This window comes from Heptranchias perlo, chromosome 1, assembly GCF_035084215.1.
Source record: "Heptranchias perlo isolate sHepPer1 chromosome 1, sHepPer1.hap1, whole genome shotgun sequence".
Taxonomy (NCBI): domain Eukaryota; kingdom Metazoa; phylum Chordata; class Chondrichthyes; order Hexanchiformes; family Hexanchidae; genus Heptranchias; species Heptranchias perlo.
Window position 1 is genome coordinate 129,551,167 of NC_090325.1, and position 67,142 is coordinate 129,618,308.

Consider the following 67,142-nt stretch of genomic DNA (forward strand, 5'->3'; position numbering starts at 1 on the left):
GGTTCCTCGTTGTTTGGCAATGGAAGAAGGGAGCAGTGCAGCTCCCGAAAGGTAGCTCAGTGCCAGTGGAGACTGACTTCTGTGGGAAATATCCTCATATTCTCATCCATTTTCCATTTTTCTAATAAATCAGGTGGTGGCATATTATTTTCTAAGCGTAGTTAGATTCCACACTGCCACAAATTCTATTGATAGATGACTGCTTAAAAGCGCTAGTTTGCTGACTGACAATTCAGCAATAATTCTATGAAAGGCACTAGAGGAGCAAATTCTGAATTCTCAAACAGCCAAAGTAAAAGGGCAAAAGAAAAAATAAACAGCAAGGTTTCTGAGATATTGTGATAAATCTTAACTGTCAACAAAGAGAAACAGAACAAGAAAAGCATTTAGCTATAGTCTTTCACTTCCCTCAGGAGATTAGACAAATTGAGCATAATCTATAATAGGGAAAATTGTACAATTGCACATTGATGGGCTGAATGGCTTACAAACTTAAAATTCCTAAATCCCAATGATACAAAAAAATATTTACAGTGGAACCTTCATTATTCACACGACAGTTATCCACCTACCTAATTATCTGCCAGAAGTTTTGTAGAATAAAACTTTGCATGAAATTTAAAACTGCATAGACCCTGAAATTATGACATGGGATATTACAACACAAATGCTTGGCATGTTTGTCTGAAATTTCTCCCTTTGCTACTTTAGTGGAGGTGTTAATTACTTAAAATAAATAGGTGAACGCCTCCGCCAAAGTAATGGAGGAATCCCAGACAATCTTTTCACTATACGCACATTAGTATGTTACTGTTTCTTTTGGTTTTATATTGCGCTTGTCTTATTCCTGTAACCTAGAGATAAAAATGCAAAATCTGAAGGTTCTCCATTACCAACCAGCATCTATTGTCTACCACAGGGGTCCCCTCCATTATGGGTGAAACCTAAAATTGGCTCAGCATGAACCATTGATTCTGAGCAGATTGTTGCCTACTGAGGTAATCAGTTCTTCATTCTCTATTCCAGCATAGAATTGTCTAGATCTCTTTTCAGGGCCTGAATGTTATCTCTGCTGTTTGAAACAAAAAATTAGAAATATGACAAAAAAAATCGTAAATGGCCAGCTGTTGCAATGTTAGGAATCCTATGAATTTGGCACCAGGACCCACTCCCACCCTATTTTCCCATGTGGGATACAAAGTACCAATAAGTTGATCAGTAATTGATTGGGAATTTGTTTTTCTGTTGTTCTAATGGCTTCCAGCCTTGTATCATTTCATTAGTTGCATAGCTGACAAGCACATACCTTAAATATGATAAATATCATAGAGGCTTATACTGGTGCAATTTGATTGTATACACTGAGAATGCCTTAATGAAACTGAGATTAATAAATATCTTATTTACCAATAAAATAGCCATTGGTGAGAGATAATAGGTGAGAGTTATTTGTTGGGTAATAGAATTTCTTTCATAAAATAATCAGAAATATTTTATTAACCTTTCCATCCACACTGTAATCAAGCAGATAAGTTTTTGCTGCAACAGTAACAGGGCAGAAATATGAATGATCAGAAATTGTAGAAAATGAAAAGGTAAAACCTGAAAGAAGCTTCCAAAGTAATCAAAAGGGGAAATGAACAAGTGCAATTTTGAAATGTTAATGTATTTAGAATTTTAATAAAAACTGTTTTACAATATGTGAAGAAATTCTGTCTCCTTTTAAGTTTAAATTCTGTGAAAAGATCAATGGCAAAATGATAGGGTACATGCAGCTGTGACATTATGTGCAGAATAATAGCCAGAGTGCATGGGATGAATGAGATGCAATGGGGTTCTTCAGGTGTAAAGTTATAGAATGGATTTCTCATATATCCTGGCCATACACAGTTCACAATACTTGGTGGAAAACTGGGTTTGTGAGCTAAGTATTGAAAAGTACTGTCTTTTATACAGGGCTGAGCTCCCTTGTTTTGTATTAAACACAAGACTGCCAACTCAGCAAAGAAGAAAAATGAAAACTAATTTTTCAGGTAAACAGTGAGTGCCTCAAAAGAAACCACCAAATTTAGTATTGGGACATCACATAGGAAACTGGTACATATCATGTTGTCACTATTTAGGTCTGGTTTTGATACACCATTTTGAATCATAATGTAGAAATAGCCTATTTAAGTTTAAGAAATACAAGACCATAAAAAAGTTCAAAACAAACAGCAACATCAAACTAAGAACTAAATATCGGTCCATTCCTGTTCTTTATCTTCAGTGAATCACATTCTTACTGTACCAAATGGTTTTGTGTGATTTAATATAGAGGCACTATCCCATGCTCAGCTAATAAATCTCACTGCAGTGTGATAAGCCTTCGAAATCTGCACCACATTGAAGTTCAAAATGGCCGGGAAAGCGTCTACCATAATAACGAAATTTTACATTCATTAGTACTGCTATCCATTTCAGAGTATTCTGGCAGACTTGAAGAATGTCCAGTCTGCACCCTGTCTGGGATTGTGGCTAACCACAGAGTGGATACTTTAGACAGTGTTTAGAATAACTACAAGCCCAGCAGCCTCCTATGTACAGACTACACAAATTTATAGAACCCAACTTACAATATACAGCTCAACTGTGAGGCAAATCTTTGACTGGGAAAAAGCAAAATGCTATAGCTTTCCAGCACAATCACTTTATTAAAGTATGTATGAATGCTGAGGCACTGGTGGTGCAAGAGATTTTTTAAAAAAAAGTTCCACTGTCGTTTCGAACTTGGCCTGTTAAATGCAATTCGGCATTACTGTAATGTACAGTCCTCTAAAAACAAGATTGTTTCAAATTTTAGAAGACACAATTCAGCCTTCCATGCATTGAATTGGGCTCATTGGTTTCTGCAGGTCCTGCTGGATGATTATTATATAATTCAAAAAAGAAGAGTAACAATTGCGTGAAGCATATGGTTTCAGGTTTTTAAAAGTTTTATCCATTAAAACTGTGAGGGCTGAAGCCATATTCCTGCAGGATTTTAGTGGGGAGGGAAATAGAGTGCATTGGATTACAGTGCAATAGGGGTTTAGAGTGTGAGGGATTTAGAGTGTGAGGGATAAGAGTGTGAGGGGTTTAGAGTGTGAGAGGTTTAGAGTGTGAGCGGTTTAGAGTGCGAGGGGTTCAGAGTGTGAGGGGTTCAGAGTGTGAGGGGTTTAGAGTGTGAGGGGTTTAGAGTGTGAGGGGTTTAGAGTGTGAGGGGTTTAGAGTGCGAGGGGTTCAGAGTGTGATAGGTTTAGAGTGTGATGGGTTTAGAGTGTGCGGGGCTAAGAGTGTGAGGGGTTTAGAGTGTGAGGGGTTTAGAGTGCGAGGGGTTCAGAGTGTGAGGGGTTCAGAGTGTGATGGGTTTAGAGTGTGAGGGGTTCAGAGTGTGATGGGTTCAGAGTGTGATGGGTTTAGATTGTGAGGGGTTTAGAGTGTGAGGGGTTGAGAGTGTGAGGGGTTTAGAGTGCGAGGGGTTTAGCGTGTGATGGATTTAGAGTGTGATGGATTTAGAGTGTGATGGGTTTAGAGTGCGAGGGGATTAGAGTGTGATGAGTTTAGAGTGCGAGGGGTTTAGAGTGTGAGGGGTTTAGAGTGTGATGGGTTTTGAGTGTGATGGGTTCAGAGTGTGAGGTGTTATGAGTGTGAGGGGTTTAGAGTGTGAGGGGTTTAGAGTGTGATGGGTTTTGAGTGTGATGGGTTTAGAGAGCGAGGGGTTTAGAGTGTGATGGGTTTAGAGTGCGAGGGGTTTAGAGTGCGAGGGGTTTAGAGTGTGATGGGTTTAGAGTGCGAGGGGTTTAGAGTGCGAGGGGTTTAGAGTGTGAGGGGTTTAGAGTGCGAGGGGTTTAGAGTGTGATGGGTTTAGAGTGCGAGGGGTTTAGAGTGCGAGGGGTTTAGAGTGTGATGGGTTTAGAGTGCGAGGGGTTTAGAGTGTGATGGGTTTAGAGTGCGAGGGGATTAGAGTGTGATGAGTTTAGAGTGCGAGGGGTTTAGAGTGCAATGGATTTCGAGTATGATGGGTTTAGAGTGCGAGGGGTTTAGAGTGTAAGGGGTTTAGAGTGTGAGGGGTTTAGAGTGTGATGGGTTTTGAGTGTGATGGGTTTAGAGTGTGAGGGGTTTAGAGTGTAAGGGGTTTCGAGTGTGATGGGTTCAGAGTGTGAGGGGTTTAGAGTGTAAGGGGTTTAGAGTGTGAGGGGTTTAGAGTGTGATGGGTTTTGAGTGTGATGGGTTTAGAGTGTGAGGGGTTTAGAGTGTGAGGGGTTTAGAGTGTGATGGATTTCGAGTATGATGGGTTTAGAGTGCGAGGGGTTTAGAGTGTAAGGGGTTTAGAGTGTGAGGGGTTTAGAGTGTGATGGGTTTTGAGTGTGATGGGTTTAGAGTGTGAGGGGTTTAGAGTGTGATGGGTTTCGAGTGTGATGGGTTCAGAGTGTGAGGGGTTTAGAGTGTGAGGGGTTTCGAGTGTGAGGGGTTTAGAGTGCAAGGGGTTTAGAGTGTGAGGGGTTTAGAGTGCAATGGATTTCGAGTATGATGGGTTTAGAGTGCGAGGGGTTTAGAGTGTGATGGGTTTTGAGAGTGATGGGTTTAGAGTGTGAGGGGTTTAGAGTGTGATGGGTTTAGAGTGTGATGGGTTTTGAGAGTGATGGGTTTAGAGTGTGAGGGGTTTAGAGTGTGAGGGGTTTAGAGTGTGAGGGGTTTAGAGTGTGAGGGGTTTAGAGTGTGATGGGTTTTGAGTGTGATGGGTTTAGAGTGTGAGGGGTTTAGAGTGTGAGGGGTTTAGAGTGTGATGGGTTTTGAGTGTGATGGGTTTAGAGTGTGAGGGGTTTAGAGTGTGATGGGTTTAGAGTGTGAGGGGTTTAGAGTGTGATGGGTTTAGAGTGTGATGGGTTTAGAGTGTGAGGGGTTTAGAGTGTGATGGGTTTAGAGTGTGATGGGTTTAGAGTGTGAGGGGTTTAGAGTGTGAGGGGTTTAGAGTGTGATGGGTTTAGAGTGTGAGGGGTTTAGAGTGTGAGGGGTTTTGAGTGTGATGGGTTTAGAGTGTGAGGGGTTTAGAGTGTGAGGGGTTTAGAGTGTGAGGGGTTTTGAGTGTGATGGGTTTAGAGTGTGAGGGGTTTTGAGTGTGATGGGTTTAGAGTGTGAGGGGTTTAGAGTGTGATGGGTTTAGAGTGTGAGGGGTTTAGAGTGTGAGGGGTTTAGAGTGTGATGTGTTTAGAGTGTGATGGGTTTAGAGTGTGAGGGGTTTAGAGTGTGAGGGGTTTTGAGTGTGATGGGTTTAGAGTGTGAGGGGTTTAGAGTGTGAGGGGTTTAGAGTGTGAGGGGTTTAGAGTGTGAGGGGTTTAGAGTGTGATGGGTTTTGAGTGTGAGGGGTTTAGAGTGTGAGGGGTTTAGAGTGTGATGGGTTTTGAGTGTGATGGGTTTAGAGTGTGAGGGGTTTAGAGTGTGATGGGTTTAGAGTGTGAGGGGTTTAGAGTGTGATGGGTTTAGAGTGCGAGGGGTTTAGAGTGTGAGGAGTTTTGAGTGTGATGGGTTTAGAGTGTGATGGGTTTAGAGTGTGATGGGTTTAGAGTGTGAGGGGTTTAGAGTGTGAGGGGTTTAGAGTGTGAGGGGTTTAGAGTGTGAGGGGTTTAGAGTGTGAGGGGTTTAGAGTGTGATGGGTTTTGAGTGTGATGGGTTTAGAGTGTGAGGGGTTTAGAGTGTGATGGGTTTCGAGTGTGAGGGGTTTAGAGTGTGAGGGGTTTAGAGTGTGAGGGGTTGAGAGTGTGATGGGTTTAGAGTGTGAGGGGTTTAGAGTGTGAGGGGTTTAGAGTGTGATGGGTTTAGAGTGTGAGTGGTTTAGAGTGTGATGGGTTTTGAGTGTGATGGGTTTAGAGTGTGAGGGGTTTCGAGTGTGATGGGTTTTGAGTGTGATGGGTTTAGAGTGTGAGGGGTTTAGAGTGTGATGGGTTTAGAGTGTGAGTGGTTTAGAGTGTGATGGGTTTTGAGTGTGATGGGTTTAGAGTGTGAGGGGTTTAGAGTGTGATGGGTTTTGAGTGTGATGGGTTTAGAGTGTGAGGGGTTTAGAGTGTGATGGGTTTAGAGTGTGAGGGGTTTAGAGTGTGAGGGGTTTAGAGTGTGAGGGGTTTCGAGTGTGAGGGGTTTCGAGTGTGAGGGGTTTAGAGAGCGAGGGGTTCAGAGTGCGAGGGATTTAGAGCGTGATTGGTTTAGAGTGTGAGGGGTTCAAAGTGTGAGGGGTTTAGAGTGTGATGGGATTAGAGTGTGAGGCGTTTCGAGTGTGAGGGGTTTAGAGTGTGAGGGGTTTAGAGTGTGAGGGGTTTAAAGTGTGAGGGGTTCAGAGTGTGAGGGGTTTAGAGTGTGAGGGGTTTCGAGTGTGATGGGTTCAGAGTGTGAGGGGTTTAGAGTGTGAGGGGTTTCGAGTGTGATGGGTTCAGAGTGTGAGGGGTTTAGAGTGTGAGGGGTTTAGAGTGTGAGGGGTTTAGAGTGTGAGGGGTTTAGAGTGTGAGGGGTTTCGAGTGTGATGGGTTCAGAGTGTGAGGGGTTTAGAGTGTGATGGGTTTCGAGTGTGATGGGTTCAGAGTGTGAGGGGTTTAGAGTGTGAGGGGTTTCGAGTGTGAGGGGTTTAGAGTGTGAGGGGTTTGGAGTGTGATGGGTTTAGAGTGTGATGGGTTTAGAGTGTGATGGGTTTAGAGTGTGAGGGGTTTAGAGTGTGAGGGGTTTAGAGTGTGAGGGGTTTGGAGTGTGATGGGTTTAGAGTGTGATGGGTTTAGAGTGTGATGGGTTTAGAGTGTGAGGGGTTTAGAGTGTGATGGGTTTAGAGTGTGAGGGGTTTAGAGTGTGATGGGTTTAGAGTGTGAGGGGTTTAGAGTGTGAGGGGTTTAGAGTGTGAGGGGTTTAGAGTGTGAGGGGTTTAGAGTGTGAGGGGTTTAGAGTGTGATGGGTTTAGAGTGTGAGGGGTTTAGAGTGTGAGGGGTTTCGAGTGTGAGGGGTTTAGAGTGTGAGGGGTTTAGAGAGTGATGGGTTTCGAGTGTGATGGGTTCAGAGTGTGAGGGGTTTAGAGTGTGAGGGGTTCAGAGTGTGAGCGGTTGAGAGTGTGAGGGGTTTAGAGTGTGAGGGGTTTAGAGTGTGAGGGGTTTAGAGAGTGATGGGTTTAGAGTGTGAGGGGTTTGGAGCGTGAGGGGTTTAGAGTGTGAGGGGTTTCGAGTGTGATGGGTTCAGAGTGTGAGGGGTTTAGAGTGTGAGGGGTTTCGAGTGTGATGGGTTCAGAGTGTGAGCGGTTGAGAGTGTGAGGGGTTTAGAGTGTGAGGGGTTTAGATTGTGATGGGTTCAGAGTGTGAGGGGTTTTGAGTGTGATGGGTTCAGAGTGTGAGCGGTTGAGAGTGTGAGGGGTTTAGAGTGTGAGGGGTTTGGAGTGTGTTGGGTTTAGAGTGTGAGCGGTTGAGAGTGTGAGGGGATTAGAGTGTGAGGGGTTGAGAGTGTGAGGGGTTTAGAGTGTGAGGGGTTCAGAGTGTGAGGGGTTTAGAGTGTGAGGGGATTAGAGTGTGAGGGGTTGAGAGTGTGAGGGGTTTAGAGTGTGAGGGGCTCAGAGTGTGAGGGGTTTAGAGTGTGAGGGGTTTCAAGTGTGATGGGTTTAGAGTGTGAGGGGTTTTGAGTGTGATGGGTTTTGAGTGTGAGGGGTTTAGAGTGTGAGGGGTTTAGATTGTGAGGGGTTTAGAGTGTGAGGGGTTTAGAGTGTGAGGGGTTCAGAGTGTGAGGGGTTTAGAGTGTGAGGGGTTGAGAGTGTGAGGGGTTTAGAGTGTGAGGGTTTTAGAGTGTGAGGGGTTTAGAGTGTGATGGGTTTTGAGTGTGATGGGTTTAGAGTGTGAGGGGTTTAGAGTGTGAGGGGTTGAGAGTGTGAGGGGTTTAGAGTGTGAGGGTTTTAGAGTGTGAGGGGTTTAGAGTGTGATGGGTTTTGAGTGTGATGGGTTTAGAGTGTGAGGGGTTTAGAGTGTGAGGGGTTTGGAGTGTGATGGGTTTAGAGTGTGATGGGTTTAGAGTGTGATGGGTTTAGAGTGTGAGGGGTTTGGAGTGTGAGGGGTTTAGAGTGTGAGGGGTTTGGAGTGTGATGGGTTTAGAGTGTGATGGGTTTAGAGTGTGATGGGTTTAGAGTGTGAGGGGTTTAGAGTGTGATGGGTTTAGAGTGTGAGGGGTTTAGAGTGTGATGGGTTTAGAGTGTGAGGGGTTTAGAGTGTGAGGGGTTTAGAGTGTGAGGGGTTTAGAGTGTGAGGGGTTTAGAGTGTGAGGGGTTTAGAGTGTGATGGGTTTAGAGTGTGAGGGGTTTAGAGTGTGAGGGGTTTCGAGTGTGAGGGGTTTAGAGTGTGAGGGGTTAAGAGAGTGATGGGTTTCGAGTGTGATGGGTTCAGAGTGTGAGGGGTTTAGAGTGTGAGGGGTTCAGAGTGTGAGCGGTTGAGTGTGTGAGGGGTTTAGAGTGTGAGGGGTTTAGAGTGTGAGGGGTTTAGAGAGTGATGGGTTTAGAGTGTGAGGGGTTTGGAGCGTGAGGGGTTTAGAGTGTGAGGGGTTTCGAGTGTGATGGGTTCAGAGTGTGAGGGGTTTAGAGTGTGAGGGGTTTCGAGTGTGATGGGTTCAGAGTGTGAGCGGTTGAGAGTGTGAGGGGTTTAGAGTGTGAGGGGTTTAGATTGTGATGGGTTCAGAGTGTGAGCGGTTGAGAGTGTGAGGGGTTTAGAGTGTGAGGGGTTTGGAGTGTGTTGGGTTTAGAGTGTGAGCGGTTGAGAGTGTGAGGGGATTAGAGTGTGAGGGGTTGAGAGTGTGAGGGGTTTAGAGTGTGAGGGGTTCAGAGTGTGAGGGGTTTAGAGTGTGAGGGGATTAGAGTGTGAGGGGTTGAGAGTGTGAGGGGTTTAGAGTGTGAGGGGTTCAGAGTGTGAGGGGTTTAGAGTGTGAGGGGTTTCAAGTGTGATGGGTTTAGAGTGTGAGGGGTTTTGAGTGTGATGGGTTTTGAGTGTGAGGGGTTTAGAGTGTGAGGGGTTTAGATTGTGAGGGGTTTAGAGTGTGAGGGGTTTAGAGTGTGAGGGGTTCAGAGTGTGAGGGGTTTAGAGTGTGAGGGGTTGAGAGTGTGAGGGGTTTAGAGTGTGAGGGTTTTAGAGTGTGAGGGGTTTAGAGTGTGATGGGTTTTGAGTGTGATGGGTTTAGAGTGTGAGGGGTTTAGAGTGTGAGGGGTTGAGAGTGTGAGGGGTTTAGAGTGTGAGGGTTTTAGAGTGTGAGGGGTTTAGAGTGTGATGGGTTTTGAGTGTGATGGGTTTAGAGTGTGAGGGATTTAGAGTGTGAGGGGTTGAGAGTGTGAGGGGTTTAGAGTGTGAGGGTTTTAGAGTGTGAGGGGTTTTGAGTGTGATGGGTTTAGAGTGTGAGGGGTTTAGAGTGTGAGGGGTTGAGAGTGTGAGGGGTTTAGAGTGTGAGGGTTTTAGAGTGTGAGGGGTTTAGAGTGTGAGGGGTTTAGAGTGTGATGGGTTTTGAGTGTGATGGGTTTAGAGTGTGAGGGGTTTAGAGTGTGAGGGGTTTAGTGTGTGAGGGGTTTAGAGTGTGAGGGGTTTAGAGTGTGATGGGTTTTGAGTGTGATGGGTTTAGAGTGTGATGGGTTTAGAGTGTGAGGGGTTTAGAGTGTGATGGGTTTAGAGTGTGAGGGGTTTAGAGTGTGAGGGGTTTAGAGTGTGAGGGGTTTAGAGTGTGATGGGTTTTGAGTGTGAGGGGTTTAGAGTGTGATGGGTTTTGAGTGTGATGGGTTTAGAGTGTGAGGGGTTTAGAGTGTGAGGGGTTTAGAGTGTGAGGGGTTTAGAGTGTGAGGGGTTTAGAGTGTGATGGGTTTTGAGTGTGAGGGGTTTAGAGTGTGAGGGGTTTAGAGTGTGAGGGGTTTAGAGTGTGAGGGGTTTAGAGTGTGATGGGTTTTGAGTGTGAGGGGTTTAGAGTGTGATGGGTTTTGAGTGTGATGGGTTTAGAGTGTGAGGGGTTTAGAGTGTGAGGGGTTTAGAGTGTGAGGGGTTTAGAGTGTGATGGGTTTAGAGTGTGAGGGGTTTAGAGTGTGAGGGGTTTAGAGTGTGAGGGGTTTAGAGTGTGATGGGTTTTGAGTGTGAGGGGTTTAGAGTGTGAGGGGTTTAGAGTGTGAGGGGTTTAGAGTGTGATGGGTTTTGAGTGTGATGGGTTTAGAGTGTGATGGGTTTAGAGTGTGAGGGGTTTAGAGTGTGAGGGGTTTAGAGTGTGATGGGTTTAGAGTGTGATGGGTTTAGAGTGTGAGGGGTTTTGAGTGTGATGGGTTTAGAGTGTGATGGGTTTAGAGTGTGATGGGTTTAGAGTGTGATGGGTTTAGAGTGTGAGGGGTTTAGAGTGTGAGGGGTTTCGAGTGTGATGGGTTTAGAGTGTGAGGGGTTTAGAGTGTGATGGGTTTAGAGTGTGAGGGGTTTCGAGTGTGAGGGGTTTAGAGTGTGAGGGGTTTAGAGTGTGATGGGTTTAGAGTGTGAGGGGTTTAGAGTGTGATGGGTTTAGAGTGTGAGGGGTTTAGAGTGTGAGGGGTTTAGAGTGTGAGAGGTTTAGAGTGTGTGCGGTTTAGAGTGTGAGGGGTTTAGAGTGTGATGGGTTTAGAGTGTGAGGGGTTTAGAGTGTGATGGGTTTAGAGTGTGAGGGGTTTAGAGTGTGAGGGGTTTAGAGTGTGAGGGGTTTAGAGTGTGTGCGGTTTAGAGTGTGAGGGGTTTAGAGTGCGATGGGTTTAGAGTGTGAGGGGTTTAGAGTGTGAGGGGTTTAGAGTGCGAGGGGTTTAGAGTGCGAGGGGTTTAGAGTGCGAGGGGTTTAGAGTGCGAGGGGTTCAGAGTGTGAGGGGTTTAGAGTGTGAGGGGGTTAGAGTGTGAAGGGTTTAGAGTGCGAGGGGTTTAGAGTGTGATGGGTTTAGAGTGTGCGGGGTTTAGAGTGTGAAGGGTTTAGAGTGCGAGGGGTTCAGAGTGTGAGGGGTTCACAGTGTGAGGGGTTTAGAGTGTGAGGGGTTTAGAGTGTGAGGGGTTTAGAGTGTGAGGGGTTTAGAGTGTGAGGGGTTTAGAGTGCGAGCGGTTTAGAGTGTGATAGGTTTAGAGTGTGAGGGGTTTAGAGTGTGAGGGGTTTGGAGTGCGAGGGGTTCAGAGTGTGAGGGGTTCAGAGTGTGATGGGTTTAGAGTGTGAGGGGTTTAGAGTGCGAGGGGTTTAGAGTGTGAGGGGTTTAGAGCGTGCGGGGTTTAGAGTGTGAGGGGTTTAGAGTATGATGGGTTTAGAGTGTGAGGGGTTTAGAGTGTGCGGGGTTTAGAGTGCGAGGGGTTCAGAGTGTGATGGGTTTAGAGTGTGAGGGGTTTGGAGTGCGAGCGGTTTCGAGTGTGAGGGGTTTAGAGTGCGCGGGTTTAGAGTGTGATGGGTTTAGAGTGTGATGGGTTTAGATTGTGAGGGGTTTAGAGTGTGAGGGGTTTAGAGTGCGAGGGGTTTAGATTGTGAGGGGTTTAGAGTGTGAGGGGTTTAGAGTGCGAGGGGTTTAGCGTGTGATGGATTTAGAGTGTGATGGAATTAGAGTGTGAGGGGATTAGAGTGTGATGAGTTTAGAGTGTGAGGGGTTTAGAGTGTGAGGGGTTTGGAGTGTGAGGGGTTTAGAGTGCGAGGGGTTTAAAGTGTGATAGGTTTAGAGTGTGAGGGGTTTAGAATGTGAGGGGTTTAGAGTGTGATGAGTTTAGAGTGTGAGGGGTTTAGAGTGTGAGGGGTTTGGAGTGTGAGGGGTTTAGAGTGCGAGGGGTTTAAAGTGTGATAGGTTTAGAGTGTGAGGGGTTTAGAGTGTGAGGGGTTTAGAGTGCGAGGGGTTCAGAGTGTGATGGGTTCAGAGTGTGAGGGGTTTAGAGTGCGAGGGGTTCAGAGTGTGATGGGTTCAGAGTGTGAGGGGTTCAGAGTGTGATGGGTTTAGAGTGTGATGGGTTTAGATTGTGAGGGGTTTAGAGTGTGAGGGGTTTAGAGTGTGATGGGTTTAGAGTGTGAGGGGTTTAGAGTGTGATGAGTTTAGAGTGTGATGAGTTTAGAGTGTGATGAGTTTAGAGTGCGAGGGGATTAGAGTGTGATGAGTTTAGAGTGTGATGAGTTTAGAGTGCGAGGGGATTAGAGTGTGAGGGGTTTAGAGTGTGAGGGGTTTTGAGTGTGATGAGTTTAGAGTGTGAGAGGTTTAGAGTGTGAGGGGTTTAGAGTGCGAGGGGTTTAGAGTGTGATGAGTTTAGAGTGCGAGGGGATTAGAGTGTGATGAGTTTAGAGTGTGAGAGGTTTAGAGTGTGAGGGGTTTAGAGTGTGAGAGGTTTAGAGTGTGATGGATTTAGAGTGTGATGGGTTTAGAGTGCGAGGGGTTTAGAGTGTGATGAGTTTAGAGTGCGAGGGGATTAGAGTGTGATGAGTTTAGAGTGTGAGAGGTTTCGAGTGTGAGGGGTTTAAAGTGTGAGGGGTTTAGAGTGCGAGGGGTTTAGAGTGTGATGAGTTTAGAGTGTGAGAGGTTTAGAGTGTGATGGATTTAGAGTGTGATGGGTTTAGAGTGCGAGGGGATTAGAGTGTGATGAGTTTAGAGTGTGAGAGGTTTAGAGTGTGAGGGGTTTAGAGTGCGAGGGGTTTAGAGTGTGATGAGTTTAGAGTGCGAGGGGTTTAGAGAGCAATGGATTTCGAGTATAATGGGTTTAGAGTGCGAGGGGTTTAGAGTGTGAGGGGTTTAGAGTGTGATGGGTTTTGAGTGTGATGGGATTAGAGTGTGAGGGGTTTCGAGCATGATGGGTTTAGAGTGTGAGGGGTTTAGAGTGTGATGGGTTTTGAGTGTGATGGGATTAGAGTGTGAGGCGTTTCGAGCATGATGGGTTTAGAGTGTGAGGGGTTTAAAGTGTGAGGGGTTTTGAGTGTGAGGGGTTCAGAGTGTGAGGGTTTAGAGTGCGAGGGGTTTAGAGTGTGACGGGTTTCGAGTGTGATGGGTTCAGACTGTGAGGGGTTTAGAGTGTGAGGGGTTTAGAGTGTGAGGGGTTCAGAGTGTGATGGGTTTAGAGTGTGAGGGATTTAGAGTGTGAGGGGTTTAGAGTGTGATGGGTTCAGAGTGTGATGGGTTTAGAGTGTGAGGGGTTTAGAGTGTGAGGGGTTTAGAGTGTGAGGGGTTTCGAGTGTGATGGGTTCAGAGTGTGAGGGGTTTAGAGTGTGATGGGTTCAGAGTGTGATGGGTTTAGAGTGTGAGGGGTTTAGAGTGTGAGGGGTTTAGAGTGTGAGGGGTTTCGAGTGTGATGGGTTCAGAGTGTGAGCGGTTGAGAGCGTGAGGGGTTTAGAGTGTGAGGGGTTTCGAGAGTGATGGGTTCAGAGTGTGAGCGGTTGAGAGTGTGAGGGGTTTAGATTGTGATGGGTTTAAAGTGTGAGGGGTTTATAGTGTGAGGGGTTTAGAGTGTGAGGGGTTTAGATTGTGATGGGTTTAAAGTGTGAGGGGTTTAGAGTGTGAGGGGTTTAGAGTGTGAGGGGATTAAAGTGTGAGGGGATTAAAGTGTGAGGGGTTTAGAGTGTGAGAGGTTTAGATTGTGATGGGTTTAAAGTGTGAGGGGTTTAGAGTGTGAGGGGTTTAGAGTGTGAGGGGATTAAAGTGTGAGGGGTTTAGAGTGTGAGGGGTTTAGAGTGTGAGGGGTTTAGAGTGTGAGGGGTTTAGATTGTGATGGGTTTAAAGTGTGAGGGGTTTAGAGTGTGAGGGGTTTAGAGTGTGAGGGGATTAGAGTGTGAGGGGTTTAGAGTGTGAGGGGTTTAGAGTGTGAGGGGTTTTGAGTGTGATGGGTTTTGAATGTGAGGGGTTTAGAGTGTGAGGGGTTTAGAGTGTGAGGGGTTGAGAGTGTGAGGGGTTGAGAGTGTGAGGGTTTTAGAGTGTGAGGGGTTTAGAGTGTGAGGGGTTTAGAGTGTGAGGGTTTTAGAGTGTGAGGGGTTTAGAGTGTGATGGGTTTAGAGTGTGAGGGGTTTAGAGTGTGAGGGGTTGAGAGTGTGAGGGGTTGAGAGTGTGAGGGTTTTAGAGTGTGAGGGGTTTAGAGTGTGAGGGGTTTAGAGTGTGAGGGTTTTAGAGTGTGAGGGGTTTAGAGTGTGATGGGTTTAGAGTGTGAGGGGTTTAGAGTGTGAGGGGTTGAGAGTGTGAGGGGTTGAGAGTGTGAGGGTTTTAGAGTGTGAGGGGTTTAGAGTGTGAGGGGTTTAGAGTGTGAGGGTTTTAGAGTGTGAGGGGTTTAGAGTGTGAGGGGTTTAGAGTGTGATGGGTTTAGAGTGTGAGGGGTTTAGAGTGTGAGGGGTTTAGAGTGTGATGGGTTTAGAGTGTGATGGGTTTAAAGTGTGAGGGGTTTAGAGTGTGAGGGGTTTAGAGTGTGAGGGGATTAAAGTGTGAGGGGTTTAGAGTGTGAGGGGTTTAGAGTGTGAGGGGTTTAGAGTGTGAGGGGTTTAGATTGTGATGGGTTTAAAGTGTGAGGGGTTTAGAGTGTGAGGGGTTTAGAGTGTGAGGGGATTAGAGTGTGAGGGGTTTAGAGTGTGAGGGGTTTAGAGTGTGAGGGGTTTTGAGTGTGATGGGTTTTGAATGTGAGGGTTTTAGAGTGTGAGGGGTTTAGAGTGTGAGGGGTTGAGAGTGTGAGGGGTTGAGAGTGTGAGGGTTTTAGAGTGTGAGGGGTTTAGAGTGTGAGGGGTTTAGAGTGTGAGGGTTTTAGAGTGTGAGGGGTTTAGAGTGTGATGGGTTTAGAGTGTGAGGGGTTTAGAGTGTGAGGGGTTGAGAGTGTGAGGGGTTGAGAGTGTGAGGGTTTTAGAGTGTGAGGGGTTTAGAGTGTGAGGGGTTTAGAGTGTGAGGGTTTTAGAGTGTGAGGGGTTTAGAGTGTGAGGGGTTTAGAGTGTGATGGGTTTAGAGTGTGAGGGGTTTAGAGTGTGAGGGGTTTAGAGTGTGATGGGTTTAGAGTGTGATGGGTTTAAAGTGTGAGGGGTTTAGAGTGTGAGGGGTTTAGAGTGTGAGGCGTTTAGAGTGTGAGGGGTTTAGAGTGTGAGGGGTTTAGAGTGTGAGGGGTTTAGAGTGTGATGGGTTTAGAGTGTGAGGGGTTTAGAGTGTGATGGGTTTAGAGTGTGAGGGGTTTAGAGTGTGAGGGGTTTAGAGTGTGATGGGTTTAGAGTGTGATGGGTTTAGAGTGTGAGGGGTTTAGAGTGTGAGGGGTTTAGAGTGTGAGGGGTTTAGAGTGTGATGGGTTTAGAGTGTGAGGGGTTTAGAGTGTGAGGGGTTTAGAGTGTGATGGGTTTAGAGTGTGAGGGGTTTAGAGTGTGAGGGTTCAGAGTGTGATGGGTTTAGATTGTGAGAGGTTTAGAGTGTGAGGGGTTTAGAGTGTGAGGGGTTTAGAGTGTGATGGGTTTAGAGTGTGAGGGGTTTAGAGTGTGAGGGTTCAGAGTGTGATGGGTTTAGATTGTGAGAGGTTTAGAGTGTGAGGGGTTTAGAGTGTGAGGGGTTCAGAGTGTGACGGGTTTAGAGTGTGATGGGTTTAGAGTGTGAGGGGTTTAGAGTGTGAGGGGTTTCGAGTGTGAGGGGTTTAGAGTGTGAGGGGTTTAGAGTGTGAGGGGTTTAGAGTGTGAGGGGTTTAGAGTGTGAGGGGTTTAGAGTGTGAGGGGTTTAGAGTGTGAGGTGTTTAGAGTGTGATGGGTTTGAGTGTGATGGTTTTAGAGTGTGAGGGGTTTAGAGTGTGAGGGGATTTGAGTGTGATGGGTTTAGAGTGTGAGGGGTTTAGAGTGTGATGGGTTTTGAGTGTGATGGGTTTAGAGTGTGAGGGGTTTAGAGTGTGAGGGGATTAGAGTGTGATGGGTTTTGAGTGTGATGGGTTTAGAGTGTGAGGGTTTTAGAGTGTGAGGGGTTTAGAGTGTGAGGGGTTTAGAGTGTGAGGGGTTTAGAGTGTGAGGGGTTTAGAGTGTGAGGGGTTTAGAGTGTGAGGGGATTAAAGTGTGAGGGGTTTAGAGTGTGAGGGGTTTAGAGTGTGAGGGGTTTAGAGTGTGAGGGGTTTAGATTGTGATGGGTTTAAAGTGTGAGGGGTTTAGAGTGTGAGGGGTTTAGAGTGTGAGGGGATTAGAGTGTGAGGGGTTTAGAGTGTGAGGGGTTTAGAGTGTGAGGGGTTTTGAGTGTGATGGGTTTTGAATGTGAGGGTTTTAGAGTGTGAGGGGTTTAGAGTGTGAGGGGTTGAGAGTGTGAGGGGTTGAGAGTGTGAGGGTTTTAGAGTGTGAGGGGTTTAGAGTGTGAGGGGTTTAGAGTGTGAGGGTTTTAGAGTGTGAGGGGTTTAGAGTGTGATGGGTTTAGAGTGTGAGGGGTTTAGAGTGTGAGGGGTTGAGAGTGTGAGGGGTTGAGAGTGTGAGGGTTTTAGAGTGTGAGGGGTTTAGAGTGTGAGGGGTTTAGAGTGTGAGGGTTTTAGAGTGTGAGGGGTTTAGAGTGTGAGGGGTTTAGAGTGTGATGGGTTTAGAGTGTGAGGGGTTTAGAGTGTGAGGGGTTTAGAGTGTGATGGGTTTAGAGTGTGATGGGTTTAAAGTGTGAGGGGTTTAGAGTGTGAGGGGTTTAGAGTGTGAGGCGTTTAGAGTGTGAGGGGTTTAGAGTGTGAGGGGTTTAGAGTGTGAGGGGTTTAGAGTGTGATGGGTTTAGAGTGTGAGGGGTTTAGAGTGTGATGGGTTTAGAGTGTGAGGGGTTTAGAGTGTGAGGGGTTTAGAGTGTGATGGGTTTAGAGTGTGATGGGTTTAGAGTGTGAGGGGTTTAGAGTGTGAGGGGTTTAGAGTGTGAGGGGTTTAGAGTGTGATGGGTTTAGAGTGTGAGGGGTTTAGAGTGTGAGGGGTTTAGAGTGTGATGGGTTTAGAGTGTGAGGGGTTTAGAGTGTGAGGGTTCAGAGTGTGATGGGTTTAGATTGTGAGAGGTTTAGAGTGTGAGGGGTTTAGAGTGTGAGGGGTTTAGAGTGTGATGGGTTTAGAGTGTGAGGGGTTTAGAGTGTGAGGGTTCAGAGTGTGATGGGTTTAGATTGTGAGAGGTTTAGAGTGTGAGGGGTTTAGAGTGTGAGGGGTTCAGAGTGTGACGGGTTTAGAGTGTGATGGGTTTAGAGTGTGAGGGGTTTAGAGTGTGAGGGGTTTCGAGTGTGAGGGGTTTAGAGTGTGAGGGGTTTAGAGTGTGAGGGGTTTAGAGTGTGAGGGGTTTAGAGTGTGAGGGGTTTAGAGTGTGAGGGGTTTAGAGTGTGATGGGTTTGAGTGTGATGGTTTTAGAGTGTGAGGGGTTTAGAGTGTGAGGGGATTTGAGTGTGATGGGTTTAGAGTGTGAGGGGTTTAGAGTGTGATGGGTTTTGAGTGTGATGGGTTTAGAGTGTGAGGGGTTTAGAGTGTGAGGGGATTAGAGTGTGATGGGTTTTGAGTGTGATGGGTTTAGAGTGTGAGGGTTTTAGAGTGTGAGGGGTTTAGAGTGTGAGGGGTTTAGAGTGTGAGGGGTTTAGAGTGTGAGGGGTTTAGAGTGTGAGGGGTTTCGAGTGTGATGGGTTTTGAGTGTGATGGGTTTAGAGTGTGAGGGGTTTCGAGAGTGATGGGTTTAGAGTGTGATGGGTTTTGAGTGTGATGGGTTTTGAGTGTGATGGGTTTAGAGTGCGAGGGGTTTAGAGTGTGATGGGTTTTGAGTGTGATGGGTTTTGAGTGTGATGGGTTTAGAGTGTGAGGGTTTTAGAGTGTGAGGGGTTTAGAGTGTGATGGGTTTAGAGTGTGAGGGGTTTAGAGTGTGAGGGGTTGAGAGTGTGAGGGGTTGAGAGTGTGAGGGTTTTAGAGTGTGAGGGGTTTAGAGTGTGAGGGGTTTAGAGTGTGAGGGTTTTAGAGTGTGAGGGGTTTAGAGTGTGAGGGGTTTAGAGTGTGAGGGGTTTAGAGTGTGATGGGTTTAGAGTGTGAGGGGTTTAGAGTGTGAGGGGTTCAGAGTGTGAGGGGTTCATAGTGTGAGGGGTTTAGAGTGTGAGCGGTTTAGAGTGCGAAGGGTTTGGAGTGTGAGGGGTTTAGAGTGTGAGGGGTTTGGAGTGCGATGGGTTTAGAGTGCGATGGGTTTGGAGTGTGAGGGGTTTAGAGTGTGAGGGGTTTAGAGTGTGAGGGGTTTAGAGTGTGAGGGGTTTAGACTGCGAGGGGTTTAGAGTGCGAGGGTTTTAGAGTGCGAGGGGTTCAGAGTGTGAGGGGTTTAGAGTGTGAGGGGTTTAGAGTGTGAGGGGTTTAGAGTGCGAGGGGTTTAGAGTGTGATGGGTTTAGAGTGTGCGGGGTTTAGAGTGTGAGGGGTTTAGAGTGCGAGGGGTTCAGAGTGTGAGGGGTTCAGAGTGTGAGGGGTTTAGAGTGTGAGGGGTTTAGAGTGTGAGGGGTTTAGAGTGTGATGGGTTCAGAGTGTGAGGTGTTTAGAGTGTGAGGGATTTAGAGTGTGAGGGGTTCAGAGTGTGAGGGGTTTAGAGTGTGATGGGTTTAGAGTGTGATGGGTTTAGAGTGCGAGGGGTTTAGAGTGTGATGGGTTTAGAGTGTGAGGGGTTTAGAGTGTGAGGGGTTAAGAGTGTGATGGGTTTAGAGTGCGAGGGGTTTAGAGTGTGATGAGTTTAGAGTGTGAGGGGTTTAGAGTGTGAGGGGTTAAGAGTGCGAGGGGTTTAGAGTGTGAGGGGTTTAGAGTGTGAGGGGTTTAGAGTGCGAGGGGTTTACCGTGTGATGGATTTAGAGTGTGATGGATTTAGAGTGTGATGGGTTTAGAGTGCGAGGGGATTAGAGTGTGATGAGTTTAGAATGTGAGGGGTTTAGAGTGTGAGGGGTTAAGAGTGCGAGGGGTTTAGAGTGTGATGGGTTTAGAGTGCGAGGGGTTTAGAGTGTGAGGGGTTAAGAGTGCGAGGGGTTTAGAGTGTGATGGGTTTAGAGTGCGAGGGGTTTAGAGTGTGATGGGTTTAGAGTGCGAGGGGATTAGAGTGTGATGAGTTTAGAGTGCGAGGGGTTTAGAGTGCAATGGATTTCGAGTATGATGGGTTTAGAGTGTGAGGGGTTTCGAGTGTGATGGGTTCAGAGTGTGAGGGGTTTAGAGTGTGATGGGTTTTGTGTGTGATGGGTTTCGAGAGCGAGGGGTTCAGAGTGCGAGGGATTAGAGTGTGAGGGGTTTAAAGTGTGAGGGGTTTGGAGTGTGAGGGGTTTAGAGAGTGTGATGGGTTTAGAGTGTGAGGGGTTTAGAGTGTGAGGGGTTTCGAGTGTGATGGGTTCAGAGTGTGAGGGGTTTAGAGTGTGAGGGGTTTAGAGTGTGAGGGTTTTCGAGTGTGATGGGTTCAGAGTGTGAGCGGTTGAGAGTGTGAGGGGTTTAGAGTGTGAGGGGTTTAGATTGTGATGGGTTTAAAGTGTGAGGGGTTTAGAGTGTGAGGGGTTTAGAGTGTGATGGGGTTAGAGTGTGATGGGTTTAGAGTGTGAGAGGTTGAGGGTGTGAGGGGTTTAGAGTGTGAGGGGTTTGGAGTGTGATGGGTTTAGAGTGTGAGCGGTTGAGAGTGTTAGGGGTTTAGAGTGTGAGGGGTTTAGATTGTGATGGGTTTAAAGTGTGAGGGGTTTAGAGTGCGAGGGGATTAGAGTGTGAGGCGTTTAGAGTGTGAGGGGTTTAGAGTGTGAGGGGTTTAGAGTGTGAGGGGTTTAGAGTGTGATGGGTTTGGAGTGTGAGGGGTTTAGAGTGTGATGGGTTTAGAGTGTGAGGGGTTTAGAGTGTGAGGGGTTTAGAGTGTGATGGGTTTAGAGTGTGATGGGTTTAGAGTGTGAGGGGTTTAGAGTGTGAGGGGTTTAGAGTGTGAGGGGTTTAGAGTGTGAGGGGTTTAGAGTGTGAGGGGTTTAGAGTGTGATGGGTTTAGAGTGTGATGGGTTTAGAGTGTGAGGGGTTTAGAGTGTGATGGGTTTAGAGTGTGAGGGGTTTAGAGTGTGAGGGTTCAGAGTGTGATGGGTTTAGATTGTGAGAGGTTTAGAGTGTGAGGGGTTTAGAGTGTGAGGGGTTTAGAGTGTGATGGGTTTAGAGTGTGAGGGGTTTAGAGTGTGAGGGTTCAGAGTGTGATGGGTTTAGATTGTGAGAGGTTTAGAGTGTGAGGGGTTTAGAGTGTGAGGGGTTCAGAGTGTGACGGGTTTAGAGTGTGATGGGTTTAGAGTGTGAGGGGTTTAGAGTGTGAGGGGTTTCGAGTGTGAGGGGTTTAGAGTGTGAGGGGTTTAGAGTGTGAGGGGTTTAGAGTGTGAGGGGTTTAGAGTGTGAGGGGTTTAGAGTGTGAGGTGTTTAGAGTGTGATGGGTTTGAGTGTGATGGTTTTAGAGTGTGAGGGGTTTAGAGTGTGAGGGGATTTGAGTGTGATGGGTTTAGAGTGTGAGGGGTTTAGAGTGTGATGGGTTTTGAGTGTGATGGGTTTAGAGTGTGAGGGGTTTAGAGTGTGAGGGGATTAGAGTGTGATGGGTTTTGAGTGTGATGGGTTTAGAGTGTGAGGGTTTTAGAGTGTGAGGGGTTTAGAGTGTGAGGGGTTTAGAGTGTGAGGGGTTTAGAGTGTGAGGGGTTTAGAGTGTGAGGGGTTTCGAGTGTGATGGGTTTTGAGTGTGATGGGTTTAGAGTGTGAGGGGTTTCGAGAGTGATGGGTTTAGAGTGTGATGGGTTTTGAGTGTGATGGGTTTTGAGTGTGATGGGTTTAGAGTGCGAGGGGTTTAGAGTGTGATGGGTTTTGAGTGTGATGGGTTTTGAGTGTGATGGGTTTAGAGTGCGAGGGGTTTAGAGAGTGATGGGTTTAGAGTGTGATGGGTTTTGAGTGTGATGGGTTTAGAGTGTGATAGGTTCAGAGTGTGAGGGGTTTTGAGTGTGATGGGTTTCGAGTGCGAGGGGTTCAGAGTGTGATGGGTTCAGAACGTGATGGGTTCAGAGTGTGAGTGGTTTCGAGTGTGATGGGTTTGGAGTGTGAGGGATTTAGAGTATGAAGGGTTTAGAGTGTGAGGTGTTTAGAGTTTGAGGGGTTTAGAGTGTGATGGGTTTAGAGTGGGAGGGGTTTGGAGTGCGAGGGGTTTGGAGTGCGATGGATTTAGAGTATGAGGGGTTTAGAGAATGATGGGTTTTGAGTGTGATGGGTTTCGAGTGCGAGGGGTTTGGAGTGCGATTGATTTAGAGCGTGATTGGTTTAGAGTGTGAGGGGTTCAAAGTGTGAGGGGTTTGGAGTTTGATGGGTTTAGAGTGTGAGGGGTTTAGTGTGTGAGGGGTTTGGAGTGTGAGGGGTTTAGAGTGCGATGGGATTAGAGTGTGAGGGGTTGAAAGTTTGAGGGGTTTGGAGTGTGAGGGGTTTAGAGTGTGATGGAATTCGAGTGTGAGTGGTTTGGAGCATGATGGGTTCAGAGTGTGAGGGGTTTAAAGTGTGAGGGGTTTAGAGTGTGAGGGGTTTAGAGTGCGAAAGAGTTAGAGTGTGAGGGGTTTCGAGTGCTTTGGATTTCGAGTGTGATGGGTTTAGAGTTTGATGGGTTTAGAGTATGATGGAATTAGAGTGTGAGGAGTTTAATGTGTGAGGGGTTTTGAGTGTGAGGAGTTTAATGTGTGATTGGTTCAGAGTGTGAGGGGTTTAGAGTGTTAGCGGTTTAATCTGCGATGGATTTAGAGTGTGAGGGGTTTAGTGTGTGAGGGGTTTAGAGTGCGAGGGGTTTTGAGTGTGAGGGGTTTCGAGTGTGAGGGGTTTAGAGTGTGAGGGGTTTAGCGAGTGAGGGGTTTAGAGTATGAGGGGTTTAGTGTGTGAGGTGTTTAGAGTGTGAGGGATTTAGAGTGCGAGGGGTTTAGAGTGTGATGGGTTTAGAGTGCGAGGGGTTTAGAGTGTGAGGGGTTTAGCGAGTGAGGGGTTTAGAGTATGAGGGGTTTAGTGTGTGAGGTGTTTAGAGTGTGAGGGATTTAGAGTGCGAGGGGTTTAGAGTGTGATGGGTTTGGAGAGTGAGGGGTTTAGAGTGTGAGGGGTTTAGAGTGTGATGGGTTTCGAGTGTCAAGGGTTTAGAGTGTGAGGGGTTTCGGGTTTGAGGGGTTTATAGTGAGAGGGGTTTAGAGTGTGAGGGGATTAGAGTGTGAGGGGTTTAAAGTGTGAGGGGTTTAGAGTGTGAGGGGTTTGGAGTGTGAGGGATTTAGAATGTGAGGGTTTTAGAGTGTGAGGGGTTTAGAGTGTGATGGGTTTAGATTGTGAGGGGTTTCGAGTGTGATGGGTTTGGAGTGTGAGTGGTTTAGAGTGTGAGGGGTTTCGAGTGTGAGCGGTTTAGAGTGTGATGGGTTTAGATTGTGATGCGTTTAGAGTGTGAGGGGTTTCGAGTGTGATGGGGTTAGAGTGTGAGGGGTTTAGAGTGTGAGGGGTTTAGAGTGTGAGGGGTTTCGAGTGTGATGGGGTTAGAGTGTGAGGGGTATAGAGTGTGAGGGGTTTAGAGTGTGAGGGGTTTAGAGTGTGATGGGTTTAGAGTGTGAGGGGTTTAGAGTGTGAGGGGTTTAGACTGTGAGGGGATAAAGAGTGTGAGGGGATAAAGAGTGTGAGGGGTTGAGAGTGTGAGGGGTTTAGAGTGTGATGGTTTTAAAGTGTGAGGGGTTTAGAGTGTGATGGGTTAAGAGTGTGAGTCGTTTCGAGTGAGATGGGTTTGGAGTGTGAGGGGTTTAGAGTATGATGGGTTTTGAGTGTGAGGGGTTTAGAGTGTGAGGGGTGTAGAGTGTGAGGGGTTTAAAGTGTAAGGGGATTGGAGCGTGAGGAGTATAGAGTGTGAGGGGTTTAGAGTGTGATGGGTTTAGAGTGTGAGGGGTTTCGAGTGTGATGGGGTTGGAGTGTGAGGGGTATAGAGTGTGAGGGGTTTAGAGTGTTAGGGGTTTGGAGTGTGAGGGGTTTAGAGTGTGAGGGGTTTAGAGTGTGAGGGGTTTAGAGTGTGATGGGTTTAGAGTGTGAGGGGTTTAGAGTGTTAGCGGTTTAATCTGCGATGGATTTAGAGTGTGAGGGGTTTAGTGTGTGAGGGGTTTAGAGTTCGAGGGGTTTTGAGTGTGAGGGGTTTCGAGTGTGAGGGGTTCAGAGTGTGAGGGGTTTAGCGAGTGAGGGGTTTAGAGTATGAGGGGTTTAGTGTGTGAGGTGTTTAGAGTGTAAGGGATTTAGAGTGCGAGGGGTTTCGAGTGTAATGGGTTGAGAGTGCGAGGGGTTTAGAGTGTGATAGGTTTAGAGAGTGAGGGGTTTCGAGTGTGAGGGGTTTAGAGTGTGATGGCTTTCGAGTGTCAAGGGTTTAGAGTGTGAGGGGTTTCGAGTTTGAGGGGTTTATAGTGAGAGGGGTTTAGAGTGTGAGGGGATTAGAGTGTGAGGGGTTTAAAGTGTGAGGGGTTTAGAGTGTGAGGGATTTAGAGTGTGATGGGTTTAGATTGTGAGGGGTTTCGAGTGTGATGGGGTTAGAGTGTGAGGGGTTTGGAGTGTGAGGGATTTAGAGTGTGAGGGGTTTAGAGTGTGAGCGGTTTAGAGTGTGATGGGTTTAGATTGTGATGGGTTTAGAGTGTGAGGGGTTTCGAGTGTGATGGGGTTAGAGTGTGAGGGGTATAGAGTGTGAGGGGTTTAGAGTGTGAGGGGTTTAGAGTGTGATGGGTTTAGAGTGTGAGGGGTTTCGAGTGTGATGGGGTTAGAGTGTGAGGGGTTTAGAGTGTGAGTGGTTGAGAGTGTGAGGGGTTTAGAGTGTGACGGTTTTAAAGTGTGAGGGGTTTAGAGTGTGATGGGTTAAGAGTGTGAGTCGTTTCGAGTGAGATGGGTTTGGAGTGTGAGGGGTTTTGAGTGTGAGGGGTTTAGAGTGTGAGGGGTTTAGAGTGTGAGGGGTTTAAAGTGTGAGGGGATTGGAGCGTGAGGAGTATAGAGTGTGAGGGGTTTCGAGTGTGATGGGTTTAGAGTGTGAGGGGTTTCGAGTGTGATGGGTTTTGAGTGTGAGGGGTTCAGAGTGTGATGGGTTTTGAGTGTGATGGGTTTAGAGTGTGAGGGTTTTAGAGTGTGATGGGTTTTGAGTGTGAGGGGTTTTGAGTGTGAGGGGTTTAGAGTGTGAGGGGTTTAGAGTGTGATGGGTTTAGAGTGTGAGGGGTTTAAAGTGTGAGGGGATTGGAGCGTGAGGAGTATAGAGTGTGAGGGGTTTAGAGTGTGATGGGTTTAGAGTGTGAGGGGTTTAGACTGTGAGGGGATAAAGAGTGTGAGTGGATAAAGAGTGTGAGGGGTTTAGAGTGTGAGGTGTTCAGAGTGTGATGGGTTTAGAGTGTGAGGGGTTTAGAGTGTGAGGGGTTTAGAGTGTGAGGGGTTTAGAGTGTGATGGGTTTAGAGTGTGAGGGGTTTAGAGTGTGAGGGGTTTAGAGTGTGATGGGGTTAGAGTGTGAGGGGTATAGAGTGTGAGGGGTTTAGAGTGTGAGGGGTTTAGAGTGTGAGGGGTTTAGAGTGTGATGGGTTTAGAGTGTGAGGGGTTTAGACTGTGAGGGGATAAAGAGTGTGAGGGGATAAAGAGTGTGAGTGGTTGAGAGTGTGAGGGGTTTAGAGTGTGATGGTTTTAAAGTGTGAGGGGTTTAGAGTGTGATGGGTTAAGAGTGTGAGTCGTTTCGAGTGAGATGGGTTTGGAGTGTGAGGGGTTTAGAGTATGATGGGTTTTGAGTGTGAGGGGTTTAGAGTGTGAGGGGTTTAGAGTGTGAGGGGTTTAAAGTGTGAGGGGATTGGAGCGTGAGGAGTATAGAGTGTGAGGGGTTTAGAGTGTGATGGGTTTAGAGTGTGAGGGGTTTAGAGTGTGAGGGGTTTAGAGTGTGATGGGTTTAGAGTGTGAGGGGTTTAGACTGTGAGGGGATAAAGAGTGTGAGTGGATAAAGAGTGTGAGGGGTTTAGAGTGTGAGGTGCTTAGAGTGTGATGTGTTTCGAGTGTGAGGGGTTTAGAGTGTGAGGGGTTTAGAGTGTGAGGGGTTTAGAGTGTGAGGGGTTTAGAGTGTGATGGGTTTAGAGTGTGAGGGGTTTAGAGTGTGAGGGGTTTAAAGTGTGAGGGGTTTAGAGTGTGAGGGGTATAGAGTGTGAGGGGTTTAGAGTGTGAGGGGTTTAGAGTGTGATGGGTTTAGAGTGTGAGGGGTTTAGACTGTGAGGGGATAAAGAGTGTGAGTGGATAAAGAGTGTGAGGGGTTTAGAGTGTGAGGTGTTTAGAGTGTGATGTGTTTCGAGTGTGAGGGGTTTAGAGTGTGATTGGTTTGGAGTGTGAGGGGTTTAGAGTGTGAGGGGTTTAGAGTGTGAGGGGTTTAGAGTGTGAGGGGTTTAGAGTGTGAGGGGTTTAGAGTGTGAGGGGTTTAGAGTGTGATGGGTTTAGAGTGTGAGGGGTTTTGAATGTGATGGGTTTAGATTGTGATGGGTTTAGAGTGTGAGGGGTTTAGAGTGTGAGGGGTTTAGAGTGTGAGGGGTTTAGAGTGTGAGGGTTTTAGAGTGTGAGGGGTTTAGATTGTGAGGGGTTTAGAGTGTGAGGGTTTTAAAGTGTGAGGGGTTTAGAGTGTGATTGGTTTAGAGTGTGAGGGGTTTAGAGTGTGAGGGGTTTAGAGTGTGATGGGTTTAGAGTGTGAGGGGTTTTGAGTGTGATGGGTTTAGATTGTGATGGGTTTAGAGTGTGATGGGTTTAGAGTGTGAGGGGTTTAGAGTGCGATGGGTTTAGAGTGTGAGGGGTTTAGAGTGTGAGGGGTTTAGAGTGTGATGGGTTTAGAGTGTGAGGGGTTTAGAGTGTGAGGGGTTTAGAGTGTGATGGGTTTTGAGTGTGAGGGGTTCAGAGTGTGATGGGTTTTGAGTGTGATGGGTTTAGAGAGTGATGGATTTTGAGTGTGATGGGTTTAGAGTGTGAGGGTTTTAGAGTGTGATGGGTTTTGAGTGTGAGGGGTTTTGAGTGTGAGGGGTTTAGAGTGTGAGGGGTTTAAAGTGTGAGGGGATTGGAGCGTGAGGAGTATAGAGTGTGAGGGGTTTAGAGTGTGATGGGTTTAGAGTGTGAGGGGTTTCGAGTGTGATGGGGATTAGAGTGTGAGGGGTTTAGAGTGTGATGGGTTTAGTGTGTGAGGGGTATAGAGTGTGAGGGGTTTAGAGTGTGAGGGGTTTAGAGTGTGATGGGTTTAGAGTGTGAGTGGTTTAGACTGTGAGGGGATAAAGAGTGTGAGTGGATAAAGAGTGTGAGTGGTTTCGAGTGTGATGGGTTTGGAGTGTGAGGGATTTAGAGTATGAAGGGTTTTGAGTGTGAGGGGTTTAGAGTTTGAGGGGTTTCGAGTGTGATGGGTTTAGAGTGCGAGGGGTTTGGAGTGCGAGGGGTTTGGAGTGCGATGGATTTAGAGTGTGAGGGGTTTGGAGAATGATGGGTTTTGAGTGTGATGGGTTTCGAGTGCGAGGGGTTTGGAGTGCGATGGATTTAGAGCGTGATTGGTTTAGAGTGTGAGGGGTTCAAAGTGTGAGGGGTTTGGAGTTTGATGGTTTTAGAGTGTGAGGGGTTTAGTGTGTGAGGGGTTTGGAGTGTGAGGGGTTGAAAGTGTGAGTGGTTTGGAGTGTGAGGGGTTTAGAGTGTGATGGAATTCGAGTGCGAAAGAGTTAGAGTGTGAGGGGTTTCGAGTGCATTGGATTTCGAGTGTGATGGGTTTAGAGTTTGATGGGTTTAGAGTATGAGGGGTTTAAAGTGTGATGGAATTCGAGTGTGAGGAGTTTAATGTGTGGGGGTTTTGAGTGTGAGGAGTTTAGTGTGTGAGGGGTTTAGAGTGCGAGTGGTTTTGAGTGTGAGGGGTTTAGAGTGTGAGGGGTTTAGAGTGTGAGGGGTTTAGCGAGTGAGGGGTTTAGAGTATGAGGGGTTTAGTGTGTGAGGTGTTTAGAGTGTGAGGGATTTAGAGTGCGAGGGGTTTAGAGTGTAATGGTTTAGAGTGCGAGGGGTTTAGAGTGTGAGGGGTTTAGAGTGTGATGGGTTTCGAGTGTCAAGGGTTTAGAGTGTGAGGGGTTTCGAGTTTGAGGGGTTTATAGTGAGAGGGGATAAGAGTGTGAGGGGATTAGAGTGTGAGGGGTTTAAAGTGTGAGGGGTTTAGAGTGTGAGGGATTTAGAGTGTGATGGGTTTAGAGTGTGAGGGGTTTGGAGTGTGAGGGATTTAGAATGTGAGGGATTTAGAATGTGAGGGGTTTAGAGTGTGAGGGGTTTAGAGTGTGATGGGTTTAGAGTGTGATGGGTTTAGAGTGTGAGGGGTTTCGAGTGTGATGGGGTTAGAGTGTGAGGGGTTTAGAGTGTGATGGGTTTTGAGTGTGAGGGGTTTTGAGTGTGAGGGGTTTAGAGTGTGAGGGGTTTAGAGTGTGATGGGTTTCGAGTGTGAGGGGTTTAAAGTGTGAGGGGATTGGAGCGTGAGGAGTATAGAGTGTGAGGGGTTTAGAGTGTGATGGGTTTCGAGTGTGAGGGGTTTCGAGTGTGATGGGGTTTAGAGTGTGAGGGGTTTAGAGTGTGATGGGTTTAGAGTGTGAGGGGTATAGAGTGTGAGGGGTTTAGAGTGTGAGGGGTTTAGAGTGTGATGGGTTTAGAGTGTGAGGGGTTTAGACTGTGAGGGGATAAAGTGTGTGAGTGGATAAAGAGTGTGAGGGGTTTAGAGTGTGAGGTTTTAGAGTGTGATGGGTTTAGAGTGTGAGGGGTTTAGAGTGTGATGGGTTTAGAGTGTGATGGGTTTAGAGTGTGAGGGGTTTAGAGTGTGAGGGGTTTAAAGTGTGAGGGGTTTAGAGTGTGATGGGTTTAGAGTGTGAGGGGTTTAGAGTGTGAGGGGTTTAGAGTGTGAGGGGTTTAGAGTGTGAGGGGTTTAGAGTGTGATGGGTTTAGAGTGTGATGGGTTTAGAGTGTGAGGGGTTTAGAGTGTGAGGGGTTTAGAGTGTGAGGGGTTTTGAATGTGATGGGTTTAGATTGTGATGGGTTTAGAGTGTGAGGGGTTTAGAGTGTGAGGGGTTTAGAGTGTGAGGGGTTTCGAGTGTGAGGGGTTTAGAGTGTGAGGGGTTTCGAGTGTGAGGGGTTTAGAGTGTGAGGGGTTTAGAGTGTGATGGGTTTAGAGTGTGAGGGGTTTTGAATGTGATGGGTTTAGATTGTGATGGGTTTAGAGTGTGAGGGGTTTAGAGTGTGAGGGGTTTAGAGTGTGAGGGGTTTAGAGTGTGAGGGGTTTAGAGTGTGAGGGGTTTAGAGTGTGAGGGTTTCAAAGTGTGAGGGGTTTAGAGTGTGATGGGTTTAGAGTGTGAGGGGTTTAGAGTGTGAGGGGTTTAGAGTGTGATGGGTTTAGAGTGTGAGGGGTTTAGAGCGTGAGGGGTTTAGAGTGTGATGGGTTTAGAGTTTGAGGTGTTTTGAGTGTGATGGGTTTAGATTGTGATGGGTTTAGAGTGTGATGGGTTTAGAGTGTGAGGGGTTTAGAGCGTGAGGGGTTTAGAGTGTGATGGGTTTAGAGTTTGAGGGGTTTTGAGTGTGATGGGTTTCGATTGTGATGGGTTTAGAGTGTGAGGGGTTTAGAGTGTGAGGGGTTTAGAGTGTGATGGGTTTTGAGTGTGAGGGGTTCAGAGTGTGATGGGTTTTGAGTGTGATGGGTTTAGAGAGTGATGGGTTTTGAGTGTGATGGGTTGAGAGTGTGAGGGTTTTAGAGTGTGATGGGTTTTGAGTGTGAGGGGTTTTGAGTGTGAGCGGTTTAGAGTGTGAGGGGTTTAGAGTGTGATGGGTTTAGAGTGTGAGGGGTTTAAAGTGTGAGGGGATTGGAGCGTGAGGAGTATAGAGTGTGATGGGTTTAGAGTGTGAGGGGTTTCGAGTGTGATGGGGATTAGAGTGTGAGGGGTTTAGAGTGTGAGGGGTTTAGAGTGTGAGGGGTATAGAGTGTGAGGGGTTTAGAGTGTGAGGGGTTTAGAGTGTGAGGGGTTTAGAGTGTGATGGGTTTAGAGTGTGAGGGGTTTAGACTGTGAGGGGATAAAGAGTGTGAGTGGATAAAGAGTGTGATGGGTTTAGAGTGTGAGGGGTTTAGAGTGTGAGGGGTTTAGAGTGTGAGGGGTTTAGAGTGTGAGGGGTTTAGAGTGTGAGGGGTTTAGAGTGTGATGGGTTTAGAGTGTGAGGGGTTTAGAGTGTGAGGGGTTTAGAGTGTGAGGGGTTTAGAGTGTGAGGGGTTTAGGATGTGAGGGGTTTAGAGTGTGAGGGGTTTAGAGTGTGAGGTGTTTAGAGTGTGAGGGGTTTAAAGTGTGAGGGGTTTAGAGTGTGATGGGTTTAGAGTGTGAGGGGTTTAGAGTGTGAGGGGTTTAGAGTGTGAGGGGTTTAGAGTGTGATGGGTTTAGAGTGTGAGGGGTTTAGAGTGTGAGGGGTTTAGAGTGTGAGGGGTTTAGAGTGTGATGGGTTTAGAGTGTGAGGGGTTTGGAGTGTGATGGGTTTAAAGTGTGAGGGGTTTAGAGTGTGATGGGTTTAGAGTGTGAGGGGTTTGGAATGTGAGGGGTTTAGAGTGTGAGGGGTTTAGAGTGTGATGGGTTTAGAGTGTGAGCGGTTTTGAGTGTGAGGGGTTTAGAGTGTGATGGGTTTAGATTGTGATGGGTTTAGAGTGTGAGGGGTTTAGAGTGTGAGGGGTTCAGAGTGTGAGGGGTTTAGAGTGTGATTGGTTTAGAGTGTGAGGGGTTTAAAGTGTGAGGTGTTTAGAGTGTGATGGGTTTAGAGTGTGAGGGGTTTAGAGTGTGAGGGGTTTCGAGTGTGAGGGGTTTAGAGTGTGAGGGGTTTAGAGTGTGAGGGGTTTGGAATGTGATGGGTTTAGAGTGTGAGGGGTTTGGAGTGTGAGGGGTTTAGAGTGTGAGGGGTTTAGAGTGTGATGGGTTTAGAGTGTGAGGGGTTTTGAGTGTGATGGGTTTAGATTGTGATGGGTTTAGAGTGTGAGGGGTTTAGAGTGTGAGGGGTTCAGAGTGTTATGGGTTCAGAACGTGATGGGTTAAGAGTGTGAGTGGTTTCGAGTGTGATGGGTTTGGAGTGTGAGGGATTTAGAGTATGAAGGATTTTGAGTGTGAGGGGTTTAGAGTTTGAGGGGTTTCGAGTGTGATGGGTTTAGAGTGCGAGGGGTTTGGAGTACGAGGGGTTTGGAGTGCGATGGATTTAGAGTGTGAGGGGTTTGGAGAATGATGGGTTTTGAGTGTGATGGGTTTCGAGTGCGAGGGGTTTGGAGTGCGATGGATTTAGAGCGTGATTGGTTTAGAGTGTGAGGGGTTCAAAGTGTGAGGGGTTTGGAGTTTGATGGTTTTAGTGTGTGAGGGGTTTAGTGTGTGAGGGGTTTGGAGTGTGAGGGGATAAAGAGTGTGAGTGGATAAAGAGTGTGATGGGTTTAGAGTGTGAGGGGTTTAGAGTGTGAGGGGTTTAGAGTGTGATGGGTTTAGAGTGTGAGGGGTTTAGACTGTGAGGGGATAAAGAGTGTGAGTGGATAAAGAGTGTGATGGGTTTAGAGTGTGAGGGGTTTAGAGTGTGAGGGGTTTAGAGTGTGAGGGGTTTAGAGTGTGAGGGGTTTAGAGTGTGAGGGGTTTAGAGTGTGAGGGATTTAGCGTGTGATGGGTTTAGAGTGTGAGGGGTTTAGAGTGTGAGGGGTTTAGGATGTGAGGGGTTTAGAGTGTGAGGGGTTTAGAGTGTGAGGGGTTTAGAATGTGAGGGGTTTAAAGTGTGAGGTGTTTAGAGTGTGATGGGTTTAGAGTGTGAGGGGTTTAGAGTGTGAGGGGTTTAGAGTGTGAGGGGTTTAGAGTGTGATGGGTTTAGAGTGTGAGGGGTTTAGAGTGTGAGGGGTTTAGAGTGTGATGGGTTTAGAGTGTGAGGGGTTTGGAGTGTGAGGGGTTTAGAGTGTGAGGGGTTTAGAGTGTGATGGGTTTAGAGTGTGAGGGGTTTTGAGTGTGATGGGTTTAGATTGTGATGGGTTTAGAGTGTGAGGGGTTTAGAGTGTGAGGGGTTCAGAGTGTTATGGGTTCAGAACGTGATGGGTTAAGAGTGTGAGTGGTTTCGAGTGTGATGGGTTTGGAGTGTGAGGGATTTAGAGTATGAAGGGTTTTGAGTGTGAGGGGTTTAGAGTTTGAGGGGTTTCGAGTGTGATGGGTTTAGAGTGCGAGGGGTTTGGAGTGCGAGGGGTTTGGAGTGCGATGGATTTCGAGTGTGAGAGGTTTGGAGAATGATGGGTTTTGAGTGTGATGGGTTTCGAGTGCGAGGGGTTTGGAGTGCGATGGATTTAGAGCGTGATTGGTTTAGAGTGTGAGGGGTTCAAAGTGTGAGGGGTTTGGAGTTTGATGGTTTTAGAGTGTGAGGGGTTTAGTGTGTGAGGGGTTTGGAGTGTGAGTGGTTTAGAGTGCGATGGGATGAGTGTGTGAGGGGTTGAAAGTGTGAGGGGTTTGGAGTGTGAGGGGTTTAGAGTGTGATGGAATTCGAGTGTGAGGGGTTTGGAGCATGATGGGTTCAGAGTGTGAGGGGTTTAAAGTGTGAGGGGTTTGGAGTGTGAGGGGTTTAAATTGTGAGTGGTTTCGAGTGTGATGGGTTTAGATTGTGAGGGGTTTAGAGTGTGAGGGGTTTAGAGTGTGATGGAATTAGAGTGTGAGGCGTTTAAAGTGTGAGGGGTTTAGGGTGTGATGGGTTCAGAGTGTGAGGGGTTTTGAGTGTGATGGGTTTAGATTGTGATGGGTTTAGAGTGTGAGGGGTTTAGAGTGTGAGGGGTTCAGAACGTGATGGGTTAAGAGTGTGAGTGGTTTCGAGTGTGATGGGTTTGGAGTGTGAGGGATTTAGAGTATGAAGGGTTTTGAGTGTGAGGGGTTTAGAGTTTGAGGGGTTTCGAGTGTGATGGGTTTAGAGTGCGAGGGGTTTGGAGTGCGAGGGGTTTGGAGTGCGATGGATTTAGAGTGTGAGGGGTTTGGAGAATGATGGGTTTTGAGTGTGATGGGTTTCGAGTGCGAGGGGTTTGGAGTGCGATGGATTTAGAGCGTGATTGGTTTCGAGTGTGAGGGGTTCAAAGTGTGAGGGGTTTGGAGTTTGATGGTTTTAGAGTGTGAGGGGTTTAGTGTGTGAGGGGTTTGGAGTGTGAGGGGTTTAGAGTGCGATGGGATTAGTGTGTGAGTGGTTGAAAGTGTGAGGGGTTTGGAGTGTGAGGGGTTTAGAGTGTGATGGAATTCGAGTGTGAGGGGTTTAGAGTGTGAGGGGTTTAGAGTGTGATGGAATTAGAGTGTGAGGCGTTTAAAGTGTGAGGGGTTTAGGGTGTGATGGGTTCAGAGTGTGATGGGTTTCGAGTGCGAAAGAGTTCGAGTGTGAGGGGTTTCGAGTGCATTGGATTTCGAGTGTGATGGGTTTAGAGTTTGATGGGTTTAGAGTATGAGGGGTTTAAAGTGTGATGGAATTAGAGTGTGAGGAGTTTCATGTGTGGGGGTTTTGAGTGTCAGGAGTTTAGTGTGTGAGGGGTTTAGAGTGCGAGTGGTTTTGAGTGCGAGGGGTTTAGAGTGTGAGGGGTTTAGAGTGTGAGGGGTTTAGCGAGTGAGGGGTTTAGAGTATGAGGGGTTTAGTGTGTGAGGTGTTTAGAGTGTGAGGGATTGAGAGTGCGAGGGGTTTAGAGTGTAATGGTTTAGAGTGCGAGGGGTTTAGAGTGTGATAGGTTCAGAGAGTGAGGGGTTTAGAGTGTGAGGGGTTTAGAGTGTGATGGGTTTCGAGTGTCAAGGGTTTAGAGTGTGAGGGGTTTCGAGTTTGAGGGGTTTATAGTGAGAGGGGATAAGAGTGTGAGGGGATTAGAGTGTGAGGGGTTTAAAGTGTGAGGGGTTTCGAGTGTGATGGGTTTAGAGTGTGAGGGGTTTGGAGTGTGAGGGATTTAGAATGTGAGGGATTTAGAATGTGAGGGGTTTAGAGTGTGAGGGGTTTAGAGTGTGATGGGGTTAGAGTGTGATGGGTTTTGAGTGTGAGGGGTTTTGAGTGTGAGGGGTTTAGAGTGTGAGGGGTTTAGAGTGTGATGGGTTTAGAGTGTGAGGGGTTTAAAGTGTGAGGGGATTGGAGCGTGAGGAGTATGGAGTGTGAGGGGTTTAGAGTGTGATGGGTTTAGAGTGTGAGGGGTTTCGAGTGTGATGGGGTTTAGAGTGTGAGGGGTTTAGAGTGTGATGGGTTTAGAGTGTGAGGGGTATAGAGTGTGATGGGGTTAGAGTGTGAGGGGTTTAGAGTGTGATGGGTTTTGAGTGTGAGGGGTTTTGAGTGTGAGGGGTTTAGAGTGTGAGGGGTTTAGAGTGTGATGGGTTTAGAGTGTGAGGGGTTTAAAGTGTGAGGGGATTGGAGCGTGAGGAGTATAGAGTGTGAGGGGTTTAGAGTGTGATGGGTTTAGAGTGTGAGGGGTTTCGAGTGTGATGGGGTTTAGAGTGTGAGGGGTTTAGAGTGTGATGGGTTTAGAGTGTGAGGGGTATAGAGTGTGAGGGGTTTAGAGTGTGAGGGGTTTAGAGTGTGAGGGGATAAAGAGTGTGAGGGGTTTAGAGTGTGAAGTTTTAGAGTGTGATGGGTTGAGAGTGTGAGGGGTTTAGAGTGTAAGGGTTTTAGAGTGTGAGGGGTTTAGAGTGTGAGGGGTTTAGAGTGTGATGGGTTTAGAGTGTGAGGGGTTTAGTGTGTGAGGGGTTTAGAGTGTGAGGGGTTTTGAGTGTAAGGGGTTTAGATTGTGAGGGGTTTAAAGTGTGAGGGGTTTAGAGTGTGAGGGGTTTAGAGTGTGAGGGGTTTAGAGTGTGATGGGTTTAGAGTGTGAGGGGTTTTGAGTGTGAGGGGTTTAGAGTGTGAGGGGTTTAGAGTGTGATGGGTTTAGAGTGTGAGGGGTTTAAAGTGTGAGGGGATTGGAGCGTGAGGAGTATAGAGTGTGAGGGGTTTAGAGTGTGATGGGTTTTGAGTGTGATGGGTTTAGAGTGTGAGGGGTATAGAGTGTGAGGGGTTTAGAGTGTGAGGGGTTTAGAGTGTGATGGGTTTAGAGTGTGAGGGGTTTAGACTGTGAGGGGATAAAGAGTGTGAGTGGATAAAGAGTGTGATGGGTTTAGAGTGTGAGGGGTTTAGAGTGTGAGGGGTTTAGAGTGTGAGGGGTTTAGAGTGTGAGGGGTTTAGAGTGTGATGGGTTTAGAGTGTGAGGGGTTTAGAGTGTGAGGGGTTTAGGATGTGAGGGGTTTAGAGTGTGAGGGGTTTAGAGTGTGAGGGGTTTAGAGTGTGAGGGGTTTAAAGTGTGAGGGGTTTAGAGTGTGATGGGTTTAGAGTGTGAGGGGTTTAGAGTGTGAGGGGTTTAGAGTGTGAGGGGTTTAGAGTGTGATGGGTTTAGAGTGTGAGGGGTTTAGAGTGTGAGGGGTTTAGAGTGTGAGGGGTTTAGAGTGTGATGGGTTTAGAGTGTGAGGGGTTTGGAGTGTGAGGGGTTTAGAGTGTGAGGGGTTTAGAGTGTGATGGGTTTAGAGTGTGAGGGGTTTTGAGTGTGATGGGTTTAGAGTGTGAGGGGTTTAGAGTGTGAGGGGTTTAGAGTGTGAGGGGTTTAGAGTGTGAGGGGTTTAGAGTGTGATGGGTTTAGAGTGTGAGGGGTTTAGAGTGTGAGGGGTTTAGAGTGTGAGGGGTCTAGAGTGTGAGGGGTTTGGAGTGTGAGGGGTTTAGAGTGTGAGGGGTTTAGAGTGTGATGGGTTTAGAGTGTGAGGGGTTTAGAGTGTGAGGGGTTTGGAGTGTGAGGGGTTTCGAGTGTGAGGGGTTTAGAGTGTGATGGGTTTAGAGTGTGAGGGGTTTTGAGTGTGAGGGGTTCAGAGTGTTATGGGTTCAGAACGTGATGGGTTAAGAGTGTGAGTGGTTTCGAGTGTGATGGGTTTGGAGTGTGAGGGATTTCGAGTATGAAGGGTTTTGAGTGTGAGGGGTTTAGAGTTTGAGGGGTTTCGAGTGTGATGGGTTTAGAGTGCGAGGGGTTTGGAGTGCGAGGGGTTTGGAGTGCGATGGATTTAGAGTGTGAGGGGTTTGGAGAATGATGGGTTTTGAGTGTGATGGGTTTCGAGTGCGAGGGGTTTGGAGTGCGATGGATTTAGAGCGTGATTGGTTTCGAGTGTGAGGGGTTCAAAGTGTGAGGGGTTTGGAGTTTGATGGTTTTAGAGTGTGAGGGGTTTAGTGTGTGAGGGGTTTGGAGTGTGAGGGGTTTAGAGTGCGATGGGATTAGTGTGTGAGTGGTTGAAAGTGTGAGGGGTTTGGAGTGTGAGGGGTTTAGAGTGTGATGGAATTCGAGTGTGAGGGGTTTAGAGTGTGAGGGGTTTAGAGTGTGATGGAATTAGAGTGTGAGGCGTTTAAAGTGTGAGGGGTTTAGGGTGTGATGGGTTCAGAGTGTGATGGGTTTCGAGTGCGAAAGAGTTCGAGTGTGAGGGGTTTCGAGTGCATTGGATTTCGAGTGTGATGGGTTTAGAGTTTGATGGGTTTAGAGTATGAGGGGTTTAAAGTGTGATGGAATTAGAGTGTGAGGAGTTTCATGTGTGGGGGTTTTGAGTGTCAGGAGTTTAGTGTGTGAGGGGTTTAGAGTGCGAGTGGTTTTGAGTGCGAGGGGTTTAGAGTGTGAGGGGTTTAGAGTGTGAGGGGTTTAGCGAGTGAGGGGTTTAGAGTATGAGGGGTTTAGTGTGTGAGGTGTTTAGAGTGTGAGGGATTGAGAGTGCGAGGGGTTTAGAGTGTAATGGTTTAGAGTGCGAGGGGTTTAGAGTGTGATAGGTTCAGAGAGTGAGGGGTTTAGAGTGTGAGGGGTTTAGAGTGTGATGGGTTTCGAGTGTCAAGGGTTTAGAGTGTGAGGGGTTTCGAGTTTGAGGGGTTTATAGTGAGAGGGGATAAGAGTGTGAGGGGATTAGAGTGTGAGGGGTTTAAAGTGTGAGGGGTTTCGAGTGTGATGGGTTTAGAGTGTGAGGGGTTTGGAGTGTGAGGGATTTAGAATGTGAGGGATTTAGAATGTGAGGGGTTTAGAGTGTGAGGGGTTTAGAGTGTGATGGGGTTAGAGTGTGATGGGTTTTGAGTGTGAGGGGTTTTGAGTGTGAGGGGTTTAGAGTGTGAGGGGTTTAGAGTGTGATGGGTTTAGAGTGTGAGGGGTTTAAAGTGTGAGGGGATTGGAGCGTGAGGAGTATGGAGTGTGAGGGGTTTAGAGTGTGATGGGTTTAGAGTGTGAGGGGTTTCGAGTGTGATGGGGTTTAGAGTGTGAGGGGTTTAGAGTGTGATGGGTTTAGAGTGTGAGGGGTATAGAGTGTGATGGGGTTAGAGTGTGAGGGGTTTAGAGTGTGATGGGTTTTGAGTGTGAGGGGTTTTGAGTGTGAGGGGTTTAGAGTGTGAGGGGTTTAGAGTGTGATGGGTTTAGAGTGTGAGGGGTTTAAAGTGTGAGGGGATTGGAGCGTGAGGAGTATAGAGTGTGAGGGGTTTAGAGTGTGATGGGTTTAGAGTGTGAGGGGTTTCGAGTGTGATGGGGTTTAGAGTGTGAGGGGTTTAGAGTGTGATGGGTTTAGAGTGTGAGGGGTATAGAGTGTGAGGGGATAAAGAGTGTGAGGGGTTTAGAGTGTGAAGTTTTAGAGTGTGATGGGTTGAGAGTGTGAGGGGTTTAGAGTGTAAGGGTTTTAGAGTGTGAGGGGTTTAGAGTGTGAGGGGTTTAGAGTGTGATGGGTTTAGAGTGTGAGGGGTTTAGTGTGTGAGGGGTTTAGAGTGTGAGGGGTTTTGAGTGTAAGGGGTTTAGATTGTGAGGGGTTTAAAGTGTGAGGGGTTTAGAGTGTGAGGGGTTTAGAGTGTGAGGGGTTTAGAGTGTGATGGGTTTAGAGTGTGAGGGGTTTTGAGTGTGAGGGGTTTAGAGTGTGAGGGGTTTAGAGTGTGATGGGTTTAGAGTGTGAGGGGTTTAAAGTGTGAGGGGATTGGAGCGTGAGGAGTATAGAGTGTGAGGGGTTTAGAGTGTGATGGGTTTTGAGTGTGATGGGTTTAGAGTGTGAGGGGTATAGAGTGTGAGGGGTTTAGAGTGTGAGGGGTTTAGAGTGTGATGGGTTTAGAGTGTGAGGGGTTTAGACTGTGAGGGGATAAAGAGTGTGAGTGGATAAAGAGTGTGATGGGTTTAGAGTGTGAGGGGTTTAGAGTGTGAGGGGTTTAGAGTGTGAGGGGTTTAGAGTGTGAGGGGTTTAGAGTGTGATGGGTTTAGAGTGTGAGGGGTTTAGAGTGTGAGGGGTTTAGGATGTGAGGGGTTTAGAGTGTGAGGGGTTTAGAGTGTGAGGGGTTTAGAGTGTGAGGGGTTTAAAGTGTGAGGGGTTTAGAGTGTGATGGGTTTAGAGTGTGAGGGGTTTAGAGTGTGAGGGGTTTAGAGTGTGAGGGGTTTAGAGTGTGATGGGTTTAGAGTGTGAGGGGTTTAGAGTGTGAGGGGTTTAGAGTGTGAGGGGTTTAGAGTGTGATGGGTTTAGAGTGTGAGGGGTTTGGAGTGTGAGGGGTTTAGAGTGTGAGGGGTTTAGAGTGTGATGGGTTTAGAGTGTGAGGGGTTTTGAGTGTGATGGGTTTAGAGTGTGAGGGGTTTAGAGTGTGAGGGGTTTAGAGTGTGAGGGGTTTAGAGTGTGAGGGGTTTAGAGTGTGATGGGTTTAGAGTGTGAGGGGTTTAGAGTGTGAGGGGTTTAGAGTGTGAGGGGTTTAGAGTGTGATGGGTCTAGAGTGTGAGGGGTTTGGAGTGTGAGGGGTTTAGAGTGTGAGGGGTTTAGAGTGTGATGGGTTTAGAGTGTGAGGGGTTTAGAGTGTGAGGGGTTTGGAGTGTGAGGGGTTTCGAGTGTGAGGGGTTTAGAGTGTGATGGGTTTAGAGTGTGAGGGGTTTTGAGTGTGAGGGGTTCAGAGTGTGATGGGTTTAGAGTGTGATGGGTTTAGAGTGTGAGGGATTTCGAGTATGAAGGGTTTTGAGTGTGAGGGGTTTAGAGTTTGAGGGGTTTCGAGTGTGATGGGTTTAGAGTGCGAGGGGTTTGGAGTGCGAGGGGTTTGGAGTGCGATGGATTTAGAGTGTGAGGGGTTTGGAGAATGATGGGTTTTGAGTGTGATGGGTTTCGAGTGCGAGGGGTTTGGAGTGCGATGGATTTAGAGCGTGATTGGTTTCGAGTGTGAGGGGTTCAAAGTGTGAGGGGTTTGGAGTTTGATGGTTTTAGAGTGTGAGGGGTTTAGTGTGTGAGGGGTTTGGAGTGTGAGGGGTTTAGAGTGCGATGGGATTAGTGTGTGAGTGTTTGAAAGTGTGAGGGGTTTGGAGTGTGAGGGGTTTAGAGTGTGATGGAATTCGAGTGTGAGGGGTTTAGAGCATGATGGGTTCAGAGTGTGAGGGGTTTAAAGTGTGAGGGGTTTGGAGTGTGAGGGGTTTAAATTGTGAGTGGTTTCGAGTGTGAAGGGTTTAGAGTGTGAGGGGTTTAGAGTGTGATGGAATTAGAGTGTGAGGCGTTTAAAGTGTGAGGGGTTTAGGGTGTGATGGGTTCAGAGTGTGATGGGTTTCGAGTGCGAAAGAGTTCGAGTGTGAGGGGTTTCGAGTGCATTGGATTTCGAGTGTGATGGGTTTAGAGTTTGATGGGTTTAGAGTATGAGGGGTTTAAAGTGTGATGGAATTAGAGTGTGAGGAGTTTCATGTGTGGGGGTTTTGAGTGTGAGGAGTTTAGTGTGTGATGGGTTTAGAGTGTGATGGGTTTAGAGTGTGATGGGTTTAGAGTGTGAGGGGTTTCGAGTGTGATGGGGTTAGAGTGTGAGGGGTTTAGAGTGTGATGGGTTTTGAGTGTGAGGGGTTTTGAGTGTGAGGGGTTTAGAGTGTGAGGGGTTTAGAGTGTGATGGGTTTGGAGTGTGAGGGGTTTAGAGTGTGAGGGGTTTAGAGTGTGAGGGGTTTAGAGTGTGATGGGTTTAGAGTGTGAGGGGTTTAGAGTGTGATGGGTTTAGAGTGTGAGGGGTTTCGAGTGTGATGGGGTTTAGAGGGTGAGGGGTTTAGAGTGTGATGGGTTTAGAGTGTGAGGGGTATGGAGTGTGAGGGGTTTAGAGTGTGAGGGGTTTAGAGTGTGATGGGTTTAGAGTGTGAGGGGTTTAGAATGTGAGGGGTTTAGACTGTGAGGGGATAAAGAGTGTGAGTGGATAAAGTGTGTGAGGGGTTTAGAGTGTGAAGTTTTAGAGTGTGATGGGTTGAGAGTGTGAGGGGTTTAGAGTGTGAGGGTTTTAGAGTGTGAGGGGTTTAGAGTGTGAGGGGTTTAGAGTGTGATGGGTTTAGAGTGTGAGGGGTTTAGTGTGTGAGGGGTTTAGAGTGTGAGGGGCTTATAGTGTGAGGGGTTGAGAGTGTGAGGGGTTTAAAGTGTGAGGGGTTTAGAGTGTGATGGGTTTAGAGTGTGAGGGGTTTAGAGTGTGAGGGGTTTAGAGTGTGAGGGGTTTAGAGTGTGAGGGGTTTAGAGTGTGAGGGGTTTGGAGTGTGAGGGGTTCAGAGTGTGAGGGGTTTAGAGTGTGAGGGGTTTAGAGTGTGATGGGTTTAGAGTGTGAGGGGTTTTGAATGTGATGGGTTTAGATTGTTATGGGTTTAGAGTGTGAGGGGTTTAGAGTGTGATGGGTTTAGAGTGTGAGGGGTTTTGAATGTGATGGGTTTAGATTGTTATGGGTTTAGAGTGTGAGGGGTTTAGAGTGTGAGGGGTTTAGAGTGTGATGGGTTTAGAGTGTGAGGGGTTTTGAATGTGATGGGTTTAGATTGTTATGGGTTTAGAGTGTGAGGGGTTTAGAGTGTGAGGGGTTTAGAGTGTGAGGGGTTTAGAGTGTGAGGGGTTTAGAGTGTGAGGTGTTTAGAGTGTGAGGGGTTTAGAGTGTGATGGGTTTAGAGTGTGAGGGTTTTAAAGTGTGAGGGGTTTAGAGTGTGATGGGTTTAGAGTGTGAGGGGTTTAGAGTGTGAGGGGTTTAGAGTGTGATGGGTTTAGAGTGTGAGGGGTTTTGAGTGTGATGGGTTTAGATTGTGATGGGTTTAGAGTGTGATGGGTTTAGAGTGTGAGGGGTTTAGAGTGCGATGGGTTTAGAGTGTGAGGGGTTTAGAGTGTGAGGGGTTTAGAGTGTGATGGGTTTAGAGTGTGAGGGGTTTAGAGTGTGAGGGGTTTAGAGTGCGATGGGTTTTGAGTGTGATGGGTTTAGAGAGTGATGGGTTTTGAGTGTGATGGGTTTAGAGTGTGAGGGTTTTAGAGTGTGATGGGTTTTGAGTGTGAGGGGTTTTGAGTGTGAGGGGTTTAGAGTGTGAGGGGTTTAGAGTGTGATGGGTTTCGAGTGTGAGGGGTTTAAAGTGTGAGGGGATTGGAGCGTGAGGAGTATAGAGTGTGAGGGGTTTAGAGTGTGATGGGTTTGAGTGTGAGGGGTTTCGAGTGTGATGGGGATTAGAGTGTGAGGGATTTAGAGTGTGATGGGTTTAGAGTGTGAGGGGTATAGAGTGTGAGGGGTTTAGAGTGTGAGGGGTTTAGAGTGTGATGGGTTTAGAGTGTGAGGGGTTTAGAGTGTGAGGGGTTTAGAGTGTGAGGGGTTTAAAGTGTGAGGGGTTTAGAGTGTGATGGGTTTAGAGTGTGAGGGGTTTAGAGTGTGAGGGGTTTAGAGTGTGAGGGGTTTAGAGTGTGATGGGTTTAGAGTGTGAGGGGTTTAGAGTGTGAGGGGTTTAGAGTGTGAGGGGTTTAGACTGTGATGGGTTTAGAGTGTGAGGGGTTTGGAGTGTGAGGGGTTTAGAGTGTGAGGGGTTTAGAGTGTGATGGGTTTAGAGTGTGAGGGGTTTTGAGTGTGATGGGTTTAGATTGTGATGGGTTTAGAGTGTGAGGGGTTTCGAGTGTGATGGGTTTAGAGTGTGAGGGGTTTAGAGTGTGAGGGGTTTAGAGTGTGATGGGTTTAGAGTGTGAGGGGTTTAGAGTGTGATGGGTTTAGAGTGTGAGGGGTTTGGAGTGTGAGGGGTTTAGAGTGTGAGGGGTTTGGAGTGTGAGGGGTTTAGATTGTGAGGGGTTTAGAGTGTGAGGGGTTTAGAGTGTGATGGAATTAGAGTGTGAGGGGTTTAGAGTGTGAGGGGTTTAGAGTGTGAGGGGTTTAGAGTGTGATGGAATTAGAGTGTGAGGCGTTTAAAGTGTGAGGGGTTTAGAGTGTGAGGGGTTTAGAGTGTGAGGGGTTTCGAGTGCATTGGATTTCGAGTGTGATGGGTTTAGAGTTTGATGGGTTTAGAGTATGAGGGGTTTAAAGTGTGATGGAATTAGAGTGTGAGGAGTTTAATGTGTGGGGGTTTTGAGTGTGAGGAGTTTAGTGTGTGAGGGGTTTAGAGTGCGAGTGGTTTTGAGTGTGAGGGGTTTAGAGTGTGAGGGGTTTAGAGTGTGAGGGGTTTAGCGAGTGAGGGGTTTAGAGTATGAGGGGTTTAGTGTGTGAGGTGTTTCGAGTGTGAGGGATTTAGAGTGCGAGGGGTTTAGAGTGTAATGGTTTAGAGTGCGAGGGGTTTAGAGTGTGATAGGTTTAGAGAGTGAGGGGTTTAGAGTGTGAGGGGTTTAGAGTGTGATGGGTTTCGAGTGTCAAGGGTTTAGAGTGTGAGGGGTTTCGAGTTTGAGGGGTTTATAGTGAGAGGGGATAAGAGTGTGAGGGGATTAGAGTGTGAGGGGTTTAAAGTGTGAGGGGTTTAGAGTGTGAGGGATTTAGAGTGTGATGGGTTTAGAGTGTGAGGGGTTTGGAGTGTGAGGGATTTAGAATGTGAGGGATTTAGAATGTGAGGGGTTTAGAGTGTGAGGGGTTTAGAGTGTGATGGGTTTAGAGTGTGATGGGTTTAGAGTGTGAGGGGTTTCGAGTGTGATGGGGTTAGAGTGTGAGGGGTATAGAGTGTGAGGGGTTTAGAGTGTGAGGGGTTTAGAGTGTGATGGGTTTAGAGTGTGAGGGCTTACGAGTGTGATGGGGTTAGAGTGTGAGGGTTTTAGAGTGTGAGGGTTTTAGAGTGTGATGGGTTTAGAGTGTGAGGGGTTTTGAGCGTGATTGGTTTGGAGTGTGAGGGGATCATAGTGTGAGGGGTTTGGAGTTTGATGGGTTTAGAGTGTGAGGGGTTTAGAGTGTGAGGGGTTTAAAGTGTGAGGGGTTTGGAGTGTGAGGGGTTTAAATTGTGAGTGGTTTCGAGTGTGAAGGGTTTAGAGTGTGAGGGGTTTGGAGTGTGATGGAATTAGAGTGTGAGGCGTTTAAAGTGTGAGGGGTTTAGGGTGTGATGGGTTCAGAGTGTGATGGGTTTCGAGTGCGAAAGAGTTCGAGTGTGAGGGGTTTCGAGTGCATTGGATTTCGAGTGTGATGGGTTTAGAGTTTGATGGGTTTAGAGTATGAGGGGTTTAAAGTGTGATGGAATTAGAGTGTGAGGAGTTTCATGTGTGGGGGTTTTGAGTGTGAGGAGTTTAGTGTGTGATGGGTTTAGAGTGTGATGGGTTTAGAGTGTGATGGGTTTAGAGTGTGAGGGGTTTCGAGTGTGATGGGGTTAGAGTGTGAGGGGTTTAGAGTGTGATGGGTTTTGAGTGTGAGGGGTTTTGAGTGTGAGGGGTTTAGAGTGTGAGGGGTTTAGAGTGTGATGGGTTTAGAGTGTGAGGGGTTTAGAGTGTGAGGGGTTTAGAGTGTGAGGGGTTTAGAGTGTGATGGGTTTAGAGTGTGAGGGGTTTAGAGTGTGATGGGTTTAGAGTGTGAGGGGTTTCGAGTGTGATGGGGTTTAGAGGGTGAGGGGTTTAGAGTGTGATGGGTTTAGAGTGTGAGGGGTATGGAGTGTGAGGGGTTTAGAGTGTGAGGGGTTTAGAGTGTGATGGGTTTAGAGTGTGAGGGGTTTAGAATGTGAGGGGTTTAGACTGTGAGGGGATAAAGAGTGTGAGTGGATAAAGAGTGTGAGGGGTTTAGAGTGTGAAGTTTTAGAGTGTGATGGGTTGAGAGTGTGAGGGGTTTAGAGTGTGAGGGTTTTAGAGTGTGAGGGGTTTAGAGTGTGAGGGGTTTAGAGTGTGATGGGTTTAGAGTGTGAGGGGTTTAGTGTGTGAGGGGTTTAGAGTGTGAGGGGCTTATAGTGTGAGGGGTTGAGAGTGTGAGGGGTTTAAAGTGTGAGGGGTTTAGAGTGTGATGGGTTTAGAGTGTGAGGGGTTTAGAGTGTGAGGGGTTTAGAGTGTGAGGGGTTTAGAGTGTGAGGGGTTTAGAGTGTGAGGGGTTTGGAGTGTGAGGGGTTTAGAGTGTGAGGGGTTTAGAGTGTGAGGGGTTTAGAGTGTGATGGGTTTAGAGTGTGAGGGGTTTTGAATGTGATGGGTTTAGATTGTTATGGGTTTAGAGTGTGAGGGGTTTAGAGTGTGATGGGTTTAGAGTGTGAGGGGTTTTGAATGTGATGGGTTTAGATTGTTATGGGTTTAGAGTGTGAGGGGTTTAGAGTGTGATGGGTTTAGAGTGTGAGGGGTTTTGAATGTGATGGGTTTAGATTGTTATGGGTTTAGAGTGTGAGGGGTTTAGAGTGTGAGGGGTTTAGAGTGTGATGGGTTTAGAGTGTGAGGGGTTTTGAATGTGATGGGTTTAGATTGTTATGGGTTTAGAGTGTGAGGGGTTTAGAGTGTGAGGGGTTTAGAGTGTGAGGGGTTTAGAGTGTGAGGGGTTTAGAGTGTGAGGTGTTTAGAGTGTGAGGGGTTTAGAGTGTGATGGGTTTAGAGTGTGAGGGTTTTAAAGTGTGAGGGGTTTAGAGTGTGATGGGTTTAGAGTGTGAGGGGTTTAGAGTGTGAGGGGTTTAGAGTGTGATGGGTTTAGAGTGTGAGGGGTTTTGAGTGTGATGGGTTTAGATTGTGATGGGTTTAGAGTGTGATGGGTTTAGAGTGTGAGGGGTTTAGAGTGCGATGGGTTTAGAGTGTGAGGGGTTTAGAGTGTGAGGGGTTTAGAGTGTGATGGGTTTAGAGTGTGAGGGGTTTAGAGTGTGAGGGGTTTAGAGTGCGATGGGTTTTGAGTGTGATGGGTTTAGAGAGTGATGGGTTTTGAGTGTGATGGGTTTAGAGTGTGAGGGTTTTAGAGTGTGATGGGTTTTGAGTGTGAGGGGTTTTGAGTGTGAGAGGTTTAGAGTGTGAGGGGTTTAGAGTGTGATGGGTTTCGAGTGTGAGGGGTTTAAAGTGTGAGGGGATTGGAGCGTGAGGAGTATAGAGTGTGAGGGGTTTAGAGTGTGATGGGTTTGAGTGTGAGGGGTTTCGAGTGTGATGGGGATTAGAGTGTGAGGGATTTAGAGTGTGATGGGTTTAGAGTGTGAGGGGTATAGAGTGTGAGGGGTTTAGAGTGTGAGGGGTTTAGAGTGTGATGGGTTTAGAGTGTGAGGGGTTTAGAGTGTGAGGGGTTTAGAGTGTGAGGGGTTTAAAGTGTGAGGGGTTTAGAGTGTGATGGGTTTAGAGTGTGAGGGGTTTAGAGTGTGAGGGGTTTAGAGTGTGAGGGGTTTAGAGTGTGATGGGTTTAGAGTGTGAGGGGTTTAGAGTGTGAGGGGTTTAGAGTGTGAGGGGTTTAGACTGTGATGGGTTTAGAGTGTGAGGGGTTTGGAGTGTGAGGGGTTTAGAGTGTGAGGGGTTTAGAGTGTGATGGGTTTAGAGTGTGAGGGGTTTTGAGTGTGATGGGTTTAGATTGTGATGGGTTTAGAGTGTGAGGGGTTTAGAGTGTGATGGGTTTAGAGTGTGAGGGGTTTAGAGTGTGAGGGGTTTAGAGTGTGATGGGTTTAGAGTGTGAGGGGTATAGAGTGTGAGGGGTTTTGAGTGTGATGGGTTTAGATTGTGATGGGTTTAGAGTGTGAGGGGTTTAGAGTGTGATGGGTTTAGAGTGTGAGGGGTTTAGAGTGTGAGGGGTTTAGAGTGTGATGGGTTTAGAGTGTGAGGGGTTTGGAGTGTGAGGGGTTTAGAGTGTGAGGGGTTTGGAGTGTGAGGGGTTTAGATTGTGAGGGGTTTAGAGTGTGAGGGGTTTAGAGTGTGATGGAATTAGAGTGTGAGGGGTTTAGAGTGTGAGGGGTTTAGAGTGTGAGGGGTTTAGAGTGTGATGGAATTAGAGTGTGAGGCGTTTAAAGTGTGAGGGGTTTAGAGTGTGAGGGGTTTAGAGTGTGAGGGGTTTCGAGTGCATTGGATTTCGAGTGTGATGGGTTTAGAGTTTGATGGGTTTAGAGTATGAGGGGTTTAAAGTGTGATGGAATTAGAGTGTGAGGAGTTTAATGTGTGGGGGTTTTGAGTGTGAGGAGTTTAGTGTGTGAGGGGTTTAGAGTGCGAGTGGTTTTGAGTGTGAGGGGTTTAGAGTGTGAGGGGTTTAGAGTGTGAGGGGTTTAGCGAGTGAGGGGATTAGAGTATGAGGGGTTTAGTGTGTGAGGTGTTTCGAGTGTGAGGGATTTAGAGTGCGAGGGGTTTAGAGTGTAATGGTTTAGAGTGCGAGGGGTTTAGAGTGTGATAGGTTTAGAGAGTGAGGGGTTTAGAGTGTGAGGGGTTTAGAGTGTGATGGGTTTCGAGTGTCAAGGGTTTAGAGTGTGAGGGGTTTCGAGTTTGAGGGGTTTATAGTGAGAGGGGATAAGAGTGTGAGGGGATTAGAGTGTGAGGGGTTTAAAGTGTGAGGGGTTTAGAGTGTGAGGGATTTAGAGTGTGATGGGTTTAGAGTGTGAGGGGTTTGGAGTGTGAGGGATTTAGAATGTGAGGGATTTAGAATGTGAGGGGTTTAGAGTGTGAGGGGTTTAGAGTGTGATGGGTTTAGAGTGTGATGGGTTTAGAGTGTGAGGGGTTTCGAGTGTGATGGGGTTAGAGTGTGAGGGGTATAGAGTGTGAGGGGTTTAGAGTGTGAGGGGTTTAGAGTGTGATGGGTTTAGAGTGTGAGGGCTTACGAGTGTGATGGGGTTAGAGTGTGAGGGTTTTAGAGTGTGAGGGTTTTAGAGTGTGATGGGTTTAGAGTGTGAGGGGTTTTGAGCGTGATTGGTTTGGAGTGTGAGGGGATCATAGTGTGAGGGGTTTGGAGTTTGATGGGTTTAGAGTGTGAGGGGTTTAGAGTGTGAGGGGTTTAGAGTGTGAGGGGTTTAGAGTGTGATGGGTTTGGAGTGTGAGGGGTTTGGAGTGTGAGGGGTTTAAAGTGTGAGGGGTTTAGATTGTGAGGGGTTTAGAGTGTGAGGGGTTTAAAGTGTGAGGGGTTTGGAGTGTGAGGGGTTTGGAGTGTGAGGGGTTTAAAGTGTGAGGGGTTTCGAGTGTGATGGGTTTAGAGTGTGAGCGGTTTAGAGTGTGAGGGGTTTAGAGTGTGAGGGGTTTAGAGTGTGAGGGGTTTCGAGTGTGATGGGGTTAGAGTGTGAGGGGTTTAGATTGTGAGGGGTTTAGAGTGTGAGGGGTTTAGAGTGTGAGGGGTTTCGAGTGTGATGGGGTTAGAGTGTGAGGGGTATAGAGTGTGAGGGGTTTAGAGTGTGAGGGGTTTAGAGTGTGATGGGTTTAGAGTGTGAGGGCTTACGAGTGTGATGGGGTTAGAGTGTGAGGGGTATAGAGTGTGAGGGTTTTAGAGTGTGAGGGGTTTAGAGTGTGATGGGTTTAGAGTGTGAGGGGTTTAGAGTGTGATGGGTTTAGAGTGTGAGGGGTTTAGAGTGTGAAGGGTTTAGAGTGTGAGGGGTTTAGAGTGCGATGGGTTTGGAGTGTGAGGGGTTTAGAGTGTGATGGGTTTAGAGTGTGAGGGGTTTCGAGTGTGAGGGGTTTGGAGTGTGAGGGGTTTAGAGTACGATGGGTTTAGAGTGTGAGGGGTTTAGAGTGTGAGGGGTTTAGAGTGTGAGGGGTTTAGAGTGTGATGGGTTTAGAGTGTGAGGGGTTTCGAGTGTGAGGGGTTTAGAGTGTGATGGGTTTAGAGTGTGATGGGTTTAGAGTGTGATGGGTTTAGAGTGTGATGGGTTTAGAGTGTGATGGGTTTAGAGTGTGATGGGTTTCGAGTGTGAAGGTAAAAAAATCTGGAATTAAAATACTAGTATTAGTAATGATGACCATGAAACTCCTGGATTGTCGTAAAAACCCATCGGGTTCACTGATGTCCTTTAGGGAAGGAAACCTGCCGCCCTTACCCGGTCTGGCCCATATGTGACTCCAGACCCACAGCAATGTGGTTGATTCTTAATTGCCCTCTGAAATGGCCTAGCAAGCCACTCAGGTGTAAAATCTCGCCATGAAAAGTCACAATAAGAATAAAACCGGACGGACCACCCGGCATCGGACCACTAGGCACCGGACACGACAACGGCAAAACACCAAGCCCAGTCGACCCTGCAAGGTCCTCCTTACGAACATCTGGGGACTTGTGCCAAAATTGGGATAGCTGTCCCACAGACTAGTCAAGCAACAGCCTGACATAGCCATACTTACAGAATCATATCTTTCAGCCAACGTCCCAGACTCTTCCATCGCCATCCCTTGGTATGTCCTGTCCCACCGGCAGGACAGACCCACCAGAGGTGGCGGTACAGTGATATACAGTCAGGAGGGAGTGGCCCTGGGAGTCCTCAACATTGACTCTGGACCCCATGAACTCTCATGGCATCAGGTCAAACATGGGCAAGGAAACCTCCTGCTGATTACCACCTACCGTCCTCCCTCAGCTGATGAATCAGTCGTCCTCCATGTTGAGCACCACTTGGAGGAAGCACTGAGGGTAGCAAGGGCGCAAAATGTACTCTGGGTGGGGGACTTCAATGTCCATCACCAAGAATGGCTCGGCAGCACCACTACTGACCGAGCTGGCCGAGTCCTGAAGGACATAACTGCTAGACTGGGCCTGCGGCAGGTGGTGAGCGAACCAACACGAGGGAAAAACTTACTTGACCTCGTCCTCACCAATCAACCTGTCGCAAATGCATCTGTCCATGACAGTATTGGTAGGAGTGACCACCGCACAGTCCTCGTGGAGATGAAGTCCCGTCTTCGCACTGAGGACACCATCCAACGTGTTGTGTGGCACTACCACCGTGCTAAATGGGATAGATTCAGAACGGATCTAGCAGCTCAAAATTGGGCATCCACGAGGCGCTGTGGGCCATCAGCAGCAGCAGAATTGTATTCCAGCACAATCTGTAACCTCATGGCCCGGCATATTCCTCACTCTACCATTACCAACAAGCCAGGGGATCAACCCTGGTTCAATGAGGAGTGTAGAAGAGCATGCCAGGAGCAGCACCAGGCATACCTAAAAATGAGGTGCCAACCTGGTGAAGCTGCAACTCAGGACTACATGCATGCTAAACAGCGGAAGCAACATGCTATAGACAGAGCTAAGCGATTCCACAACCAACGGATCAGATCAAAGCTCTGCAGTCCTGCCACATCCAGTCATGAATGGTGGTGGACAATTAAACAACTAACGGGAGGAGGAGGCTCTGCAAACATCCCCATTCTCAATGATGGCGGAGTCCAGCACGTGAGTGCAAAAGACAAGGCTGAAGCGTTTGCAACCATCTTCAGCCAGAAGTGCCGAGTGGATGATCCATCTCAGCCTCCTCCCGATATCCCCACCATCACGGAAGCCAGTCTTCGGCCAATTCGATTCACTCCACGTGATATCAAGAAACGGCTGAGTGCACTGGATACAGCAAAGGCTATGGGCCCCGACAACATCCCAGCTGCAGTGCTGAAGGCTTGTGCTCCAGAACTAGCTGCGCCTCCAGCCAAGCTGTTCCAGTACAGCCACAACACTGGCATCTACCCGACAATGTGGAAAATTGCCCAGGTATGTCCTGTCCACAAAATGCAGGACAAATCCAATCCGGCCAATTACCGCCCCATCAGTCTACTCTCAATCATCAGCAAAGTGATGGAAGGTGTCATCGACAGTGCTATCAAGCGGCACTTACTCACCAATAACCTACTCACCGAGCTCAGTTTGGGTTCCGCCAGGACCACTCGGCTCCAGACCTCATTACAGCCTTGGTCCAAACATGGACAAAAGAGCTGAATTCCAGAGGTGAGGTGAGAGTGACTGCCCTTGACATCAAGGCAGCTTTCGACCGAGTGTGGCACCAAGGAGCCCGAATAAAATTGAAGTCCATGGGAATCAGGGGGAAAACTCTCCAGTGGCTGGAGTCATACCTAGCACAAAGGAAGATGGCAGTGGTTGTTGGAGGCCAATCATCTCAGCCCCAGGGCATTGCTGCAGGAGTTCCTCAGGGCAGTGTCCTAGGCCCAACCATCTTCAGCTGCTTCATCAATGACCTTCCCTCCATCATAAGGTCAGAAATGGGGATGTTCGCTGATGACTGCACAGTGTTCAGTTCCATTTGCAACCCCTCAGATAATGAAGCAGTCCGAGCCCGCATGCAGCAAGACCTGGACAACATCCAGGCTTGGGCTCATAAGTGGCAAGTAACATTCGTGCCAGACAAGTGCCAGGCAATGACCATCTCCAACAAGAGAGAGTCTAACCACCTCCCCTTGACATTCAACGGCATTACCATCGCTGAATCTCCCACCACCAACATCCTGGGGGTCACCATTGACCAAAAACTGAACTGGACCAGCCATATAAATACTGTGGCTACGAGAGCAGGTCAGAGGCTGGGTATTCTGCGGCGAGTGACTCACCTCCTGACTCCCCAAAGCCTTTCCACCATCTACAAGGCACAAGTCAGGAGTGTGATGGAATACTCTCCACTTGCCTGGATGAGTGCAGCTCCAACAACACTCAAGAAGCTCGACACCATCAAAGATAAAGCAGCCCGCTAGATTGGCACCCCATCCACCACCCTAAACATTCACTCCCTTCACCACCGGCGCACTGTGGCTGCAGTGTGCACCATCCACAGGATGCACTGCAGCAACTCGCCAAGGCTTCTTCGACAGCACCTCCCAAACCCGCGACCTCTACCACCTAGAAGGACAAGAGCAGCAGGCGCATGGGAACAACACCACCTGCACGTTCCCCTCCAAGTCACACACCATCCCGACTTGGAAATATATCGCCGTTCCTTCATTCACGCTGGGTCAAAATCCTGGAACTCCCTTCCGAACAGCACTGTGGGAGAAACGTCACCACACGGACTGCAGCGGTTCAAGAAGGCGGCTCACCACCACCTTCTCGAGGGCAATTAGGGATGGGCAATAAAATACTGGCCTCGCCAGCGACGCCCACATCCCATGAACGAATAAAAAAAATGAGAGGTTGAGGGGTTTAGATTGTGATGGGTTTAGATTGTGAGGGGTTTTGAGTGTGATGGGTTTCGAGTGTGAGGGGTTTAGAGAGTGATGGGTTTAGAGTGTGAGGGGTTTAGAGTGTGAGGGGTTTAGAGTGTGAGGGGTTTAGAGTGTGAGGGGTTTAGAGTGTGATGGGTTTAGAGTGTGAGCGGTTTAGAGTGTGAGGGGTTTAGAGTGTGAGGGGTTTGGAGCGTGAGGAGAATAGAGTGTGAGGGGTTTAGAGTGTGATGGGTTTAGAGTATGAGGGGTATCGAGTGTGATGGGGTTAGAGTGTGAGGGGTATAGAGTGTGAGGGGTTTAGACTGTGAGGGGTTTAGAGTGTGAGGGGTTCAGAGTGTGAGGGGTTTAGAGTGTGATGGGTTTCGAGTGTGAGGGGTATAGAGTGTGAGTGGTATAGAGTGTGAGGGTTTTTAAGTGTGAGGGGTTTAAATTGTGAGGGGTTTAGAGTGTGATGCTTTTAGAGTGTGAGGGTTTTAAAGTGTGAGGGGTTTAGTGTGTGACGGGTATAGAGTGTGAGGGGTTTTGAGTTTGAGGGGTTTCGAGTGTGATGGGTTCAGAGTGCGAGGCGTTTGGAGTGCAATGGATTTAGAGTGTGAGGGGTTTAGAGTGTGAGGGGTTTCGAGTGTGAGGGGTTTAGAGTGTGAGGGGTTTAGAGTGTGATGAGTTTAGAGTGTGAGGGGTTTAGAGTGTGATGGGTTTCGAGTGTGAGGGGTTTAGAGTGTGATGGGTTTGGAGTGTGAGGGGTTTAGAGTGTGATGGGTTTGGAGTGTGAGGGGTTTAGAGTGTGAGGGGTTGAGAGTGTGAGGGGTTTAGAGTGTGAGGGGTTTAGAGTGCGATGGGTTTAGAGTGTGACGGGTTTAGAGTGTGATGGGTTTGGAGTGTGAGGGGTTTAGAGTGTGAAGGGTTGAGAGTGTGATGGGTTTGGAGTGTGAGGGGTTTAGAGTGTGAGGGGTTTAGAGTGTGATGGGTTTAGAGTGTGAGGGGTTTCGAGTGCGATGGGTTTAGAGTGTGATGGGTTTGGAGTGTGAGGGGTTTAGAGTGTGAGGGGTTTAGAGTGTGATGGGTTTAGAGTGTGAGGGGTTTAGAGTGTGATGGGTTTAGAGTGTGAGGGGTTTAGAGTGCGATGGGTTTAGAGTGTGAGGGGTTTAGAGTGTGATGGGTTTAGAGTGTGAGGGGTTTCGAGTGTGAGGGGTTTAGAGTGTGAGGGGTTTAGAGTACGATGGGTTTAGAGTGTGAGGGGTTTAGAGTGTGAGGGGTTTAGAGTGTGAGGGGTTTAGAGTGTGATGGGTTTAGAGTGTGAGGGGTTTCGAGTGTGAGGGGTTTAGAGTGTGATGGGTTTAGAGTGTGATGGGTTTAGAGTGTGATGGGTTTAGAGTGTGATGGGTTTCGAGTGTGAGGGGTTTAGAGTGTGATGGGTTTAGAGTGTGAAGGTAAAAAAATCTGGAATTAAAATACTAGTATTAGTAATGATGACCATGAAACTCCTGGATTGTCGTAAAAACCCATCGGGTTCACTGATGTCCTTTAGGGAAGGAAACCTGCCGCCCTTACCCGGTCTGGCCCATATGTGACTCCAGACCCACAGCAATGTGGTTGATTCTTAATTGCCCTCTGAAATGGCCTAGCAAGCCACTCAGGTGTAAAATCTCGCCATGAAAAGTCACAATAAGAATAAAACCGGACGGACCACCCGGCATCGGACCACTAGGCACCGGACACGACAACGGCAAAACACCAAGCCCAGTCGACCCTGCAAGGTCCTCCTTACGAACATCTGGGGACTTGTGCCAAAATTGGGATAGCTGTCCCACAGACTAGTCAAGCAACAGCCTGACATAGCCATACTTACAGAATCATATCTTTCAGCCAACGTCCCAGACTCTTCCATCGCCATCCCTTGGTATGTCCTGTCCCACCGGCAGGACAGACCCACCAGAGGTGGCGGTACAGTGATATACAGTCAGGAGGGAGTGGCCCTGGGAGTCCTCAACATTGACTCTGGACCCCATGAACTCTCATGGCATCAGGTCAAACATGGGCAAGGAAACCTCCTGCTGATTACCACCTACCGTCCTCCCTCAGCTGATGAATCAGTCGTCCTCCATGTTGAGCACCACTTGGAGGAAGCACTGAGGGTAGCAAGGGCGCAAAATGTACTCTGGGTGGGGGACTTCAATGTCCATCACCAAGAATGGCTCGGCAGCACCACTACTGACCGAGCTGGCCGAGTCCTGAAGGACATAACTGCTAGACTGGGCCTGCGGCAGGTGGTGAGCGAACCAACACGAGGGAAAAACTTACTTGACCTCGTCCTCACCAATCAACCTGTCGCAAATGCATCTGTCCATGACAGTATTGGTAGGAGTGACCACCGCACAGTCCTCGTGGAGATGAAGTCCCGTCTTCGCACTGAGGACACCATCCAACGTGTTGTGTGGCACTACCACCGTGCTAAATGGGATAGATTCAGAACGGATCTAGCAGCTCAAAATTGGGCATCCACGAGGCGCTGTGGGCCATCAGCAGCAGCAGAATTGTATTCCAGCACAATCTGTAACCTCATGGCCCGGCATATTCCTCACTCTACCATTACCAACAAGCCAGGGGATCAACCCTGGTTCAATGAGGAGTGTAGAAGAGCATGCCAGGAGCAGCACCAGGCGTACCTAAAAATGAGGTGCCAACCTGGTGAAGCTGCAACTCAGGACTACATGCATGCTAAACAGCGGAAGCAACATGCTATAGACAGAGCTAAGCGATTCCACAACCAACGGATCAGATCAAAGCTCTGCAGTCCTGCCACATCCAGTCATGAATGGTGGTGGACAATTAAACAACTAACGGGAGGAGGAGGCTCTGCAAACATCCCCATTCTCAATGATGGCGGAGTCCAGCACGTGAGTGCAAAAGACAAGGCTGAAGCGTTTGCAACCATCTTCAGCCAGAAGTGCCGAGTGGATGATCCATCTCAGCCTCCTCCCGATATCCCCACCATCACGGAAGCCAGTCTTCGGCCAATTCGATTCACTCCACGTGATATCAAGAAACGGCTGAGTGCACTGGATACAGCAAAGGCTATGGGCCCCGACAACATCCCAGCTGCAGTGCTGAAGGCTTGTGCTCCAGAACTAGCTGCGCCTCCAGCCAAGCTGTTCCAGTACAGCCACAACACTGGCATCTACCCGACAATGTGGAAAATTGCCCAGGTATGTCCTGTCCACAAAATGCAGGACAAATCCAATCCGGCCAATTACCGCCCCATCAGTCTACTCTCAATCATCAGCAAAGTGATGGAAGGTGTCATCGACAGTGCTATCAAGCGGCACTTACTCACCAATAACCTACTCACCGAGCTCAGTTTGGGTTCCGCCAGGACCACTCGGCTCCAGACCTCATTACAGCCTTGGTCCAAACATGGACAAAAGAGCTGAATTCCAGAGGTGAGGTGAGAGTGACTGCCCTTGACATCAAGGCAGCTTTCGACCGAGTGTGGCACCAAGGAGCCCGAATAAAATTGAAGTCCATGGGAATCAGGGGGAAAACTCTCCAGTGGCTGGAGTCATACCTAGCACAAAGGAAGATGGCAGTGGTTGTTGGAGGCCAATCATCTCAGCCCCAGGGCATTGCTGCAGGAGTTCCTCAGGGCAGTGTCCTAGGCCCAACCATCTTCAGCTGCTTCATCAATGACCTTCCCTCCATCATAAGGTCAGAAATGGGGATGTTCGCTGATGACTGCACAGTGTTCAGTTCCATTTGCAACCCCTCAGATAATGAAGCAGTCCGAGCCCGCATGCAGCAAGACCTGGACAACATCCAGGCTTGGGCTCATAAGTGGCAAGTAACATTCGTGCCAGACAAGTGCCAGGCAATGACCATCTCCAACAAGAGAGAGTCTAACCACCTCCCCTTGACATTCAACGGCATTACCATCGCTGAATCTCCCACCACCAACATCCTGGGGGTCACCATTGACCAAAAACTGAACTGGACCAGCCATATAAATACTGTGGCTACGAGAGCAGGTCAGAGGCTGGGTATTCTGCGGCGAGTGACTCACCTCCTGACTCCCCAAAGCCTTTCCACCATCTACAAGGCACAAGTCAGGAGTGTGATGGAATACTCTCCACTTGCCTGGATGAGTGCAGCTCCAACAACACTCAAGAAGCTCGACACCATCAAAGATAAAGCAGCCCGCTAGATTGGCACCCCATCCACCACCCTAAACATTCACTCCCTTCACCACCGGCGCACTGTGGCTGCAGTGTGCACCATCCACAGGATGCACTGCAGCAACTCGCCAAGGCTTCTTCGACAGCACCTCCCAAACCCGCGACCTCTACCACCTAGAAGGACAAGAGCAGCAGGCGCATGGGAACAACACCACCTGCACGTTCCCCTCCAAGTCACACACCATCCCGACTTGGAAATATATCGCCGTTCCTTCATTCACGCTGGGTCAAAATCCTGGAACTCCCTTCCGAACAGCACTGTGGGAGAAACGTCACCACACGGACTGCAGCGGTTCAAGAAGGCGGCTCACCACCACCTTCTCGAGGGCAATTAGGGATGGGCAATAAAATACTGGCCTCGCCAGCGACGCCCACATCCCATGAACGAATAAAAAAAATTAGAGGTTGAGGGGTTTAGATTGTGATGGGTTTAGATTGTGAGGGGTTTTGAGTGTGATGGGTTTCGAGTGTGAGGGGTTTAGAGAGTGATGGGTTTAGAGTGTGAGGGGTTTAGAGTGTGAGGGGTTTAGAGTGTGAGGGGTTTAGAGTGTGATGGATTTAGAGTGTGAGGGTTTTAAAGTGTGAGGGGTTCAGAGTGTGATGGGTTTAGAGTGTGAGGAGTATAGAGTGTGAGGGGTTTCGAGTGTGATGGGTTTAGAGTGTGATGGGTTTAGAGTGTGAGGGGTATAGAGTGTGAGGGGTTTAGAGTGTGAGGGGTTTAGAGTGTGATGGGTTTAGAATGTGAGGGGTTTAGATTGTGAGGGTTTTAAAGTGTGAGGGGTTTAAAGTGTGAGGGGTTTAGAGTGTGATGGGTTTCGAGTGTGAGGGGTTTGGAGTGTGATGGGTTTTGAGTGTGATGGGTTCAGAGTGTGATGGGTTTAGAGTGTGAGGAGTATATAGTGTGAGGGGTTTTGAGTGTGATGGGTTCAGAGTGTGAGGGGTTTTGAGTGTGATGGGTTTAGAGTGTGAGGGGTTATGAGTGTGAGGGGTTTAGAGTGTGAGGGGTTTAGAGTGTGAGGGGTTTAGAGTGTGATGGGTTTAAAGTGTGAGGGGTTTAGAGTGTGATGGGTTTAGAGTGTGAGGGGTATAGATTGTGAGGGGTTTAGAGTGTGATGGGTTTAGATTGTGAGGGGTTTCGAGTGTGATGGGGTTAGAGTGTGAGGGGTATAGAGTGTGAGGGGTATAGAGTGTGAGGGTTTTTAAGTGTGAGGGGTTTAAAGTGTGAGGGGTTTGGAGCGTGAGGAGAATAGAGTGTGAGGGGTTTAGAGTGTGATGGGTTTAGAGTGTGAGGGGTTTCGAGTGTGATGGGGTATAGAGTGTGAGGGGTTTAGAGTGTGATGGATTAAGAGTGTGAGGGGTTTAGATTGTGAGTGTTTTAAAGTGTGAGGGTTTTAAAGTGTGAGGGGTTTAGAGTGTGAGGGGTTTAGAGTGTGAGGGGTTTCGAGTGTGATGGGTTTAGAGTGTGAGGGGTATAGAGTGTGAGGGGTTTAGAGTGTGAGGGGTTTAGAATGTGAGGGGTTCAGATTGTGAGTGTTTTAAAGTGTGAGGGGTTTAAAGTGTGAGGGGTTTAGAGTGTGATGGGTTCAGAGTGTGATGGGTTCAGAGTGTGATGTGTTTAGAGTGTGAGGAGTATAGAGTGTGAGGGGTTTTGAGTGTGAGGGGTTTAAAGTGTGAGGGGTTTGGTGTGTGATGGGTTTTGAGTGTGATGGGTTTAAAGTGTGAGGGGTTTGGAATGTGATGGGTTTTGAGTGTGATGGGTTCAGAGTGTGATGTGTTTAGAGTGTGAGGAGTATAGAGTGTGAGGGGTTTTGAGTGTGAGGGGTTTAAAGTGTGAGGGGTTTGGTGTGTGATGGGTTTTGAGTGTGAGGGGTTTAAAGTGTGAGGGGTTTGGAGTGTGATGGGTTTTGAGTGTGATGGGTTCAGAGTGTGATGTGTTTAGAGTGTGAGGAGTATAGAGTGTGAGGGGTTTTGAGTGTGATGGGTTCAGAGTGTGAGGGGTTTTGAGTGTGATGGGTTTAGAGTGTGAGGGGTTTAGAGTGTGAGGGGTTTAGAGTGTGAGGGGTTTAGAGTGTGAGGGGTTTAGATTGTGAGGGGTTTAAAGTGTGAGGGGTTTAGAGTGTGATGGGTTTAGAGTGTGATGGGTTTAGATTGTGAGGGGTTTCGAGTGTGATGGGGTTAGAGTGTGAGGGGTATAGAGTGTGAGGGGTATAGAGTGTGAGGGTTTTTAAGTGTGAGGGGTTTAAAGTGTGAGGGGTTTGGAGCGTGAGGAGAATAGAGTGTGAGGGGTTTCGAGTGTGATGGGTTTAGAGTGTGAGGGGTTCCGAGTGTGATGGGGTTAGAGTGTGAGGGGTATGGAGTGTGAGGGGTATAGAGTGTGAGGGTTTTTAAGTGTGAGGGGTTTAAAGTGTGAGGGGTTTAGAGTGTGATGCGTTTAGAGTGTGAGGGTTTTAAAGTGTGAGGGGTTTAGAGTTTGAGGGGTTTAGAGTGTGATGGGTTTAGAGTGCGAGGGGTTTGGAGTGCGATGGATTTAGAGTGTGAGGGGTTTGGAGTGTGAGGGGTTTTGAGTGTGGTGGGTTTAGAGTGTGAGGGGTTTTGAGTGTGAGGGGTTTAGAGTGTGATGGGTTTAGAGTGTGAGGGGTTTAGAGTGTGATGGGTTTAGAGTGTGATGGGTTTAGATTGTGAGGGGTTTCGAGTGTGATGGGGTTAGAGTGTGAGGGGTATAGAGTGTGAGGGGTATAGAGTGTGAGGGTTTTTAAGTGTGAGGGGTTTGGAGTGTGAGGGGTTTGGAGTGTGGTGGGTTTTGAGTGTGATGGGTTTAGAGCGCGAGGGGTTTGGAGTGCGATGGATTTAGAGCTTGATTGGTTTAGAGTGTGAGGGGTTTGGAGTTTGATGGGTTTAGAGTGTGATGGAATTAGAGTGTGAGGGATTTAGAGTGTGATGGTTTTGAGTGTGATGGAATTAGAGTGTGAGGGGTTTAAAGTGTGAGGGGTTTAGAGTGTGATGGAATTAGAGTGTGAGGGGTTTAGAGTGTGATGGTTTTGAGTGTGATGGAATTAGAGTGTGAGGGGTTTAGAGTGCGAAAGGGTTGGAGTGTGATGGGTTTCGAGTGTCAAGGGTTCAGAGTGTGAGGGGTTTCGAGTTTGAGGGGTTTAGAGTGTGAGGGGTTCAGAGTGTGAGGGGTTTCGAGTTTGAGGGGTTTAGAGTGTGAGGGGTTTAGAGTGTGATGGGTTTAGAGTGTGAGGGATTTAGAGTATGAGGGGTTTGGAGTGTGAGGGATTTAGAATGTGAGGGGTTTAGAGTGTGATGGGTTTAGAGTGTGAGGGTGTTAGAGTGTGAGGGGTATAGAGTGTGAGCGGTATAGAGTGTGAGGGGTTTAGACTGTGAGGGGTTTAGAGTGTGAGGGATTTAGAGTGTGAGGGGTTTAGAGTGTGAGGGGTTTAGAGTGTGAGGGGTTTAGAGTGTGAGGGGTTTAAAGTGTGATGGGTTTAGAGTGTGAGGGGTTTGGAGTGTGATGGGTTTCGAGTGTGAGTGGTTTCGAGTGTGAGGGGTTTAGAGTGTGATGGTTTTGAGTGTGATGGGTTTAGAGTGTGAGGGGTATAGAGTGTGAGGGGTATAGAGTGTGAGGGGTTTAGAGTGTGAGGGGTTTAGAGTGTGATGGGTTTCGAGTGTGATGTGTATAGAGTGTGAGGGGTTTAAAATGTGAGGGGTTTGGAGTGTCATGGGTTTAGAGTGTGATGGGTTTAAAGTGTGAGGGGTTTCGAGTGTGATGGGTTTAGAGTGTGAGCGGTTTAGAGTGTGAGAGGTTTAGAGTGTGAGGGGTTTAAAGTGTGAGGGGTTCAGAGTGTGAGGGGTTTAGAGTGTGAGAGGTTTAGAGTGTGAGGGGTTTAAAGTGTGAGGGGTTTAAAGTGTGAGGGGTTTCGAGTGTGATGGGTTTAGAGTGTGACCGATTTAGAGTGTGAGAGGTTTAGAGTATGAGGGGTTTGGAGTGTGAGGGGTTCAGAGTGTGAGGGGTTTAGAGCGTGAGGGGTTTGGAGTGTAATGGGTTTAGAGTGTGAGGGGTTTCGAGTGTGATGGGTTAAGAGTGTGAGGGGTTTAGATTGTGAGGGGTTTAGAGTGTGAGGGGTTCAAAATGTGATGGGTGAAAATTGTGAGGGGTTTAGAGTGTGAGGGGTTTGGATTGTGAGGGGTTTCGAGTGTGAGGGGTTTCGAGTGTGATGGGGTTAGAGTGTGAGGGGTATGGAGTGTGAGGGGTATAGAGTGTGAGGGTTTTTAAGTGTGAGGGGTTTAAAGTGTGAGGGGTTTAGAGTGTGATGCGTTTAGAGTGTGAGGGTTTTAAAGTGTGAGGGGTTTAGAGTGTGATGCGTTTAGAGTGTGAGGGTTTTAAAGTGTGAGGGGTTTTGAGTTTGAGGGGTTTAGAGTGTGATGGGTTTAGAGTTCGAGGGGTTTGGAGTGCGATGGATTTAGAGTGTGAGGGGTTTAGAGTGTGAGGGGTTTTGAGTGTGATGGGTCTTGAGTGTGATGGGTTTAGAGCGCGAGGGTTTTAGAGTGTGAGGGGTTTAGAGTGTGAGGGGTTTAGAGTGTGAGGGGTTTAGAGTGTGAGGGGTTTCGTGTGTGATGGGTTAAGAGTGTGATGGAATTAGAGTGTGAGGCGTTTAAAGTGTGAGGGGTTTAGAGTGTGAGGGGTTTAGAGTGTGAGGGATTTAGAGTGTGAGGGGTTTAGAGTGTGAGGGGTTTCGTGTGTGATGGGTTAAGAGTGTGATGGAATTAGAGTGTGAGGCGTTTAAAGTGTGAGGGGTTTAGAGTGTGAGGGGTTTAGAGTGTGAGGGATTTAGAGTGTGATGGTTTTGAGTGTGATGGAATTAGAGTGTGAGGGGTTTAGAGTGCGAAAGGGTTGGAGTGTGATGGGTTTCGAGTGTCAAGGGTTCAGAGTGTGAGGGGTTTCGAGTTTGAGGGGTTTAGTGTGTGAGTGGTTTAGAGTGTGATGGGTTTAGAGTGTGAGGGATTTAGAGTATGAGGGGTTTAGAGTGTGAGGGGTTTGGAGTGTGAGGGATTTAGAATGTGAGGGGTTTAGAGTGTGATGGGTTTAGAGTGTGATGGTGTTAGAGTGTGATGGGGTTTAGAGTGTGAGGGGTATAGAGTGTGAGCGGTATAGAGTGTGAGGGGTTTAGACTGTGAGGGGTTTAGAGTGTGAGGGATTTAGAGTATGAGGGGTTTGGTGTGTGAGGGATTTAGAGTGTGAGGTGCATAGCGTGTGAGGGGTTTAGAGTGTGAGGGGTTTAGAGTGTGATGGGTTTAGTGTGTGAGGGGTTTTGAGTGTGAGGGGATTAGAGTGTGAGGGGTCTAGAGTGTGATGGGTTTAGTGTGTGAGGGGTTTAGAGTGTGAGGGGTTTAGAGCGTGATGTGCATAGAGTGTGAGGGGTTCAAAGTGTAAGGGGTTTGGAGTGTGAGGGGTTCAGAGTGTGAGGGGTTTAAAGTGTGAGGGGTTTAGAGTGTGAGGGGTATAGAGTGTGATGGGTTCAAAGTGTAAGGGGTTTGGAGTGTGAGGGGTTCAGAGTGTGAGGGGTTTAAAGTGTGAGGGGTTTAGAGTGTGAGGGGTTTAGAGCGTGATGTGCATAGAGTGTGAGGGGTTCAAAGTGTAAGGGGTTTGGAGTGTGAGGGGTTCAGAGTGTGAGGGGTTTAAAGTGTGAGGGGTTTAGAGCGTGATGGGTTTAGATTGTGAGGGGTTTAAAGTGTGATGGGTTTTGAGTGTGATGGGTTTAGAGTGTGAGAGGTTTAGAGTGTGAGGGGTTTGGAGTGTGAGGGGTTCAGAATGTGAGGGGTTTAGAGCGTGATGGGTTTCGAGTGTGAGGGGTTTAAAGTGTGAGGGGTTTGGAGTGTAATAGGTTTAGAGTGTGATGGGTTTAAAGTGTGAGGGGTTTCGAGTGTGATGGGTTAAGAGTGTGAGGGGTTTAGAGTGTGAGGGGTTTGGATTGTGAGGGGTTTCGAGTGTGAGGGGTTCAAAATGTGATGGGTGAAGAGTGTGAGGGGTTTAGAGTGTGAGGTGTTTGGATTGTGAGGGGTTTCGAGTGTGAGGGGTTTCGAGTGTGAGGGGTTTAGAGTGTGAGGGGTTTAGAGTGTGAGGGGTTTAGAGTGTGATGGGTTTAGAGTGTGAGGGGTTTAGAGTGTGAGGGGTTTAAAATGTGAGGGGTTTAGAGTGTGAGAGGTTTAGAGTGTGATGTGTTTAGAGTGTGAGGGGTTTAGAGTGTGAGGGGTTTGGAGTGTGATGGGTTTATTGTGTGAGGGGTTTAGAGTGTGATGGGTTTAGAGTGTGAGGGGTTTAGAGTGTGAGGGGTTTAAAGTGTGAGGGGTTTAGAGTGTGATGGGTTTCGAGTGCGAGTGGTTTCGAGTGTGATGGGTTTAGATTGTGAGGGGTTTAGAGTGTGAGGGGTTTAGAGTGTGAGGGGTCTCGAGTGTGATGGGATTAGAGTGTGAGTGGTTTCGAGTGTGATGGGTTTGGAGTGTGAGGGGTTCAGAGTATGATGGGTTTAGAGTGTGAGGGGTTTTGAGTGTGAGGGGTTTAGAGTGTGAGGGGTCTAGAGTGTGATGGGTTTCGAGTGTGATGGGTTTAGAGTGTGAGGGGTTTTGAGTGTGATGGGTTTAGAGTGTGAGGGTTTTAAAGTGTGATGGGTTTCGAGTGTGATTGGTTTAGAGTGTGAGGGGTTCAGAACGTGATGGGTTAAGAGTGTGAGTGGTCTCGAGTGTGATGGGTTTGGAGTGTGAGGGGTTTCGAGTGTGAGGGGTTCAGAGTGTGATGGGTTTAGAGTGTGAGGGGTTTAGATTGTGAGGGGTTTCGAGTGTGAGGGGTTGAGAGTGTGAGGGGTTGAGCGAGTGAGGGGTTTAGAGTGTGAGGGATTTAGAGTGCGAGGGGTTTAGTGTGAAATGGGTTTCGAGTGCAAGTGGTTTAGAGTGTGATAGGTTTAGAGTGTGATGGGTTTAGAGTGTGAGGGGTTTAGAGTGTGAGGGGTTTAGAGTGTGAGGGGTTTAGAGTGTGATGGGTTTAGAGTGTGATGGGTTTAGAGTGTGAGGGGTTTAGATTGTGAGGGGTTCAGAGTGTGAGGGGTTGAGAGTGTGAGGGGTTTAGAGTGTGAGGGATTTAGAGTGTGAGGTGTTTAGAGTGTGAAGGGGTTTAGAATGTGAGGGATTTAGGGTGCGAGGGGTTTAGAGTGTAATGGGTTAAGAGTGTGATAGGTTTAGAGAGTGAGGGGTTTAGAGTGTGAGGGGTTTAGAGTGTGATGGGTTTCGAGTGTCAAGGGTTTAGAATGTGAGGGGTTTCGAGTGTGAGGGGTTTCGAGTGTGAGGGGTTTAGAGTGTGAGGGGTTTAGAGTGTGAGGGGTTTAGAGTGTGATGTGTTTAGAGTGTGAGGGGTTTAGAGTGTGATGGGTTTCGAGTGTGAGGGGTTTAGAGTGTGATGGGTTTAGAGTGTGATAGGTTTAGAGTGTGATGTGTTTAGAGTGTGAGGGGTTTAGAGTGTGAGGGGTTTGGAGTGTGATGGGTTTAGCGTGTGAGGGGTTTAGAGTGTGATGGGTTGAGAGTGTGAGGGGTTTAGAGTGTGAGGGGTTTAAAGTGTGAGGGGTTTAAAGTGTGAGGGGTTTAGAGTGTGATGGGTTTTGAGTGCGAGTGGTTTCGAGTGTGATGGGTTTAGATTGTGAGGGGTTTAGAGTGTGAGGGGTTTACAGTGTGAGGGGTCTAGAGTGTGATGGGATTAGAGTGTGAGTGGTTTCGAGTGTGATGGGTTTGGAGTGTGAGGGGTTTAGAGTATGATGGGTTTAGAGTGTGAGGGGTTTTCAGTGTGAGGGGTTTAGAGTGTGAGGGGTCTAGAGTGTGATGGGTTTCGAGTGTGATGGGTTTAGAGCGTGAGGGGTTTTGAGTGTGATGGGTTTAGTGTGTGAGGGTTTTAAAGTGTGATGGGTTTCGAGTGTGATTGGTTTAGGGTGTGAGGGGTTCAGAACGTGATGGGTTAAGAGTGTGAGTGGTCTCGAGTGTGATGGGTTTGGAGTGTGAGGGGTTTCGAGTGTGAGGGGTTCAGAGTGTGATGGGTTTAGAGTGTGAGGGGTTTAGATTGTGAGGGGTTTCGAGTGTGAGGGGTTGAGAGTGTGAGGGGTTGAGCGAGTGAGGGGTTTAGAGTGTGATGGGTTTCGAGTTCAAGTGGTTTAGAGTGTGATAGGTTTAGAGTGTGAGGGGTTTAGAGTGCGAGGGGTTTAGAGTGTGATGGGTTTAGAGTGTGATGGGTTTAGAGTGTGAGGGGTTTAGATTGTGAGGGGTTTAGAGTGTGAGGGGTTGAGAGTGTGAGGAGTTTAGAGTATGAGGGGTTTAGTGTGTGAGGTGTTTAGAGTGTGAGGGATTTAGAGTGTGAGGTGTTTAGAGTGTGAGGGGTTTAGAATGTGAGGGGTTTAGAGTGTGAGGGGTTTAGAGTGTGATGGTTTTCGAGTGTCAAGGGTTTAGAGTGTGAGGGGTTTAGAGTTTGAGGGGTTTATAGTGTGAGGGGTTTAGAGTGTGAGGGGATTAGAGTGTGAGGGGTTTAGAGTGTGATGGGTTTAGAGTGTGAGGGATTTAGAGTATGAGGGGTTTGGAGTGTGAGGGATTTAGAATGTGAGGGGTTTAGAGTGTGAGGGGTTTGGAGTGTGAGTGGTTTAGAGTGTGAGGGGTTTCGAGTGTGAGGGGTTTAGACTGTGAGGGGTTTAGAGTGTGAGGGGTTTAGAGTGTGAGGGCTTTAGAGTGTGAGGGGTTTAGAGTGTGCGGGCTTTAGAGTGTGAGGGGTTTTGAGTGTGAGGGGTTTAGAGTGTGAGGGGTTTAGAGTGTGATGGGTTTAGAGTGTGAGGGGTTTCGAGTGTGAGGGGTTTAGAGTGTGAGGGGTTTAGAGTGTGAGGGATTTAGAGTGTGGCGGGTTTAGAGTGTGAGGGGTTTAGAGTGTGATGGGTTTACATTGTGAGGGGTTTAAAGTGTGAGGGGTTTCGAGTGTGATGGGTTTAGAGTGTGAGCGGTTTAGAGTGTGAGAGTTTTAGAGTGTGAGGGGTTTGGAGTGTGAGGGGTTCAGAGTGTGAGGGGTTTAGAGCGTGAGGGGTTTAGAGCGCGATGGGTTTCGAGTGTGAGGGGTTTAAAGTGTGAGGGGTTTGGAGTGTAATGGGTTTAGAGTGTGAGGGGTTTCGAGTGTGATGGGTTAAGAGTGTGAGGGGTTTAGATTGTGAGGGGTTTAGAGTGTGAGGGGTTCAAAATGTGATGGGTGAAGAGTGTGAGGGGTTTAGAGTGTGAGGGGTTTGGATTGTGAGGGGTTTCGAGTGTGAGGGGTTTGGAATGTGAGGGGTTTAGAGTGTGAGGGGTTTATAGTGTGAGGGGTTTAGAGTGTGATGGGTTTAGAGTGTGATGGGTTTAGAGTGTGAGGGGTTGAGAGTGTGAGGGGTTTGGAGTGTGATGGGATTGGAGTGTGAGTGGTTTCGAGTGTGATGGGTTTGGAGTGTGAGGGGTTTAGAGTGTGATGGGTTTAGAGTGTGAGGGGTTTAGAGTGTGAGGGGTTTAGAGTGTGAGGGGTTTAGAGTGTGATGGGTTTAGAGTGTGAGGGGTTTAGAGTGTGATGGGTTTAGAGTGTGAGGGCTTTAGAGTGTGAGGGGTTTAGAGTGTGAGGGGTTTAGAGTGTGATGGGTTTAGAGTGTGAGGGGTTTAGAGTGTGAGGGGTTTAGAGTGTGATGGGTTTAGAGTGTGAGGGGTTTAGAGTGTGAGGGGTTTAAAGTGTGAGGGGTTTAGAGTGTGATGGGTTTAGATTGTGAGGGGTTCAGAACGTGATGGGTTAAGAGTGTGAGTGGTCTCGAGTGTGATGGGTTTGGAGTGTGAGGGGTTTCGAGTGTGAGGGGTTCAGAGTGTGATGGGTTTAGAGTGTGAGGGGTTTAGATTGTGAGGGGTTTTGAGTGTGAGTGGTTGAGAGTGTGAGGGGTTGAGCGAGTGAGGGGTTTAGAGTGTGAGGGATTTAGAGTGCGAGGGGTTTAGTGTGTAATGGGTTTCGAGTGCAAGTGGTTTAGAGTGTGATAGGTTTAGAGTGTGAGGTGTTTAGAGTGCGAGGGGTTTAGAGTGTGATGGGTTTAGAGTGTGAGGGGTTTAGAGTGTGATGGGTTTAGAGTGTGATGGGTTTAGAGTGTGATGGGTTTAGAGTGTGATGGGTTTAGAGTGTGAGGGGTTTAGATTGTGAGGCGTTTAGAGTGTGAGGGGTTGAGAGTGTGAGGGGTTTAGAGTATGAGGGGTTTAGTGTGTGAGGTGTTTAGAGTGTGAGGGATTTAGAGTGTGAGGTGTTTAGAGTGTGAGGGGTTTAGAATGTGAGGGATTTAGGGTGCGAGGGGTTTAGAGTGTAATGGGTTTAGAGTGTGATAGGTTTAGAGAGTGAGGGGTTTAGAGTGTGAGGGGTTTAGAGTGTGATGGGTTTCGAGTGTCAAGGGTTTAGAGTGTGAGGGGTTTCGAGTGTGAGGGGTTTCGAGTGTGAGGGGTTTAGAGTGTGAGGTGTTTAGAGTGTGAGGGGTTTAGAGTGTGATGTGTTTCGAGTGTGAGGGGTTTAGAGTGTGATGGGTTTAGAGTGTGAGGGGTTTAGAGTGTGACGGGTTTAGAGTGTGAGGGGTTTAAAGTGTGAGGGGTTTAGAGTGTGATAGGTTTAGAGTGTGAGGGGTATAGAGTGTGAGGGGTTTAAAGTGTGAGGGGTTTAGAGTGTGATAGGTTCAGAGTGTGATGGGTTTAGAGTGTGATGTGTTTAGAGTGTGATGGGTTTTGAGTGTGAGGGGTTTGGAGTGTGATGGGTTCAGCGTGTGAGGGGTTTAGAGTGTGATGGGTTTAGAGTGTGAGGGGTTTAGAGTGTGAGGGGTTTAAAGTGTGAGGGGTTTAGAGTGTGATGGGTTTCGAGTGCGAGTGGTTTCCAGTGTGATGGGTTTAGATTGTGAGGGGTTTAGAGTGTGAGGGGTTTAGAGTGTGAGGGGTCTAGAGTGTGATGGGATGAGAGTGTGAGTGGTTTCGAGTGTGATGGGTTTGGAGTGTGAGGGGTCTAGAGTGTGAGGGGTTTAGAGTGTGAGGGGTCTAGAGTGTGATGGGATTAGAGTGTGAGTGGTTTCGAGTGTGATGGGTTTAGAGTGTGAGGGGTTTTGAGTGTGAGGGGTTTAGAGTGTGAGGGGTCTAGAGTGTGATGGGTTTTGAGTGTGATGGGTTTAGAGTGTGAGGGGTTTAGAGTGTGATGGGTTTCGAGTGTGAGGTTTTTAAAGTGTGATGGGTTTCGAGTGTGATTGGTTTAGAGTGTGAGGGGTTCAGAACGTGATGGGTTAAGAGTGTGAGTGGTCTCGAGTGTGATGGGTTTGGAGTGTGAGGGGTTTCGAGTGTGAGGGGTTCAGAGTGTGATGGGTTTAGAGTGTGAGGGGTTTAGATTGTGAGGGGTTTCGAGTGTGAGGGGTTGAGAGTGTGAGGGATTGAGCGAGTGAGGGGTTTAGAGTGTGAGGGATTTAGAGTGCGAGGGGTTTAGTGTGTAATGGGTTTCGAGTGCAAGTGGTTTAGAGTGTGATAGGTTTAGAGTGTGAGGGGTTTAGAGTGTGAGGGGTTTAGAGTGTGATGGGTTTAGAGTGTGATGGGTTTAGAGTGTGAGGGGTTTAGAATGTGAGGGATTTAGAGTGTGATGGGTTTAGAGTGTGAGTGGTTTAGAGTGTGAGGGGTTCAGAGTGTGAGGGATTTAGAGTGTGGCGGGTTTAGAGTGTGAGGGGTTTAGAGTGTGATGGGTTTACATTGTGAGGGGTTTAAAGTGTGAGGGGTTTCGAGTGTGATGGGTTTAGAGTGTGAGCGGTTTAGAGTGTGAGAGGTTTAGAGTGTGAGGGGTTTGGAGTGTGAGGGGTTCAGAGTGTGAGGGGTTTAGAGCGTGAGGGGTTTAGAGCGTGATGGGTTTCGAGTGTGAGGGGTTTAAAGTGTGAGGGGTTTGGAGTGTAATGGGTTTCGAGTGTGATGGGTTTAAAGTGTGAGGGGTTTCGAGTGTGATGGGTTAAGAGTGTGAGGGGTTTAGATTGTGAGGGGTTTAGAGTGTGAGGGGTTCAAAATGTGATGGGTGAAGAGTGTGAGGGGTTTGGAGTGTGAGGGGTTTCGAGTGTGAGGGGTTTCGAGTGTGAGGGGTTTAGAGTGTGAGGGGTTTAGAGTGTGAGGGGTTTAGAGTGTGATGGGTTTAGAGTGTGAGGGGTTTAGAGTGTGATGGGTTTGGAGTGTGAGGGGTTTAGAGTGTGAGGGGTTTTGAGTGTGATGGGTTTAGAGTGTGAGGGTTTTAAAGTGTGATGGGTTTCGAGTGTGAGGGGTTTAGAGTGTGAGGGGTATAGAGTGTGAGGGTTTTAAAGTGTGATGGGTTTCGAGTGTGATTGGTTTAGAGTGTGAGGGGTTCAGAACGTGATGGGTTAAGAGTGTGAGTGGTCTCGAGTGTGATGGGTTTGGAGTATGAGGGGTTTCGATTGTGAGGGGTTCAGAGTGTGATGGGTTTAGAGTGTGAGGGGTTTAGATTGTGAGGGGTTTCGAGTGTGAGGGGTTGAGAGTGTGAGGGGTTGAGCGAGTGAGGGGTTTAGAGTGTGAGGGATTTAGAGTGCGAGGGGTTTAGTGTGTAATGGGTTTCGAGTGCAAGTGGTTTAGAGTGCGATAGGTTTAGAGTGTGATGGGTTTAGAGTGTGAGGGGTTTAGATTGTGAGGGGTTTAGAGTGTGAGGGGTTGAGAGTGTGAGGGGTTTAGAGTATGAGGGGTTTAGAGTGTG